The 72,089-nt window shown below is 35.5% G+C and overlaps 1 pseudogene; it reads right to left on the bottom strand.

The window, feature by feature from the left end:
- Nucleotides 1-35,979: 35,979 nt before the first annotated feature.
- On the bottom strand, nt 35,980-46,921 carry LOC118617336 (annotated as a pseudogene).
- Nucleotides 46,922-72,089: the final 25,168 nt, after the last annotated feature.

Here is a 72,089-nt window from a genome sequence, read left to right as displayed (position 1 = left end):
ACTGGGGATTAGGATTTCAACCTATGAATCTGATGAGGGGTACACAATTCAGCCTTTAATACCTGGTTATCTCTAATAGGACAAGTAGACATGAATTAAAATTTAGGGAGGCAGGAAATGGAGGACAAATCAACTATGACAGCTGGGAAAAGTCTAAGAAGGTGTCAAGAAATACTATTTAAGAGTTATTGCTGCCCTGGCCAGTTTGGCTCAGCGGTTAGAGCATCGGCCTGCGGTCCGGAGAGACCAGGGTTCGGTTCCCGCTAAGGGCATGTACCTCGGTTGCAGTTTGTCCCCGGCCCTGGTTGGTCGTGCAGGTGGCAGCCACTCGATGTGTCCCTTTCACATCGATGTTTCTCTCTCTCTCTCTCCCTCCTGCTCTATCTGAACAAAGAATGAAAAAGTGTCCTCGGGTGAGGATAAAAAAAAAAAAAAAAAGAATTATTGCTAAAAAGTAGCTGGCAGAGAAAAAAACAGATTTAAAATGTATTCAGTAGATGAGTGAATAAAAAGCTGTGGTATATTTACACAATAAAATACTACTCAGTCATGAAAAAGAAGGAAATATTAACTCTTTGTGACAGCATGGATGGATCTGGAGAGCATTATGCTAAATGAAATGAGCCAATCAGAGAAAGGCAAGTACCATATGATTTCATTTATATGTGGAATCTAATGAACAAAATGAACTATCAAGAAAAATAGAGACAGACCCCTAGACAAAGAGCAGGCTGACAGCAGCCAGGCAGGTGATGTGTTGGGAGGCTGAGTGGGAGCGTGGAAGGATTGAGAACAAAAGAAAAAAGAGAGAAAAAACTCATGGACTCAGACAACAGTGTGGGGATTGCTGTGGGAAGCTAAGGTGGGGAGAGGTGGACAAGGGTATATGGGGAATAAATGGTGATAGAAGGAGACATGTCTTGGGATGGTGAATACGCAATACAGTGTACAGGTGATGTGTTTTGGAATTGAACACCTGAAACTTGCATAATTTTGTTAACCAGTGTCAGCCCAATAAGTTCAATAAAAAGGAACCTGTTAAGTTATAATAAGATCATAGGCAAAAGGCAAGATTTAATATGCAGGACTAGAATTCTCTAGGCTCACATGGCAATAACAATATACTGCCCTAATCTTAGATGAAAAAAATTGCAAAGTTATTCTATTTAAGAGAAAAAGGATATAAAATGAAAACTGGATGCCAGGTACCGAGGCAGCTGTGATTCATTCATTCATTTATCTGTTTACTCATTCATTTATTTATCAAAAAGTTATCAAAATGCCCACACATCATCAATTACTATTATAAATATATATGAGGTATATGTTGTTATTTTGATAGATAAAATTGGCATTAGCATCCCATTTGACAAGGAGGAATCTGAACCATGTAATGGGCAGGAGCAGTAAATGTAGGGTTCGAACTGAAGTCTATCTGATTCCAAAATCTATACACTTGTCCTTATTTTAGACACTGTAACAGGTTTGGAATTGATTTTTTTTTGCATTACTATTCACCACTTTTCAACTATGTGTAGGTGGAAGTGAGGATATAAAACAAGTTTTGCCTGATTGTGTAAGCTTTAGTATTAGATGGGATCCAGCATATGTCTAGTAGCTTTAAATATACAGAGATATCACCTCCTACATTTTAAGATGTCTATTACCAAAAAAGACAAGAGATAACAAATTCTGGCATGGAGATGGAAAAAAAAAAATGGGACCATTTTATACAGTGGGTGGGAGTGTAAATTGGTACAGTCACTATAGAAAACAGAATGGAGGTTCCTCAAGAAATTAAAAATTGAATTATCATATGATTCAGCAATCACTCTTCGGGGTATATATACAAAGGAAATAAAACCTTAAAGAGGTAGCTTCACACCCATGTTCACTGTAGCAGTATCCACAACAGCTAAAGAGTGGAAACAACCTAAGTGTCTGTCAATGGATGAATGAGTTAAAACTGATTATATATATATATACACATACACATATATACATATATAATGAAATATTATTCAGCATTAAGAAAGAAGTAGATCCTGCCATTTACAACATAGATAGACCTTAAGGGCATTACCCTAAGTGAAATAAGCCAGACAGAGAAATAAAAAGTCTATATGGTATCACTTATATGTGGAATCTAAAAAAAAGGTCACCCAGCTGGTGTGGCTCAGTTGTTGAGCGTCAACACATGCACCAAGAAGTCCCCGGTTTGATTCCTGGTCAGGGCACATGTCCAGGTTGTGGCCCAATCCCCAGTGCAGGGCATGCAGGAGGCGGCCAATTGATGTGCTCTCTCATCAATGTCTCTATCTCTCTCTCTAAAATCAATAAAGAAAAAAAAAAGTCAAACTCAGAGAACAAAGAGTAGAGAAGTGGTTGCCAGGGCTAGGGGTGGGGAAAACAGAGAGGTTCGAAAAAGGGTATAGACTTTCAGTTGTAAGATGAATAAAGTCTGAAGATCTAATGTATCATATGGTGAATAGAGCTGATAACACTATTGTACAATTGAAATTTGCTAAGAGATAGAACTTAAATGTTCTCATCTCAAAAAAAAATATGTGAAGCGATGAATCTGTTATTCCTCTCACGGTATATACATATATCAAATCATGTTGTACACTTCGAAACTTCTCACAATTTTGTCAAATATATCTTAATAATAAAAAATTAAAAATAAAGCATAAATAAATGTACAGAAAAATATAAATATGATAGACTAGGGTTTCTTATTTTATAACTAGTCTAAGCTAGGTTCTAGATCATTACACTGGAAAGAGGAAAATAACTAATTAAAACTCTATAATTTTTCATTAAATTCTCATCTGATCCTAGAGACAGGGGTAGGAAAACATGGGTGAGAGGGGATGAATATGTCTGCTTATAAGGAGAAAAAGGATAAGAAAAGAGCAAAATGAACCAATTTATTAAAAGACAGTTTTTACATTTAGTCATTTAATTTGGCTAATAACACTATTTTATTTTACAGATGAGAACAGGAAGTCTGGGAATGATTAGAAATCTTACAAATAATCAAGCCCATTTTGGAATTATGATTTTTAATCCAAGGCAACACGTCTAATCTGCTCATGCTCTTTTCACATTATAAGTCTAGGAACCTAGTAAAAGGTAACAAAACCCCTCTTACACCATCCTCTGTATAGTCTGTTGACAAATCTTCCCTCAGAGAGATTAGAATTACATGTTTTTTTTATGTTGTCCCCTTCATCAGAAATACATTTCTTCAGTGAAATATTTCTCTTTATATTTTCTAATGCATATTGGTAGAAAGAATAATATTAACAAATAACATTGATGATCAATCTGCTCTAACTCCTTTTTAAGCATGTTTTATTTCTCAGTTTATGTAATCCCCCTACACTATATGGTATATACTACTTTTATCTCTATGTCACAGATTAAAATCTGAATGTTAGAAATATTAAATAATTTCCTATGACCATTTCCCCCTTAGATTCCAAAATAATGGAATCAGTATATCTTTTGTGCTAATGTAAATAGTTTTTCTAGGGACTGAAAACTACAGATAAAGGACATAACACAGTGATCATTTATTTTAAGTGTTCTTTAGTAAACAAGATTTCCTATACTGGAATCCCTAAGATAAGGGAATTTCTAGTTTCTCAGAAAATATGCCATGTGACTAAATAAACACAAGGCTAGAGTTTATAGTACCTAAGATATATATGGAAATAATCTAATCAAAAACAATAATAGTTCAGGGAGGAATAACATTTTTTATTGAAATGACACCTAAAACTATTAAGTTTTTCTGCTGAGCCTTTAAGGCAGAAAAAAATCTAAAACAGTTTAAAACACTATTCCATGATATTGTTAATGCTTCTGTTTTGTCTGAAACAATCATTTCTATGTAATACCTAAACATCTGTTTGAGGACTGGGAACAAAAATTATTTATGGAAACCAAAAAGAATGCAATATTGTCCTGAATTTTTATGTTTGAGTTTAAATTAAAATTAAAATTTAATATGGATATTTCCTCTGCTGGGAAATGGATTCCTCCAACTATTTTGGCTATTGGAATTATATATCTTCTTAAGACATCTTCATTATCGAAAGTAAGCATCTTTAGTATCATTAAATGAATGATCAAGTAGAAATTAACGGTATTCATTCAATATTAGTTTAAAAATAATTTTTTGAATGTTATTACATAATAGGTTAAAACAAAGAAAAACCAGTAGTTGAAGATCCTTATTTGCTACAATGCCTTAAGTTGAATATACCTTACCTTTATGCCTAAAATTAATTTTAGGCACCCTTCATATGTGAAATGAGCCTCTTAGAAAAACACAATAATTACAATGTTTACTATTTATTAAGAGTTTCCCAAGCACTTTTAAGTGCTTAATCACATTGTCTCATTTAATGCATACAGCATTCCATCAATGTCACCATTTTTAGTGAGAAAAATGAGTTTTGAAGAATTAAGAATATTACCCAAATTCACATAAGTAGCAAACAGAATTGGAATTTAAACATGTATTTTTATATTTCTAAAGTAAGATCTTTAAACCACTTCAATAAACTGGTCATATCATTTACTTTCATAGAGATTATAAGTTAATTTCATTTAAATTTTTTGGGAGGTGGGAGCAGGAAGGAGGGGGCTGATGGGGGAAAAGGGGGGGACATCTGTAATACTTTCAACAATGAAAAAATTATAACTTTCTTAAATAAAATATTATTTTATGTATCAGGTACTACTTGCCAATGAAGAGTAGCCATCTATCTCACATTTAATAATTATTCATCAGTTGAGGGTTGGCCTTATTTTAAATATAAATTAATTCACTATCTGAAACTAAACTCTACATTCTGGAAAGGGTAGATTTGCTTGTATTCATTGAACCACAAATCTAGAAAGAGTCGTAAAGGAAGTATAAAATATGTTTGTTGGAAGGGACTCAAAAACTTGAGCTAATGTTGGAAGGCAGCATTTGATACCAGCACATGGAAGTCTGCTCCAAACTTCAATGCAGAGAATTCGGACCCTAACCCACTCAACACTTCTAGAGTGAGACTCCTCCAAGCTGAAACCTGCCTCCAGTAAGCCATATTTTTATGTTTTTCTAGAACGATCACAAAAAGTATCTGTTCCATTCATCTACCAATCATATAAGTCATTGCCTCCAGCTTGGACTGGAGACTCATAATCCTTGGAAGAATAGTTAGACTGTTGTCTGCCAAAACCCTCCCTTACTGATGGGGCTGTTTTATTGTTTCTAATTGTAGTCATGCATCATTAGAACTGGGCCCCTGATGCCTTTACCACTTGGTTTTATCTCTCTGGGATTTCCCAGGATTCCTCCTACACTTATACATCTACACAGTTTTTAATTGAATTTATTGGGGTGACATTGGTTAATAAGATTATATAGGATTCAGGTGTACAATTCTACAGTGCACCATCTACATATTGCACTATGTGGCCACCACCCAAGTCCAGTCTCCTTCCATCACCATTTATCCCCTCTTGACCCTCTTCTACCTCCTCCACCCCTCCTCCCTCTGGCATCCGCCATCCTATTGTCTGTGTCCATGAGTCTTTCTCTTTTTTTTCTTCACTTAAGCTCTTAATTTATACACATTTTTTTAAAAATAATTGTTTCTTTGACAGTTCTTTCTGCATCTTTCTCACTAACCAAAAAAAACTACAATTATTAGAATGATTCCCTTTGACCTACCTTCATACAAATATAATTGATTGATGCAGTTTTAAATTGTTTTAAATTTATTTTTATTAAATTTATTGGGGTGACATTGGTTAATAAAATTATATAGGTTTCAGGTGTACAATTATATAATACATCATCTGGATATTGGGTGTTCACCACCCCAAGTCAAGTCTCCTTCCATCACCGTTATAGAATTGTACACCTGAAACCCATATAAGTCTATTAACCAATGTCACCCCAATAATTATTTTTAATTACTACATAACATTCAAAATGTATGTATGTGCCAGTACATGATCAACTATTCCCATATTGAGTATTTGTTTTGTTTCTAATATTTTGCAAAGCAAAAAATATAGTTTATATGTGAGTATATGTATGAATCTCTCTTTTTCTATTTTACTATTATTTGTGTCTATATAAATGTACAGGGTGGAGCAAAAGTAGTTTCATAGTTTTTCATTTGAAAAATAATACAATAATTAGAAAATAACAATATAAAAATAAACTCTGTTTTGCTTACTCACAATTGTAAACCTACTTTTGCCCTACCCTGTATATACACACATGCACTCATATATATATATATATATATATATGCACATACATACATACATGTGTGTGTGTTAATCATAGCTTGTTTTTTTTTTTTTATATTTTGTGTCTTGCTATATCACTAAATTAATATATTATAAAAGGTCACATTGTAGAAAAAGCCACAAATTCTACTAACAATTTTCCCCACACCTCTGTCAGCCAAAGGTGTTTGGGCACTCTTTGTAACTGGCTACTCTCATATTTGGGCTTTTGTCGGGAAAGTTCTTAAATTATCAAGCATGTGCTTGACTTTGAAGCTCTGCATTAGCTAAGCTATGAGAGTAATATGCACAGAAAGGATCCCTATAATAACAGAGATGTTTAGGGTCTCTATAACCTCCTTCTGTCTTTCTTATTTGATTTTTACCAGAAACCAGGGACATAAGGAATGCAAGTTATGTCCACTTTACAGAGGAGGACACCGAGCAGTGGAGAAATAAGTTTCTTACATAAATGCTGAAGAATTGGAACAAAGAACTAAACGCTATTTTTGCATCCTACAACTACATAAAAGAAACAGCTTTACCAAATGCCGGGAATAAAATACCTCATGTAAAATTTATATTTTACTCACAGTGCATTAGATGTTTTATTTTTCAGTCTATACCTACATGCTTGGAAATTTATCTTTCTAATTACTCACAGAATATTAAATCTACCAGGACATAAGAGATGTAATCTATCCTTGACTTCTAGATATGGCAACATATATAGAGGCAAGATATTTTTTTATTTCTCTCTCATTTTTTTTTTTTTAGCTAGTCAGTAGCTCACAGCATTAGAAGATTAGTTTCCTGACTCAAAGTCCAGTATTTTTTTTATCCTATGCTGCCATAGCATTTTCGTTTTTTAAAAAGGAAGTTCTTTCTGTTCATACAGGACTAAACAATTAACCTCGGTAAAAAGAAAATTTCTTTGAAGTCTAAAGCATAGTGATGGATTTTGATTGGTAACTTAAGGGAGAAGAGACCACAGTTCTATTACTAATCTAATGAACTATCCATTACTACACTTGACAACTTTTATCATCTTTTAACGCAAATAAATCACTGTTCAATACTTCTGCTAAGTATGTGTCTTATAGCATTACCCAGTTGACCGGATCATTGCGTCAAAATGAATATTTCATTTTGGCACTACAAAAATTATAAACATTTATGGGGTATTTGCTGCCCCTCCAAATGAAAAAATATTATTTCATAAGCTGTAGTTTTGTTTTTCAATTCTCTCTCAGGCAAATTTATAAAAGGAACTTATCTTATGCTACATCATTTCTCTAAAAGGCATAGTTAAAATTACCAAACTCTTTTAAGTACTGAACACTTTTGAATACTTCCAAATTGGAGATGTTTCTCACCTAAAGAATTCACTCATTTAAAAATATACCCAGAAAGAGCTGTTCCAATCTCTTTATAGCTGGCTTACAGGCATGTGTCCTTGGTTCTCTCTGTCAGATGCTCATTGGAAGAACCAGTCCCTTCCTAGTTAAGTGGACAGGGAGAGCCTATTTGTTAGAGGCAGTAGTGGCCAAGGTCCTGATGGTAACATTTGCGGTGTGATTTTAGGTGTCTGTATGTAGTGATAACATCTCACAGGGCCCCACAGGAAACATCAAATGATATGATTTGGCCATTATTCCTGCCTGCATGACCCCCGAGTCTATTTCTCTATCTTTTGGGAGATTCTGTGAGTTGTCTAACATCCTATATAATATTCACTGTCTCCACAAACCAGCTACAGGGGATTTCTTCTTTTTTTGCTACTAAGACTCCCAACTGATATGAAGAGTAACAAATTAATGAACTGGCCCGCACAGCTGTCACCACCCATCTAGACTTCCAAGCACAGCTGTGGCAGGTGGGTTTGTTAATATCAACTTTTTTTTTTTGGCCTGGTTCTGTGTTTAATGTTAAAGCAACAATGAAAAATTTAAAAGACACCCAGTTTTCAAGTTGTTAACAGGCTACAGAAGTAGGCAAATGTATTTAATTACTCTATAGCATGATATGCCCTACAGTAATGCAGATGTGAGTGAATTCAGGAAGCACAGAAGACCCCAAAGACTCTGTCTGGATTTTGGAAAAATGTGTAGTATTTGACCAGATGCAAAGTACATAATAGAGGCTTTCTATGAAGAGAAGAGTATGAGAAACCATGTAGACCGAATGTGAATGATGTGTTGACAGTTCCGTGTGTAGCCACATAATATAGAAGTCATAGGAGACAGAATATCAGGACTGACAAGAGAGAAGTGAAAGGCAGTTTGAGACCAGATGACAAAGGACCTTAAAATATGCCAAGCATTTGAATATACACTGTGGTAGGCTGAATTATGGCTCCCCTAGGACGTCTGCATCCTAATCCTTCCAATGTATAAATGTCTCCTTCAATGGTAAAAAGAACTTTGTAGATGTGATCACGTGCCTAGAGATGGGGAGATTATATTACACCAGCGATTGTCAACGCAGGTGCCCCAAGAATGTTTAAAACGTGTAGTACCTGACTATTCAGTCAGGGCACTGACCTCTTTTCCCTTAGATTATGAAACAAAAATTACAAAATGACCAGCCTACACAATCATAGCCATCCAGTGTGAATGAGTCAAAATTAGACCTCCTTTTTTTTTTGTCAGAGCAGCAAAAAATATATTATTTGATGTGCTGCAGAATGAGTTTATGTGTGCCATGAGATAACAAAATAAATAAAAGGTTGAAAATTGCCGTCTTATATTAACTGAGACATGTAGTGTTAATAGAGTAGCCTGTGTTGTCAATCATGATAACTGTAACAACCAGTGCTTTCTAGGAGGCAAGCAGAAGCAGTCAGTGGTAGGAAATGTGGCCACAGAAACAAGAGGTCAAGGTGGTGCAGGAAGGAACGAAGAACCAAGGAACGTGAGAAACCTCTAGCGTCTGAAAGACAGGGAAATGGATTTGCCCTTGGAGTCTCTGCAAGGAACACTCTGATTTTAGGTTTCTGACTTCCAGAGCTCTAAAAAATTAAATGTGTTGGTTTAAGCTGCTAAGTTTGTGAAAATTTGTTACAGCAGCAAGAAGAATGTGATACATATACCCTAGAAGGAAAGGGAACATTAATAAAACTTTGTAATTTGAGAGAGAAATGTGCCAGAGACCCATTTTATAAAACAGAGTGGAATGAACCATGAAGGCTTAATTAGAGGGAAGTTTGGAGCTAAGAAAAATTGATGGTTTCTGCAATAATTAGTATAAATTCTCTCTAAATGAGAAAGGAAGGGAAAGAGAGCTGTGAGAGATAATATAGTGGTAGAATTTGCTGACATAAGGGATAAGTCATGCTAAAAAGAGGAGGATCTTCAAGACATGAATCATGTTATTTAACATATAGTAAACATTTACAACGGAGCAGGTATTGTGTTCAGAATTTTGCACATTCTGCCTAAGTTGAATTTTATATCAGCTCTGTGAGTTGGATATTATTATCATCATCTCCAGTTTACAAAAAATAAAAATAAATTTGTAAATTGGTGAGTCAGAGTAACTCACCACAACTGAGCAGTCACGTGCATTGATCATCCCTGATAGGAATGAAGAAATGGCTGAGATCACAGAGCTACTGAGAACGTAAACATGATCTTGTTTACTTCAGGAAAGAAATAAAATCTCCAAATACTCTTAGGATCTGGGTTTGCATACTTCCCTTGCTAATACAAATACTTAGGAATATATAACTTTGGGGAAAATATCAGTCTCCAGAAACAGAGTCCCAAAGGAATGCCAAGCAATCTGAAGACAGTGTTCATCTCTTATGCCTGGAGGTGTTGTACAGCGAGTGGGTGTCTAGGGAGTGACACACTGAACAGTTTCTTCAGGTTCCATTATGTTACATACTTGCTAACTCATGCTTAAAAGTTGTCTTCAATTGCCAACTCAAGCTGGGCAAGGGGTCATACACATGTCATATATGACTTTGCATTCAGCATATATTTTTTGTGGAGATGAAAGATATTAAAGAACAATGGAAAAATGAGAAAAATCTCTAAGATTCATCCTCTGGAAATTCAACATTGCATCAAGGTTGAAGATGTAATAAAATAGAGAATACATTTTAGTATCCTCATATTCAGAGAAGCACATAATCATTGGCTGTAAGGCTCTGGATTTTGTTTAGGAAACTATTTGTGGGATAAAGACTAGTTAAGAACATAATGGTAACTATATTTTTAATCTGAATTGATAGAATTTTATCGAGAAATCTTCTCTGCTTTTTATCTCAGATCTTCAAAAAGGAACTAAAATGTTAAACAATAAAAAATCTTGAGAGCATTTTGAAAATGGTATGATTTTTTTTTAAGTAAGTTAAATGTTTAAAGTAAAAAATGGCTATTTAATATATTACTATAAACATCATGGAAAATAATCCTATCAATTTGTGACCTTAAAAGGAATACTTACAAATAAATGCATAAAATATTTGACCTAGAAATATTCTTTCTTACCAACCAATCAATTCTAAAGTAAATTAAATTTGGTCAATGAAATTCAATGATCACTTCATGCTTTTATTGAAGATTTGTTTGTGATAAAACCAGAGCATCTTCTTTGGTCAATGCATGGACATATTTGAAATGACACAAAATGTTGAAAAAAGCTCTTAATTCTGATAGATCTACCAACCAAATCCCTCAGATAATGTAATGGAAGGATATTCACTAAATGAAAGAACAATCTGGGAAACATAATATACTGACCAAAATGAATTGAACATTGTGGTGGATTAAATTTGGCTGCACATTCTCCCACTGAAGTGTAAGATTTCCCCCCCATCTCTTTAAAAGTTGGAAAGTAGTTCGCCCTTTGGAAGGGTGACTCCCTGGACCACTAGGGCAGGAGAAAGGATGCTATCCCAGATCCAGGCCTTGGGCAGTCTCTGTCTTGCACGCTTGGAGCTCTAAGCCACCATTTATGGAGTCTGAACTCCCTGCTGGAAAGACCATGAGGAAAACATATACAACCACGTGGAGAGATGAGAATCTCATTTGAGTTTTATCTGTTAATGGTGTCTGCCAGGCTCCATCCTATAAGCAACACCACCTTCAGCCTCCAGGCTAGACCAGCTACCAGGTCAATGCTACCGAGTGACCCAGTTTGTGCGACATGGAACATCAGATATACCATCTGCTCCCTTCTGATGTTCATGACCTACGAAACCTTGAGATATAATAAAACAAAGGTTATTTTATGCCAATAAGAGTTGGGTTCTTATGTGCAGTTTTTTGTTTTTTTTTTTTTTTTACTTCTCTGTGGAATTAACAATCATATAGGTTTGTTTTCAGAATTAATTGAATTAGTGCAAAAAAAAAGGTTAGATTATCACTTATTTATTCTTAGCATAGTAGCATAGTATTTGGCATATAGAAAAAATAACTGACTTTGTTTTTGGAGAAAATTCCTAGCTGATAGGCAGTATGTAAAGACTCAGTAGATGGTTGTGCCTCGTGCCACAGAATTACATTGCTAAATCTGTGTGGTTAAGTAAGCACTTTAATTTTTCTCCATTTGTAGGAATAGGTTAACATGGACTCATCTGAGTTCAATCATCTTATCTTATTTCATTAAAAAGTAACCTTTTTCAAAGCAGTTAATCAGTGTTATAGGAAAAACAATCATCTACTTTTATGAATGAATATATGACTTTTACTATATAAATAAAAATATTTTCCATCTGTAAGACTTATAAATGCTTTCTAAGCATGTCATGTGTTTTGAGTCTAATGAATCTTGTGAAGCATATAGTGAAGAATTCTTATGCCCATTTTGAAGGTGACAATCGTAAGGTTCAGGGGTAGGAGTGATATGTGAAGATCAATATTAAACACGAGCGAAATGAGAACAAACTCAGACCATTTTCTGCATTCTTCCCAAGCTCCAGCATAACATTTTGAGATTAAAAAAATGTACTGTAGTTTTTCAAATTATTTTTCTCATCTTTTGATATCCAGATTATTTTCTTCTATAAGATATATATTCATATAAAATATTAATTTCAAGAATGCAAGTTACATTTGTTTAGAAATCTCTATCAGGTACAGCATTTGGATAAATAAATCCAAAAACAAAATTCCAAAACAATACTCAAAGCAAAAACCTGAGTAAACAATTGGCAGTTTTCTCCATACAAGGGTGGTGTGGAGTTCTGTATTCTACGAGGAACACATCCACTGGAAGTGCCTTACCGCGGACGGAATGTGCCACAAGTGTTGTTTCCCAGCAACCCCCAAGCAACTGTTTACAACTGTTCTAGCCTCACAATCAGTGACACTGCTGTGATGTCACACTCTTGTAATGCTCCAGTAGACTGTAGTACAAGTATAAATAACAAATAACAATGCAGAAATGGAGTTTTCAGTAATGTATGCAACAAAACAAGGTGTCCTTTTTGAAAATCCTAGTGTACAATTGAAAATTAAAATAACTTTCATTTTTTCAGATCCTTTGCTAAGAGTGACTGGCTATGTGTAAATTAATGGGCTCATCCCAAAAATATAAAATAATCAAACAACTAAAAAAAATATATTTCACTCTAAAAAGTATCTCTTAATTTTTAGATTTGTGGCAATGAAGAATGAGACCTTGCCTATGTGACCCCTAGTTAACATATTTGTTAATCTGATGACTGTCATGAAGTAATAAGTCTGCAAATCAAGCTAGTGCTCAGGTCTAAAGATTTGCTGTCCCCAGGGCATGCTATTTAGTATTTAGTCCTCAACATTTTATTTGTGTGACTACAAATAATAATTAATCTATTTGAGTTTGAGTTTTCTGTAGCACAAGACTACAAATAGAACCTAATTCAAAGGCAAGCATGATGTAAGATCTCCTTATACATTCCCAGCACATTGTTAAACAAAAAGCAAGCTGATCTATACAATGTAGAAAGTCTGTATGAAGGATTTTTAGAACATGGAGTTGAGTCTAGATCTATATCCAGGTTCTATACCTTAAGAAGTATACTTCACATGTCTTATTTCGAAAACTTACAGTAACCTTGATAAATAGATATTATGTAAATTTTACATTAAATTAAAGTGAATGATGGAAAAGAATTCATAATAATAAGGGATCAATCTTTTCATCTTGAAATTGCGGGAAATGGGCAGAGGGAACTTTAGGGACATTCTCTAAAGAAAAAAAAAATGCTTTAATAAACAACCATGAACTGTGCAATAGGCAAGAGAAAAACAGAAAGCAGGAGAGGTAGGGCAGTCTATTACAGGTATCTCTACACCATCATGTGGGTTCTCATTCCAGAGCATTAGATAGCAGGAGGCTTAGAAAGCTGTCAGAGTTGACCTGCACGCTGACTCTGCTTCTTCTCTCTAGGAGATTATAACTCACTGGTGCCAAGTTCCATTCAGTGTCAGAAAAGCCAGATGCCTTTAAAGAAAAAGTCACAAAAAAGTTGACTGTTTCTGAGATCCAACAGAGTATTTCTCCATCTGAGTGTCATCCAGAGCTACACGTTTGAAAGGCATCTCTCTTTTGGCTAAGGTTTGTTTCATTTTGGTTTTTGTTTTCATGGCTAAATAAATCAGAGTCCTATAGGGCATGTCTGTAAGGAGCCTGGTAACAATAAGCAGCCCACCTAGAATGTTCAGCTAGGTGTGTGGAATGTCAGGCAGTATACAAATGTGTTCGGGAGAATTCATTAAACTGCTGGAGTTCAGTGTAAAAGTGGTCACGTATTTCCTTTGAGCATTTATAAAGAAAAAAAAATTCTTATCTTAATAAGAAGCCAAATGATTTAGTAGACCAAATATGGTCTGTTGGAAGACATATAGTGCTAAATGCCTTAACATAGAGTATGTGATAGAAATGTGCAAAGGTTGCCATGGGATTTGAGATTAGAGTCATCTAGTTCAGACAAAGACATCACAGAGCAATTCTAGCAAAAGGTAACGCTTAAAATTACCTCTAAATGATGAGTAGGAGTTAACTGGTTGCTTTAAGATGGCAAGAACACTTTTAGTGAGAGAAAAAGTAAGTACAAAGAAATGGAATTGCAAAAGACCTGATTCTTCATGAAAATGGCAAGTTGTTCAATATGGCTAGAATTAAGGGTGAAAATAGGATCATTGTAAAAGTAAAAGCTTGTTTCCTGGTTTAACCACTGAGTTCTTCTAGTTCAAGTTCTTTTCAAGCACTTTCTAAGCAATAGAATTTGTTGTTATCTGACATTTGGAAAAAGATGTATTACAGGAAAGGGAAAGTAAAATATAGAGAATTTTTAACTTGTTCCCTCAGTAAAATCAAAGAAAACATAAAAATCTATGAAATAACAGTATAGACAAGATGACACGACCAAAGATTTGAATGAAATTATAATATTGGAAAAGAAATTTATTTTTAAAATTCTCACTTGAGGACATTTTTACATTTATCTTCAGATAAAGCAGGACAGAGAAGGAGAGGAAGAGAGAGAGAAACATCGACGTGAGCGAGACACATCAAGTGGTTGCCACCCACATGACCCACAACCACACGACTCCAACCAAGGCTGGGGACAAACTGCAACTGAGGTATGTGCCCCTGGCGGGAACTGAACCCAGAACTCTGTGGTCTGCAGGCCGATGCTCTAACCGCTGAGCCAAACTAGCTAGAGCAATGGAAAAGCATATTTTAAAAAATGCATGAAATAAGAAAATGATTTCATAAAGGTTCAAAATAGAGCAAAAATAATTTTAAATGTTTTATAAATTATTAGTAACAAAATCAATTATGTAAAAATTCAATCCAGTGATGTAAAGAACAAACCCAAATTCATAGCTGAAAATTTGTGGTGGGGAGTTCAAAGCACATAAACCATCAGAAAGATTATTCACAGAACATACATGTACGACACATAGGCAGACATCAGTGCAGTGATGGCCAGAGGCAAGGAGGCAGGGCTGGGAAGAAATTGGCAGAGGGAAAAATAAGGACATCTGTAATAGTGTCAATAAAAGTAAAATTTGAAAAATCATCAGAAAGGGCATGACTGGTGTGGCTCAGTGGATTGAACATCATCCCATGGACTGATTCCCAGTCAGGGCATATGCCTGGGTTGCAGGGTCCATCCCCAGTAGGGGGTGTACAGAGGCAGCCAATCAATGTTTCTCTTTCACATTGATGTTTCTATCTCTACCTTCCTCTCTATCTAAAAAACAATAAAAACATATATTTTAAAATCATCAGACAGGTAAGGGTGGGTTAGTGTTAGGACTAAATATTTGTTTTATGTTTCTTCTTTTTTTAGGATTCAAATTAAAATTGGATTTAGTTAGTGCAAGGGTTAAATAGAGTCAGGTTTTGAACTGCATCAATAGATCATTGAAATGAAGAATCAAGAAAAAATAAGAAAAGTAAAATATTCAAATTATTATAAGGGAAATATTTTCTGAGTTGAAGAAATTACTGACTCTGGAGACAAAAAAAGACCCTGATTTACATGATTAATTAAATAAAGGGAACACAGTAGATCTTACTGAAACACTTGACTTTTAAGTGAAAACTACCAATACACAGGCAGAAGACAAGTTCATAAAAATTAAAATAAACAATCACTAATATCTGAGCTATAATTTTTCATAGGATCAGTTAATTTTTGTGTTATATAACTATTTCATTAATTGTGGAATTTATGGAAAACTTCCTTTTCTTATTACTTTTTAAAAACACTCTTGCCCGAGGAAGGCTGAGAGAGGAAGGAGAGAGAGAAACATTGGTGTGAGAGAGAAATACCCACTGGTAGCCTTCAGCACATTCCTTCCATAGGTACCCCAAGCGGAGATTGAACCCGAGACCTTTAGGTGCACAGGGTGATGCTCAACCAACTAAGCCACTGCAGTCAGGCTAAAATAAACATAAGCTTACCATCAAAATTGGTTAACAGTAATTGATTTTTTGTTTTATAATAAAATTGACTGGAATCAATCTGGCTTCACTATTTATTTTCTTTGGAACAATGGGAAAGTGTCGTTTCTCCTAGGTTCCTCACTTTATTAGTCATCTCACGCTACAGGAGAAAAAATGGACTTGGTGGCTTAAATGACAGAGATGTATTTCCTGAGGCTGGAGTCTGAGACCAAGATGCCAGTATGACAGGTTCTGGTGAAAGCATCTTCGTCACTTGTGTGTGGCTACTTTCTCCATCTTCACATGACAGAGAGAACTCTGGTGTCTCTTCCTCTTCTAAAACTGACACCAATTCCATCATGACTACCCAACTTCATGACTTAATCTAAACCTAATTATCTCCTACAGACCCCTTCTCCAAATATCATTTCTCTGGGTGTTATGGATTCAACATAGGAACACTATAGGAACACATTTCAGTCCATTTCACTCACCCTCCTCATACATAAAACAGAGATATTAATAGAACATCTTTTTTTAAAGGGCTGTGGTGAAGAGCAACAGAGATAACAGATGTACTTCTGTTAGAAGAGATGCTAGTTCATGGTCAATGCATATGAGTGCTGGTTAATAACTCCCAGACACTCTCCCTTATAAACAGATATAATCGAAATGTTTAATGACCTACAGAAAATGCAAATTCAGTGGTTAATAAACAAATGATAATAGAAAGCATTCCTTGAATTCAGGGTATTTTTAAAACTATTATTAAATAGTATAATTTATTTTATTAATATTTTGAAATACAATATCCATATTATCAGATTAATGGATATTAGAAATATAACTAAAATCAATTTAAAATATTATTTAGAAAGAGAGAATATTCATTGCCCGGCTGGTGTGGCTCAGTGGTTGAGCATTGACCCATGCACCAAGAGGTCCCTGGTTTAATTCCTGGTCAGGGAACATGCCCAAGTTGTGGGTCTAGTTCCCAGCAGGGGGCATGTAGGAGGCAGCCAATCGACGTTCTCTCTCCTGAATGTCTCTGTCTCTCTCACCTTCTCCCTTCCTATCTCTCTAAAATCAACAAAGAAAAAACAAAGTAAAAAAAAAAAGAGAAGAAAGAGGGATTACTAAAGTACCAAGTCTGAACACCATGCATCATTTTGAAAACTCCGAGGTGCTCTCATAAGAAGCAGAAACAAGGTAAATATGTCACCCTTAGTTAGTATTATTTAATTTAGCCTCTAAGTGTCAAGCCCTGAAGTAATTAAGTGCTACTCTGCTCGTTCTCTTCAAGAAAAACATATCTGGGGGTATAACTTTTAGTATTAATTGAAAAATTACCCTATGTCCAGATAAATTTATTGTCATCCTGGAAATCAAATTAACTTTGCAAACTCTTAAAAATAACAAAATATTATTATTAAACAAATTAATGTTTTAAAAGTAAGATGATTATTTAATAAGTGATACAAGAAATTTGAAGAAATACTGACATTTATGTATGTCTGATCAATTCAACATTTTTTAAGTAACAATGCATCTATATTTTTTATTTCTAAGATATAATTAATTAAAAAACAGAGGAAAGGGACAAAAGTCACTTTTTTGTCAATGCTGTAACAAATTACCACAAAATTAGTAGATTAAATCAACACAGATATATTAACTTTCAATCGTGCAGTTCAGAAGTCTGAAATGGCTCTCATTGGCCTAAAATCAGGGTGTTAGAAGGGCTGTGTTCTTTTCTGGAGGTTTCTAGGGGAAAATTGTTTCCTTGATATTCCCAGATACTAGAAGCTGTTCGAAGTGTTTGAATAAGTGCAGGGTTCAATACAATGTTCCACTTTAAAATTAAATGAAAAGCCCAGCTGGGTGTGGCTCAGTGGTTGAGCATCAACCCATGCACCAAGAGGTCACCGGTTTGATTCCCAGTCGGACACATGCCCAGGTTGTGGGCCTGATCCCCAGTGGGGGTGTGCAGGAGGCGGTCAATCAATGTTCTCTCTCATCGATGTTTCTATCTCTCTCTCCTTCTCTCTTCCCCTCTCTCTAAAATCAATAAAGAAAATAAAATTAAAATTAACTCACAAATTTCTTGAATGAAATCATAAAGTATTATATGTCATGAAAGTTATAAATTTATTCTATTTTTAAGGAAGGTTTATAATAATCATTCTTGGCATGTGTTTGAAGAAGTATTTGCTGAAAGAAATGACAATTTGTGAATTTGATGACAGTTGTTACATATTTTTCATCTCTACGGGATTGTATTTTCTCTTTTCTCAATGTCAACCTTGTTGAAAACCTCAAGACTGGAATATTCTGCTGGGATCTCTCTGGAAGTAATTCTGAAATTGTACAGATGAGTCCATTTTGCTTCACAGTGTTGCGGGTATGAAATGTGATAAACCGCTGTCTCTATAATGCGCTGCTTCCTAGTTTCCCTTAGAAAATGTGGGTACCGCTGTTGTTAATTTATTTAGTCCCCCCTGAGAAAAATTCTGCTGACTCTGTTGCTAACAATTTTTAGAAATAACCACCTGCCGCCACACCGCACGGGCAGCAGGAACGGCGGCAGGGCGAAGTGGTACTTGTCTCCACGAGCCGAGAGGCCCAGGGCCCGCCTGTCCTTCACGTCAGTGAGACCAGAGATGACCGCCCTCTGGGGAATCTCAAGCTTGATGAAGAATTTTATGTAGGAGAAAACAGAATTTGGGAGCCATGGAAAAGGAATTGTTCATTTGCCACAATGTTGTTACGTTTTAATACTAGGACTGCTATAAATGCACTCAGGAGCTCGACAATATTTTGGTTGGAAGATTCAATGTGATATGTAGCAAATAATGTATATATAGCACTTTTTGCCTCTAGGGAAAATAGCCAGTTTTACATGAATAGGAAAATCATGTGGAACAAAGTATTCACTTTATTCTGTGACTGAAGTACAACCATCATATCGAGGGAAATGACTGACCTAAGAAATGGGATTATTTTTTGTCATTTTATTTACTTTTCCATTTTCTGGTTTTCAAAGTTGTAAGACAAACACTTTTCAATAAAAAGAAAAAAATCTCAATTATATGAGTAGTAAGCTTACCAAATGGCATGTTGTTTAATCACAGATTGATTTGAAGGAAAGCAAGTATTGAAATATTACTTTTTGTATCTAGATATCCATTATTAAAACACATTTCTAATGTGTATTTAATATCATTAAAACAACTAGATATCTTTAGGTACAAAAAGAGTCTCTCAGTGATGCTTGTTTGATCAGGCAGTTTAGAAACAGAAAAGGCAATTAATGATACTGACCCCTAAAGAGAGCTAACTTCTATAAAAATTTAGGTAGTGTTTATTTTTAAACTAAAGTATTGGTGTTTTATGGCTATGCTAAATATTATAGTGTTTCATAAGTGAACAATGTATTTCAAAAAATGTGTTCAGTGTATTGTTAAGTTTTGTTTTTTTTAAATCCTCACCCAAGGATATTTTTTCATTTATCTTCAGATAGAGTGGGAGGGAGGGAGGGAGAGAGAAAAGGAGAGAGAAAGAAATATCCATGTGAGAGAGACACATCTATTGGTTGTCTCCCACACAACCCTGACCAGGGCCAGGGACTGAACCACAACTGAGGTACGTGCCCTTGACTGGAATCAAACCTGCGACTCTTTGGTCTGCAGGCCAATGCTCCAACCACTGAGTCAAACGGGCCAGGGCTTAAGTATTTTTAATCAAATAATCATATGTCAGCAATTTTCAGCCAGTGTGCCACAAGAATTTAAAAACAAGGCAGTACATGACTATAAAGTCAAGGGCACTGACCTCTTCTCCCTTAAATTGTCAAGTGAAAATGACAACAGCCAACACGACAATAGCTGTCCAGTGTTAATGAATCAAAATGATGCCTTTTTAACATTTTTTTTGTGAAATTGGCAAAAAAATGTATGTTTTGGTGTGCCTCAGAATTTTGTTAATCAGTTTATGTGTGCCATGAAATGAAAAAGGTTGAAATTTGCTGATATATGTTAAGTACTCTGGCTGTCTATCTTATATTTTAAAGACATGTAACAAAGCATAAGAAAAGAATTTCCATAGTCTGCTAAAATTGTTAATTTCACTATTAAACTTCAGAATAATTAAAAACAGAATTAAGGGAGAAACTCATTGCTGTTCAGAAAACCAACTGATATCAATTCTGATGACAACATATCTCTCTAATGCATCTACATCTTTCCAACACAATGGACAAATCCTTCATTATGTTTCACCATTAAGTTTTCTCTCCTTTCCTTTCTCTCTGTTCAGAACTATCCTCTATCCTCTTGAACTCCATAGGAGTTAAATTTACAAAGAAAAAAAAAAAAAAGTTCTAAATAAAAAAAAAATAGTTTTAATTCTATTTAATTTATAGCTATCTCCAAAGCCAGGTCACTTACTAACTGTCCTTGAGAAACCACCCACAGCTGCAGACCATGCTCAGAAGGACAGTTTATATGGTCCAGCCTACTTTCACATTTGGTGAGGTTTCTGAATGTTACATTTTCTAGGTTGGAATAACAGAACCATTTCCTTAGTGTGAAAGACCAGGAAAGAGAGTCGAATTTTGGCTTTTCTCCAGGCCCCTCTCTTTTTTGTTGTTAGCTAAGTGCTTTGGCCAGTGAACAGGCATTGCTGGTAAAACGAAGAGGCATCTCAAAGTAAGAAGAGCTTGAGGATTGGTGGTGGATAAGAGAACTAGAATTTTTTCTTTTTGGCAAAGCAGACCCAGCCAGGAGAGCAAACAGAAGATGTGGCTTCCAGGTCAAAAATTTTATATGTCATATACTAGATGAGATATGTTGGAGTGTAAATAAAACAAAACAAAACAAAAAGAAACCACATAACTTCTGAAATTGTGTAATTTATAGATGACTACTGGTACCTTTGGTAATTCGAAGGAATTTTATTCGATAATGATATGTTATGTGCCTAATTAATTCACATTGTTCTGTTTGCATGCTGGGTTAAAGATCTTTGTTATGCATTTTTGTTCATTAAAATGCTTCTTGTCTTAAAATGTAAAAGAATAGTCTTACGATTTATTTTGTGGCCATGTACACTCATTACAGGAGAAAAAAAATGTGTTCTGTGATTTATTAATAATTATAGTGTAATTATTGAAAGCTAAAAGATTTTTGAGAAAAAGAAAATGTAAGCATATGTGTTTAGGGGGGATGTATTTCATTGAGTAAATATAGAGTAGATTTCTTCCTTTGCTAGTTATGAAACAAACTGTGTTGTTTTTTCAGAAGACCATAAATACAGTTTTAACCTTTCAATCTCGGATGCTTGTTGACACAAGTAACAAGAGTGTCTATTTAACTTGTTCAGCTGTTTCTATTTTCTTTTTAAAAAATTGAAGTATAATTGACATACAACATACTAGTATTAGATATACAACAAAACGACTTGATAACATCCATCACCATACATAGTTACAATTTTTTTTTTCTTGTAAGAACTTTGAAGATTTACTCTCTTAGCAACTTTCAAATATGCAACACAATATTATTCTCTGCAGTCACTATGCTGTACGTTACAACCCTATGACTTATTTATTTTATACCTGGAAGTTAGTTTACCTATTTTTAAATAATCATTGAAAACATGCTATAAAATTTTTATTCCTTATGTCACAAAGTTTCAGAGGGCAATCTTGGTAGCTACTTAACTTTAGCGTCTGCCTTCTCCAGAGTCTTGTTTAAAGACGGCACACAGGAAAGGTAAAATTTGTAAGAGTGAATTAAGGAATACTATTCACAGTAATAAAAATTTCATATAGTTTCAGAAAATATATATTGGTGCAATTCTTATGCATGAGAGCAATTTTATTTCAAGTATAAATTTTAAGGCTTCTGCGAGTCTACAGGGGGTTTAAATACTTAGGATCTTTTCAGTACAACAATGTGTTGGACAAAAAAAAAATCTATAAAAGAAAAATATAGAAAGATAGCTACAAGCTTTAGTTTTTTGCAATAAAATGCTGATTAAAATTTGAAACTGGCCTTCTAGTACTCGAGATATGTAGGCTTCAATAAATGTTGAGGTGACCTGACGGTTTATCACTTCCATCTGCCCTTTCTCAATTGGGGTCTCTCATTTGAATCACAGAAAAGAGATAATCAATTGAGTGACTACTTTCTCAATTCTTTTGAGGTTGGTTCATACTAATATCATACTAGATGTATAGAAGGGAGTCTAATTTGATATATACACTGGATGCTTAAGGATATTAGGGATGACTTCTCTCCAGAAATACCAGTTAAGATACACTGAGACCTCTATCCTTAAAGAGACATACCATTAATGTCCCCCTGTCCTTTTAATATAAAACCATGAATGGTAAGCATGATACTATATGTATGCAGTAAAATACTGTGGCCAATGAGAGGGAAGGATCTATTGACATTCTACAATATTTTAAATGCAGAGTGGGATAAAATCAGGGATGTTGTGAGTACCTGAAACAGATTATTCTTATATTATTATTTATTAATTATAGCATTATTTCCCATATAAACTACTGAAAACCCACATTTGCACCACCCTCAATGTATCATTTATCTTTCAATGCCACATCTATTAAATCTCTTACATAAAACTGCAGTTGCTAAAATTGAACTAGTTTTGTAATTGGCCTAATTTATGATCTGCTTTGTTGTCAGACTGTAAATGGGAGGCAGAGTTTGATGAGTGTTTTCAATTCCATGTATTTTTTTTTTCTTTTTGGTCAGCCTCTACTAGAATCAATTCATTTATTCTTTTCAATATTTATTGAACACACATGGCTTGGCATGCCTTATCCTATACACTGAAAATTTGAGAAACAATAAAATAAATCTACTTATCTTCAAGAGATAGAGTAGAATAAGGAGTGGAGATAATAAAACTGATAGAATAAAATGTAACAGGTCAGGCTAGAAGCAAGAAATAGAGACAAAGGACATAGAATTTTTTTGGAAATACTGGCAAGAATTCTTCGTGGCTTTGACCAGCCATTGAGGTCATGATGAGCAATCAGAAGTTAGATATATTATGAAGATTAAGTAGACAGGAATGCCTTATAAACTGGAAGTGGGTTGTAAAAGAATGAGAACAGTTAGTTAAACTAATAGGGATTTTGAGTACAAATTCTTTATAGCCAAATGAGTATCTTCTATATCATAGTGTTCAGTTTTATCATCATAACCAACCTAAAATAAGCAATGGAAACAAAAGGTCTGGCCCCGGATCTCCTCGCATGCAGGTTCTCCTCTTCACGACTGTGAGATGGGAGTGCTGGAAAAGACAATAAGGTTGCCATCGTGAAAACTGGCTCTATAGGAGCAAACCATCTCAGTGATTTCTTTTAATCACTATTGAATTGAATTGTAGAATAAAGTAGCAATCCGGTATGACTCTGAAGTTAGCATTGTTAGTATTTTCTCATTTTTCTTCCTCAGCCAGCCACACCATTAAAAATTCTTTAATAGTTCTGGGACTGATTCTGAGATGATCTATTATGGGATTCTACAATTAATCTTCTTGATATATACACAGTATAATAATATAAATTACTGAATAAGGTAAATTAAAAAAAGCTGTAAAATGATAAATTTCAGCAAATAGTAAAATAAATGAACGGTCAACAACTTCAAAGAAAGGTTAGTTTCATTCAATATACAAGTCCATTCACTCTTCCTTTCACCAGCTATTCACTAACTGGAATTATTTGTTTTAGGATGTTTACCTCCAAATTCTTACTTTTTGTTCTAAGAAGTGCAATTCTCTTATTATCAACTTAGAGTCTGACTTGCTAATATGAATTATCTTCTTCTTGAATATCATACTCTGAATTTTAGCAATAACACTGATATTGTTTTAAATTCTCATTGGTAAAATTATCTCCGTGAACTTATAATTAGTAAACTAGTATATTGAATGCTATATATTGATGACAATTACTATAAAAATTAATATTAAAGGATAAAAATACAACATGAATCAGACAAAATTCAATGTTATATATTAAGGATCAATTGTGTGCTAAAACAAACCTTGCAATTATTTCTTTATTTTTTCCCTTTTCATTAGCTTTCTCTTTCTCAATAGCACCATTAATAAAACTTATTACTGCATGTTTATGGTCAGAATTTACTATCAGACAGAGACCTAATGTTAAATAACCAAGACGTGACAAAAGAGCTATGTGGCAAAATATAAACTCATAATCCTCACTTTTCCAATGTTGACTTAATATTCAAGTGATACAAAAGAACCCCAAAAAGGCTATAATCTGACTTCTCAACAGAAACACTACAGGCCAGAAGGAAATGGCATGAAGTACTCAAGTTAACGAAAAACAAGCATCTGAATCCAAGACTCTATCCAGCAAGGCTATCATTCAAAATAGAAGGGGAAATAAAGAGCTTCCCAGACAATAAAAGGCTAAGGGAATGTATTAATGTATTAGCACCAAACCAGCACATTTAAGAAATGTTAAAAGGACTGCTGTAATTAGCAGAAGAAATAGAAAGAAAAATAGAAGTGCAATAAACAAAAATGGTAATAAATAAGTACATACCAATAATAATCTTCAACATAAATAGGTTAAACACTCTGATTAAAAGACACAGAGTAGTTGATTGGATAAGACAGCATGACTCATATATATGTGGTTTACAAGAGATCCACCTCACAACAAAAGATTCACATTGGTTGAAAGTGAAAGGATGGGAAAAAATCTTCCAAGCAAATGAAAAGAAAAAAAAAACAGATGGGGTTGCAATACTCATATCCGATAAAATAGACTTCAAAATGAAGGCCATAACTAGAGACAAAAAAGACCACTACATAATATTGAAAGGATCTATCAAACAGGAAGATATAACCTTGGTAAACATATGTGCACCAAACATAAGAGCACCAATACATATTAAAAACATCTAGAGTCCCTGGGTAGTTTATCTAAGTGGTTAGAGCATCAGCCCACAGTCCAGAGAGACCCAGGTTCGGTTCCCACTAAGAGCACGTACCTCAGTTGCAGTTTGTCCCTGGCCCCAGTTGGGGTCGTGTAGGTGGCAACCAGTCGATACCTCTCTCTCATGTTGATGTTTCTCTATTCCTCTCTCTCTCCCTCCCACTCTGTCTGAAGATAAATGCAAAAATGTCTTTGGGTCAGGGAAACAAAAACATCTGGAGGACTTCAAAGGAGAAATCAACAGCAATACAATCATAGCCTGGGACTTTAACACCCTGCTGACATCACACTGGATAGATCTTCTAGACAAAAAATGAGCAAGGAAACAGAGACTATAAATGATGCACTAGATCAAATGGATTTAATAGATATCTACAGAGAATTACACCCAAAACTGAAGAATTCACATTTTTCTCAAGTGCACATGGGACATTCTCAAAGACAGTTCACATGTTAAGACATAAACTTAGCCTTTACAGTTCAAGATTAAAATAAGATCAAGCATCTTCTCAGATCACAATGGCATGAAACTAGAAACCAATTACAATAAAAACACTCAAAAACATTGAAACACACAGAGTCTAAATAGTACCTTATTAAAAATAAATGGGTTACCAAGGTGGTCAAGGAATAAATAAAAAAAAACAATAAAAATGAACACACAACAAAATAAAATCTATGGATAAACAAAAAGCAGTCCTGAGATGGAAGTTCATAGCACTACAGGCCTACCTCAAGACACAAGAAGAATTTCTAATTGACCATCTAACCTCACAACTTAAAGAACTAGAAAATGAACAAAAGGAAATACCCAGAGCAAGTAGAAGGAAAGAAATAATAAAAGTCAGTGCAGAAATAAACAACATAGGGACTAGCCTAATAAACAATATTGATGAACCCTTAGCCAGACTCACCAGGAAACAAAGAGGGAGGAACCAAATAAACAAAATCAGAAATAACAGAGGAGAGCTAACAACTGAAACTACAGAAATAAAAAAAGATCTTTACAAAATATTATGAACAATTATATGCCAACAAATAAGACAATTTAGGTGCAATGAACAAATTTCTAGAATTACACAGTCTCACAACACTGAATAAAGAAGAGATAGAAAACTTGAACAGACCAATAACAACTAAGAAAATTGAAGATATAATCAAGACTCTCCCAGGAAACAAAACCCCAGGACCAGACGACTTCACAAGGGAGTTCTACCAAACATTTATAGAAGAACTAACACCCATTCTCCTTAAACTATTTCATGAGGCCAGCATAATTCTAATTCTGAAACCAGATAAAGACACTAAAAAGAAAGAAAACTACAGCAAATATCTCTGATGAACATAGATGCCAAAATCCGTAACAAAATATTAGCAAATTGGATCCAGCAATACATTAAAAAAATTATATATTTACCATGACCAAGTGGGATTCATCCCTGGGATGCAAGGCTGGTACAATATTCACAAATCAATAAATGTGCTACATCACATAAACAAAATGAAAGATTAAAACCATATTATCATATCTACAGATGATGAAACAAAATTCATCAAAATACATCACCCAATTCTGATAAAAATGCTCAACAGTGTGGGAATCATATCTCAACTTAATAAAGGCCAAACCTGGAGTAAAGACAGCCTCTTTAATAAATGGTGTTGGGAAAATTGGACAGCTACATGCAAAAAAATGAAACTAGACCATCAATTTACACCATACACAAAAATAAACTCAAAATGGATAAAAGACTTAAATGTGACCCATGAATCCATAAAAATTCTAGAAGAAAATGTAGGCAACAAAATTTCGGACATCATACGCAGCAGAATTTTCACTGATACATCACCTAAGGCAACAGAAATAAAGGAGAAAATGAACACATGGGACTACATCAAACGAAAAAGCTTCTGCACAGCAAAAGAAACAATCATCAAAATGGAAAGGCAACCCACTGTATGGGAGAACATCATTGCCAGTGATGTATCAGATAAGGGGTTAATTTCCAATATATATAGAGTGCTCATACAACTCCACAAAAGGAAGACAAAGAACCCAATTGAAAAATGGGCAGAGGAGCTGAATAGACACCTCTCCAAACAGGACACACAAATGGCCAAAAGACATATGAAGAAATGCTCAACATCACTAATCATCAGAGAGATGCAAATTAAAACAACAATGAGGTATCACCTCACACCTGTCAGAATGGCCGCCATCAACAAATCATCAAACAACAAGTGTTGGCGAGGGTGTGGAGAAAAGGGGACTCTAATACACTGCTGGTGGGAATGCAGACTGGTGCAGCCGCTATGGAAAACAATATGGTGCTACCTCAAAAAATTAAAAATTGAACTTCCATTTGACCCAGTGATCCCACTGCTGGGAATATACCCTAAGAAGCCTGAAACACCAATCAGGAAGAATATATGTACCCCCATGTTCATAGCAGCACTATTTACAATAGCTAAGATCTGGAAACAGCCCAAGTGTCCATCAGTAGACGAATGGATAAAAAAGCTGTGGTACATATACACAATGGAGTACTATGCAGCAGTAAGAAAGAAAGGTCTCTTATCCTTTGAGACGACATGGAGGGACCTGGAAAGTATTATCCTAAGTGAAAGAAGCCAAGCAGAAAAAAACAAATACCACATGATCTCACTTATATACGGAGTATAATGAACATAACAGTCTGAGGAATACAGTAGACCCAGACACATGGAAGTAGGGCACAGACTGACATCCCTCAGAAGAGGGGATGGGGGGTTGGGGGGGCGGGAAGAGATAAACCACAGAACTTATATGCATGTATGCATGACCAATGGACATGGACAACTAAGCCGGGGATGGGGTGGAGGTGGGGTGGGGTGGGGGATGCCAATGGGGTAAAAAGGTAAAATATCTGTAACAAAAAAATAAATAAAAATTCATAAAAAAAAAATAAAATAAAGGCCAAACCTACAACCAACATCATACTCAATGGGCAAATACTAAAAGCATTTCCCTTAAGAACAGGAACCAGACAGGGATGCCCACTTTCACCACTCTATTTAACATGATACTAGAAGTCTTAGCCATGGCAATAAGACATAATGAAAAAATTAAAGGGATCCAAATTGAAAAGAAAGAAGTGAAACTGTCATTATTTCAGATGACATAATATTGTACATAGAAAGCAGTAAAGACTCCATCAAAATCTATTAGACTTAACAAACGGATTTGACAAAGTAGCAGGATACAAAATTAGTGTCAAGAAATTGATGGCATTCTTGAACACCAACAATGAACTCACTGAAAGAGAAACTGAAAAAGCAATCCTATTTACTATTGTGGCAAAAAAAATTAAGATACCTAAGAATATATTTAACCAAAGAAGTAAAGGACCTATTTGTGGAAAACTACAGGGCATTGAAAAAAGAAAGAGGAAAATATAAAAAGTGGAAGCATATACCTTGTTCATGGATTGGAAGAATTAACATAATTAAAATGTCCATACTACCCAAAGCAATCTACAGATTCAATGCAATCCCCATTAAAATACCAACAACAGCCCAGTCGGTGTGGCTCAGTGGTTGATCATTGACCCATGCATCAAGAGGTTGCCAGTTCAATTCTCAGTCAGGGCACATGCCCAGGTTGTGGGCCTGAACCTCAGTGGGGGGCATGCAGAACACGGCCAATCGATATTCTCTTTCATCGATGTTTCTATTTCTCTCTCCCTCTCCCTTACTCTCTGTCTAAAAATCAATAAAGAAAAAAATAATTAAAAATAAATAAATAAATAAAATACTAATGACACATTTCACAGACCTAGAACAAATGCTTCAAATTTTGTATAGAACCAAAAAAGACCCCGAATAGCCACAGCAATCTTCAAAAAGGAGGACAAAATAGGAGGGATCACAATACCAGATATGAGGTTATACTACAAAGCCACTGTAATCAAAACAGCCTGGTATTGTCACAAGAACAGGCATATAGATCAATGGAAAAGAACAGAGAACACAGAAATTGACCCAAGAAATTATGCTCAATTAATATTTGACAAAAGTGGCAAGAGCATACAGTGGAGTAAAGACAGCCTCTTAATAAATGGTGTTGAGGAAATTGGACAGCTACATGCAAAAGAATGAAACTAGACCACCAACTAACACTATACACAATAAACTCAAAATGGATAACAGACTTAAATGTGACTCGTGAATTCATAAAAATTCTAGAAGAAAATGTAGGCAACAAAATTTCAGACATCACATGCAACAGAATTTTCACTGATAAGGCAAATTTTCACTGCCTAAGGCAAGAGAAATAGGAAAAAAAATTAATACATGAGACTACATCAAACTCAAAAGCTTCTGCACAGAAAAAACAAAAACAAAAACAAAAAACAGGCATCAAAATGGAAAAGGAACCCACTATATGGAAAAGCATACTTGCCAACGATACATCAGAAAAGGGGTTAATTTCCAAAATATATAGAGTAGTCATACAACTCAACAAAAGGAAGACAAAGAACCCAATTAAAAAATGGGCAGAGGACCTAAATAGACACCTCTCAAACAGGACGTACAAATGGCAAAGAGACATATAAAAAAATGCTCAACGTCACTAATTATCAGAGAGATGCAAATTAAAACAACAATAAGGTATCACCTCACACCTGTCAGAATGGCTGCCATCAACAAATCATCACACAATAAGTGCTGGCAAGGGTGTGGAAAAAGGGAACTCTAGTACACTGCTGGGGGGAATGCAGACTGATGCTGCCACTATGGAAAACTGTACGGTGTTTCCTCAAAAAATTAAAAATTGAACTGCCATTTGACCCAGTGATTTCACTTCTAGAAATATATCCTCAGAAGCCTGAAACACCAATCAGAAAGAAGATATGTACTCCTATGTTCATAGCAGCACTATTTACAGTGGTTAAGATCTGGAAAAAGCCCAAGTGTCCATCAGTAGATGAGTGGATAAAAAAATCTGTGGTACATGTACACTATGAAATACTATACAGCTTTAAGAAAGAAAGACCTCTATCCTTTGAGATGACCTGGAGGGCACTGGAGAGTATTATGTTAAGTGAAATAAGCCAATCAGAAAAAGACAAGTATACCACATGATCTCACTCATTTGTAGAATATAATGAACAAAATAAGATGATGAATAAAATATACCTAGAAACACAGAAAGGAGTATGGTTCACACTGACAAACTTCAGAGAATGGGGTTGCGGAGAGAAACCAAAGAACTTACATGCATACATCCATAACCAATGGACATAAACAACAATGCTGTGTGGTGGTGGGATCAGGAGGAGGGTGTCGATGGGGGAAAAAGAACAAATATCTATAACAAAAATAAATTAATTAATAAAACAATTTTTTAAATTATGTGCCTGAAAGAAAACAAACAAACAAAAAGACACTATTAACAGAATTGAAAGGCAAGAAACAGATGGTGAGAAATTACTTGCAAAATATATATCTGTGTTCAGAATATATAATACCTAGGACATTATAATAAAAAAAATATTTTAACTGAACAAGAGATCTGAGTAGACACTTCATTAAAGATATGTAGAGGGCAAATGTTTTCATAAATAGATGCTTGATATTAGTAATTAGAATATATTAGTAATTAGAGAAATAAATTTTTGCATTAATTAACACAAATCCTTACAGAAGCAACACACTGCACAACAATGTATTGCATAAAGTACACAATTAATGTGTGGATTCATTCCTTATTAATCCATAATGACCTATCAAAGTTGGCATTGAACTGCTGTGTGCTGGCGGGATGCAGAGCCACTCTGCTTTGTGGTGTATCATACGCAAATGTAATAACCACTTTGAGAAAAATATTTGATAGTTCCCTATAAAATCCATTGTATAGCCCTGGCCGGTTTGGCTCAGCGGTTAGAGCGTCGGCCTGCGGTCCTGAGAGACCCGGGTTCGGTTCCCGCTAGGGGCGCGTACCTCGGTTGCAGTTTGTCCCCGGCCCTGGTCGGTTGTGCGGGTGGCAGCCACTCGATGTGTTCCTTCACGTCGATGTTTCTCTCTCTCTCTCTCTCTGTTCCTCTCTCTCCCTCCCACTCTACCTGAACAAAAAATGGAAGAATGTCCTCGGGTGAGGACAAAAAAAAATAATTAATAAATAAATAAATAAATAAATAAATAAATAAATAAATAAATAAAATCCATTGTATATAGTTACCCAACCACCCACTAACTTCCGGCTATATATAACTTAAGAGAAATAAAAACTTGTGCTCTCCCAAAGACTTGTACATAAATGTTTAAAAGAGCTTTATTCATATTCACCAAGAAAATCCAAATCAATCTACATATCTAATAAATGAACCATCAAGAAACTGCAGTACATCTATAAAACAGAATACTGTTAAGTAAATAAAAGGATCAAACTGCTACCAATTGCAAAAGCAGGAAAAGTCTCAAAAGCATTATATGAAACGAGAAAAAGCCAGATCCAACTCCTACATACAATATGATTCAATTTATATGACGTTCTAGAAAAGGCAAAATTATAGGTGCAGAAATCAGAAAAAACATCTATGAAATATCCTTGTATACTGGGAGATATTAAATGATCTATGAAATGAGGAAAGGGAGAATGCACATCAACAAATAAGATATAAACCATCTGCCTTACAAGAAAGAACAAAACTCATCATTCTCTCAGAAGAAATAGCTTATATTTAATCATGTAAAGATGGTGCAGTCTCTGTGGAAAACTATAGAGTTACCTCAAAAATTAAAAATGGAACTGACAGCCTCAGCTGTTAGTGTCGGCCCACAGACCAAAGAGTGGAGGGTTCATACCATTCAAGGGCATGTGCCTCAGTTGTGGTTCAGTCCCCAGCCCTGGTCAGGGTCGTGCGGGAGCCAGCCAGACGATGTGTCTTTCTCACATCGATGATTCTCTCGCTCTCGCTCCCTCCCTCCTACTCTGTCTGAAGATAAATGGAAAAGTATCCTCAGGTGAGGATTTAAAAAAAAAAAAAAAAAGTATAAAAATGGAACTGCCTGATGACCCATGAATTTCATTTCTGGGAATTTATCTGAAGAAACCCAGAACACTAATTAAAAAGAATATATGCAGCCCTATGTTCATTGCAGCACTATTTCCAATAGCCAAGATCTGGAAGCAGCCCAGTGTCCATCATTAGATGAGTTAGATAAAAAGGCTGTTCATTTACACAAGAGAATCCTACTCTGCCATAAAAAGGAATACATTTTACCCTTTGCCACAGCAGGGATGGACCTGGAGAACGTTATGCTAAGTGAAATAAGCCAGTCAGAGAAAGATAAGAACCATATGATTTCGCTCATATGTGGAATTTAGTGAACAAACTGAACTACCAAGCAAAACAGAGACAGACTCATAGATAGAGACAACTCAGGTGGTGGCGTCATGGGGGATGGAGTGTGGGGGAGAAGAACACTGAGTGAAAAAGAAAAAGAGAAAGAGAGAACTCATGGACATGGAGAACAGTGTGGTGATTTTTCAGGGGAAGGAGTGGGTAGAGGTGGAAGAGGGGGTAAAGGGATACATGTGATGGAATAAATAACTATGGCTGACATAGTTTAAGACAGTAAATGAATTTAGCCTCCACCTTTGTTGAAGACTCTGCCCAGTTAGAATCAGCACTTCTAGAGCTTAAATGTTTTATTATATTTTTATTTTGTAATTCTATCATACAACTACTCCAGTTTATAACAGCATTTGGCAGTGAAAAAGTACCTGTGAATTAGCTGATTAATTTAAAAATTAATAAATGTTTATTTGTAACTCAGTTTATTATTATTAAAGTATAAAAAAGAACTGGCATTAATGTTATAATAGAAGTTATTTGTAATAAGGGATTATGTAATATCAAAAAAAGGAAATGCTCTAAACTATGGCTGGTTTTATAGAATGATCTGAAGTATATTGTCACATTTTTATTTATATCTTATTATTAATATAAAGTGTTTATTACTGATTTCAAAAGAGGTATTTTCAGTGAAAAAAATGTTTACTATATTACTGCATGTTTTATTCATTCTTATTTTATCTTCCAAATGTATTTCCTTGCTTTTCTTTTTCTCAAAAAGTATAATATTTCTGAAATACAATGAACACTATACATTTATTTATTGATTAAAGAAATTGAATATGATTCACAGAAGGTTTTTAATTTTTTATATATGTTTTTATTGATTATTTTAGAGAGCGAGAAAGGGAATTGGAGGATAGAAACATCGATGAGTGAGAACATCAATTGGCTACCTCCTTTATGCTCCCCACTGGGGATCGTGCCCAGAACCTGGGCATGAGCCCTGACCGGGAATTGAACCAGCGACCTCTTGGTGCATGGGTCGATGCTGAACCACTGAGCCACACCAGCTGGGCCACGTGAGGTTTTTTAAATAATGTTTTACATTTCCTGGACGAATGTATGACATCATAAAAATTAGTGCTGTACTGAAGCCAGCTCATTCTGGCTCACAAGAGCTGAGCATTCATTTTTCAGGAATTTTGCTTTTTTATTAACCAGTATTAAAATTTAATTACGAAAACTTGCCAATAAATATATAATATTAAAAAACAAAATAAATTTCAAAACCCATCACTTCCTAAATTGTTGTTCTATGTGTTATTATTACTCATGTCCACAGTTATTTACATGTAGTTTATATATATGGTGGAAATAATACATACGGTGGGCCACTTGCAAATTTCCCAATTCCACTTTCACTCAGTAATGTTACATTGGCATCTGTAAACTGGCTACAGTGGGGATGTTTAATTATAGAAAACAGAAAAGTCCACTTAAAAACAAAAACAGTTGCCCAGCCATTGTGTCTCAGTTGGTTGAGTGTTGTTCCATGTACCGGTTTGATTCCCGGTCAGGGCATATGCCTGGGTAGCTGGCTCGATTCCTAGTGGGGGGCACGCAGGAGGCAGCCAATCGATGTTTCTATCTCTCTCTCCCTTTCCCTTCCTCTCTTTCTAAAATCAATAAAAACATATGTTTAAAAATTCTTATTCAACATGTACTAGCACATGGCTACATAAAAGTCTGCTTTAGATGCCTGCTATGTAATAAGCACAGGTATCTAAAATCCAAAATGAATAAACAAGACACATCACCCGCCCTAAAGGCGCATACAGTATAGAAAGGCTATCAGGACTAATCGCAGGCTTGCGAGAAGCAAACTGCTCCAGAGTACAGGAATAGGCCACACCGAAGAGGTGATTCTGGAATTGGATCTCAACAAGTAAGAAGTTCATCAAACAGAGGAAGTGGATAAGCTTATTCCAGTTAAGGGAAAAAACCTCCTTAAAGTACAGGGACATAAGATAAATAGTAAATGTTACTAAAAACTCTATATTCTCCAGGATAGAGGGTGTAGTAACTCCATTTTCCTCTCTATTATGAGAACTCTTATGACTCTCAGGATCACCCAGATAATCCAAGGTAACATTGCCATCTTAAAATCTTTAATTTAATTACCTTCAAAAATTTCCCCTTTTTCCCAGTAAAGTAACATACATATTTCAAGGATGAGAATGTTGTATCTTGGAGTGGCGATGATTCAATCCACTTCAGGTATATTGTACACAGAGCAGTGATAACTGAAACTATACTAGTGGAAGAAACTACAAAGAGAAACGTTCATAAAGAAAGGAAAAAAAGGAGGCAAAACTAATATCCCAGTAGGGTAAGCAGAGGAGAAAGCAGTGACAGACGTTAGGAAAGCCGGAAGAGACAGAAGAAAGGACAGAAAAAGAAAGTTGCACAATGGAACCCAAGGAAGTAGAAAAGAACATAGCGGAAAAAAATAAAGACAAACATGGCAGAGTAACCTAAAAACTAAATGTTAGAATACAAAAAGGCTTACTATTTGCAAATATTTCTTAAATATTTGCACATACTAATTGTAATTCTGAATCAATACCGTGGTCATGTAGCCTGCTGCTCAGTTTCCACAGACGGGCCATTGGAATGATGTGACTGTTACCCCTGAAGCTGAATGTTAGTGCTTGAGGCAAAGTTAAAATCAATTTTCTCACTTATGACGTATTTCACAGTTGTGAGGCATTATAATGAACAGAATCAAGGGGATTCCTCCTCAAACTTAGCATGTTTACTAAGTAGATGCCAAACTAACACACATTTAACTTTATTATTGTCATTTAAAGCTTGATTTTATAAAACGCACACAAAAAAAATTTTTTTAAAGTTCTGTATCACGAAACGTTAAACAGTAGAAATAGAGATAGCTTTGTCAGTGTAAATTATGTACAATAAAATCAAATACTTGGAGTTTTTTGTTTTTTTTGTTTTTCTAATATGGAAACTATACAAATGAAATAAATGGCAAAAGGACCTTACAGCAAAATTTTGTTATTGGGGATTATCAATTACTTTAGGTCCAAAACAAAGATTCTGAATATTCAGACTTCTTCTGCTGTGTTTCATATTTACCTATATCCTCAGTCAATTTACTTGAGCAAAAGGTCTATTTAGGAAGGCATTTAGCTGCAGAGCAAAAGTTTTCCAATCTATAGTTACCACCTTTGGAGGAGTTGACATGGCAGTGGTAATGTAACCTGCCGCTTCCCTTCTGACCAGCATGCAACAAATTTTGTCAACCCTATGGAAAGTCAAACAAACAAACGAACAAACAAAATGGCACAATTATGCACAGTTCCATAATGTCAAGTTTCCCTCGTCTAAAATTCAATCAGTGAACTAAAACATGAACTATACTTGACTTGGTTTCAGGAAACACACATTTGGGAGTTCTAATTTCGTTCTTGGCTCATCTCCAGTCCTGGACAGGGTTTTGTCGGCCACCATGCTGTTTGCCTTGTGGATTGTAGTAGCGCAGGAAGGCAGACAGACTTGCTCAGAACTGGTAATGAACTGTGGCCCTGACTCTTCCCACTTTGCAGGTACAACCAGAACTTTGTCTGCATAGATCAGCAGCTCAAATGAGCAGGAAACTCCGGCAGTGGCAGAACTGTCACTGTAACTGTGATCTGTCTGATCACCCAGCGGATTTCATCCTGGGTAGCTCTCAGAGACTGTTCTCGGCGTGTACTGTCATCTTCGGCAGTCTTGTCACACTCGATAGCAAACTGCCATCATTCAAGGACCTCGCCACTTGCAGCATTCGAGATGACTACCACCAGCTTCTGAACTGAACACTTGTATAACCAATCTTTCGGTTGTTCCACCGCATTACATACTTAAGTATTTTATGAGCTCAGGATCAGTAGTTACAAGCAAGGTGAGTCCATATTTCCGCACTCGAGTAAAAGTTTCAGATGAAGAAATGCCACGCTGATATAAAATGAGAATTCTGCCTCGATGTTGGCGCTCCCAAGCAGGGTGATGCCCTGCTCCCTGGAGAGCAGCCTGCCATGGCCGGCGCACAGCTGCCACCGTGCCCACTGCACACAGCGACCGCAGGGCTAAACTCAGCTGTTTTTAAACTGCTGAAGAAGCGAATGTGTAATATGTCAGCATGTAGATATAAGTAAATATGAAAATGACATAACCTCCTAAATAATTATTAAAGGACTGTATAGTGTTTGCATCTTGGTTCATTGTGGCAAAGCCATGGAACTACAACCTAGTTAAGGCTCTCTTCAAAGATTAGGAATTTTCCAGCTTTTATTCCTCACTCTATAGCTGTCATTTCTCAAGATGCTCCAGTATTTTACATACCTGGTTTTATTTTCTGTGTGCCACCTGCATACTTGTAGAAACGTACTTAACCAGTGTGTCCGAGTGCATTTGTACATGGCTCTGTTTTTCCTAAACTTAACTGTTACATGCTTTGCAAGGTGATTGTCCTGCCCTGATATTTTGAAGTTTGATTTTAAAAGTTAAAATCTACTTGAAATCGCCAATTTATAATTTTTTGTTGTTGCTCTGGTTTTTAGAACCCACCTCAGTGCTCAGTGGTGTAGACACCACATGAGTACAGAGACCCACCTCATTGCTCAGGCATGGTAGTATACCATATCATGTGCTTGGGGATCCAGGATGGTGTGGACACCACCCACATCGACGCCACAGTGTGCACGTGCCTGTGGCCCGGGGGTCCCCACCCCATGGGGAAGTGAGGGGGGATGGACTGCCCTCGCTAATTTATGATTTTTAAAAGATTTCTATCATGTGTAGTCTTAGTTTTCAACGTTTCAAATTGAGGAATCCAATTCTCTTTGGCATTTTCTTATGGGGGCTCCTAGGCAGAGGCTCAGACTGGACACAACAAAAGTGTTGGCTGGAGAGACAGATCATTCAGGACCTACAGGAAAAGATAAGGCAACTCTGGGTTGCCCGAGAAAGAAGAGAGTTAGACACATACAGCACCACTGAAAGGTTAGGTTGTGTGAAGTTAGGAAGCCCTGAAAGTTTCTGTCGCTTATCTTATTTGCCTTCTGTACCACAGTGGATGATTCACAGGAAGAGGCCCTGTAAAACCTTGGTAAAAGCCAACATTGGATATCTCCATAGCCCACATATATAAGAAGAACCCTCCTGGCAAGGGAGCCTGGGAAATGTAGTTTCCAGGTTTTAATCTTTGAAGTACAGAGAATAATTTATAGTATTAGGAATAGACATTGTGATATAATTTGAGATATGATGAATAAATGCTTCTAATTCAGTCATAGCAAAGAGTTATTAATTATATTTTTTTAAATTTATCTTGATAAAATTATGATTGTTACATTACAGGACAAATGCAACCACTGACATACGTAGGAAACATGAAAACTCGCATTTTTAAGAGTTCTATACTATTTTATATTATACATATTTTACATATGTATTCTTTTATTATTGGTCATTCTGTGTATTTACCTTCTTTATTTGTAAAAATAGAGTGTAATATTTAAAATAAATATTGCCCTGGCCAGTTTGGCTTAGTGGTTAGAGCGTCGGCCTCCGGTTCAGAGAGACCCGGGTTCGGTTCTCGCTAAAATAATTATAAACTATAATTTTATTTTATTTTTATTTTTAAATTTTTATTGTTGAATGTAGAATGTATTACAGATGTTCCTCATTTTTTTTCCCATTGACCTCCTCCTCCCCACTCCTGCCCCCTCCCACCTTTTCCACACTATTGTCTGTGTCCATTGGTTATGCATATAAGTTCTTTGATTTATTTCTTCCCACCCCCAACTCCTTTCCCTTTGAGGTTTGTCAGTCTAGCAATGAATTTGTACTTCTTAATCCCTTCACCTTTTTCACCCATTCCCCCAACCCCCTCCCATCTGGCAACCAACAAAATGTTCTCTGTATCTATGAGAATGTTTCTGTTCTACCTGTTCATTTTATTTGTAGATTCCATTGTTGATAGATATGTATTCATTGCCATTTTGTTTGTTCATATATTTTATCTTTTTCTTCAAAAAGGCCCTTTATCATTTCACATAATAACGGTTTGGTGGTGATGAACTCCTTTAATTTTTTCTTGTCTGGGAAACTCTTTATATGGCCATCAATTCTAAATGACAAGCTTTGCAGGATAGAATAATCTTGGTTGTAGGTTCTTGGTTTTCATCACTCTGAATATTTCTTGCCACTCCCTTCTGGCCTGCAAAGTTTCTTTTGAGAAATCAGCTGACAGTCTTATGGGAACTCCCTTGTAGGTAACTAACTGCTTTTCTCTTACTGCTTTTAAGATTCTCTCTTTGTCTTGAACCTTTTGCATTTTGATGATGATGTGTCTTGGTGTGGACCTCTTGGGGTTCATCTTGTTTGGGACTCTCTGTGGTTCCTGGACTTGTATGTCTGTTTCCTTCACCAAGTTAGGAAAGTTTTCTGCCATTATTGTTTCAAACAAGTTTTCAATTTCTTATTCTCGCTCTTCTCCTTCTGGCACCCCCAAGATGCGAATGTTGGCATGCTTGAAGTTGTCCCAGAGGCTCCTAACACTATCTTCATTTTTTTGGATTTGTTTTTCTTTTTGCTGTTCTGATTGGGCGTTTTTTGCTTCCTTATATTTCAAATTGATGGTTTGCTTCTTGGATTTATGTACTCTACTATTGAATCTGTGTAAATTATTCTTTATTTCAGTTGATGCCTCCTTCAGTTCTGACTGTGCATCCATAATTTCTGACTGGTCCTTTTTTATGCTCTTGAGGCCCACACTAAGTTCACTGAGGTTCTCACTAAGTTCATTGAGCATCCTTATAAGCAGTATTTTGAACTCAGCATCTGTTAGGTTGCTTATCTCCATTTCACTTAGTTCTTTTCTTGGGGTTTTGTTCTGTTCTTTCATTTGGGACCTGTTTCTTTGTCTCCTCATTTTGGCTGCCTCCCTGTGTTTGTTTCTGTGTATTACTTAACGAGTGATATGGGGCTAGCTGAGACCAGATGCTGCTTGTTTGAAAGAATTTAGGAAAACCTGAAGCAGGATCCAAGACAGGCCAATCCTATGGTTAAGCAACTGGCAACAGCTTGGGTGGGCCTGAAAATTGGGTGGAGTGGGGCCTCAGGGAGTCACCAGGGTGAGGCTACCAGTATGAGCCAGGTTGCTGGAGTCCCAGATATGGCGGCTGTCTGCCGCCCCTAAACTATAATTTTAAAGTATCACTGTATTTAATATTCTAAAATTGACATAATTTAAAAAATATTTTAATGATCCAATAATTAAAAGTCATAAGATGTGGATCAATAATTTCTAAAGCTTCTAGACCAAATTGTTTTTTTAGTTAAGCATGGCTTTATTATTTTTAGATGATAACATAAACCTTATGTTGCTAACAAATGGAAAATTAAATAAATAAATCACATGAATATGAACCCTTCGCTTTGTAATCCTTAGCATAATTGTCTCCCTTCTTTTTTCAGAATCATCTCTAGCTTTTATTAATGAACTGAACAGAGGAAATATGAACTCTGCATTTCTTAAATACCATTTATATATGTATATGTATATTAAAAAATCACCTCCTTCTTCCAACTTACCATACCATACTTCCAGAAATGGTGTTTCAAAAGAGATAACACTCTATAGAAAGATTACATTATAAGTAGTCTATGATCACATGGTCAATGAGGCTGATGATTTATTTCCAAATAAATTTACAACTTCATTTATAGAATTTACTTAAGATCTACAACTTGTGAGACAATGAGTGGGTTTGTGAAAAAGACACATGTATATGTTGTAACAATTCATTCATATCTTTGGGTTCTAAATAACCAATTCAAATCTCAAAACCAACATGTTAATAATTTTAGATTCAATGTTAATGCAAACTTTATCATTGTTTCATAAGTACCATGACTAGAAATTTAAATTATTCTAAATGCAAAAATATTATTATGTAAGTGTTATTTTCCCAATAGTAAATTTTCTTATCCCATTTGCACATACTTGAATGACTAAAATGTCCAAAAGAATGAATGAATACTTAAGATAAAGAAAAGTCGTTATACTAATGAGGAAGAAACATTCTCTGTTAAATGGATACACAGAGATTTCATCACAACTGAAAATATTTAGTATATTGTAAAACATCTCAAATATAATTTCCACTCTAAAGCCATTTTAAGATTTTATTGCAAAAAAAATAACTTAAAGCATTGCAATTAATTACAATTATTTTTTCTATTCCATGTTTTTCTTCACCTTAATACGTGTAATTAAAAACTTTATGTTGCTATATAAACAACACTGATCTGGAATTAAAATTCCTAATTTCAAGAAAAATCACTCATTTTTCTCTCCAGTCTCATTTCAAGGAACTATCCTGTCTTTTAAATAAGATAATGTCTGTGAAACTACTTTGTAACTGTAGGACATGTAAAAATAAAATAAATTTTGAACTTTTCTGGTCAGTAACTGACTAAAGGAAATGGGTTCCCAACTCACTTTCAATATATATTAAGTCCAAATCATAGGGTATGTTCCTGGAATTATGTAAGGGTTTTGTGCAGTGACAGAGCTGTAGGAATTGCACACAATATAGGACAACTTAGATAGAACAGGGAGTCTTTGAAGGAGCCATGTGGTATTGGTCATATTTGACCTTCATCTGCTAGAAGTAAAACTGATATGATAAAATGTAAGTTTCCTGCATATGATTATAAAACATATATTTGAATATATGTGTGTTTATAGTGCACACACACATATATACCTACATATACATGCATACATATTTAAACACAGACATATGTAGAAATGTGTATTCTTTCAAGTTCACATAAAGAAATCTCTTGCTAGTGAAAAAATCAATAATAAATGATGTTTTAAAACATTTATATAATTTATTGTTCTTAGTGGTTTAGAAGGCCTAGTAAGAAACATATTAATAATACTAATTAAAGATGATGAGATATCCTAAATATATATATATAAATATATATATATAAATATATATATATATATATATATATATATATATTTAAATTAGATGAACCCAGAATTTTCTAAATTTAATTGATAAAAGTATTGCACATGACAAATATTTGTATCATGACTTCAGGTAAAATACATGCAATCTGTGAAACTCTTTTGTACAGTCATGGCATTTATCTTCAAGTAGCAGAACACTAAATGCAACAAGGACAATATGTATTTTAAAGATGATTTAATATATAATACATGTTAGCATATTAAAATCTAAATTATTATTGTGGTGTATTAGGACATACTAAATGTTTTCACTTGCGATGAAATCTCTGTGTATCCATTTAACAGAGAATGTTTTTTCCTCATCAATATAATCACTTTTCTTTAAGTATTTATTCATTCCCTTGGATATTTTAGTCATTCAAGAACATGCAAATAGGATAAGAAAATTTACTAATGAGAAGGTTAACACTTACATAATGATACTTTTGTATTGTTTTTAATAGACATTACTGTTTAGAATAATTTTAGGATCCTAGTCATTGTACTTCTGAAACAATGATAAAGTTTGCATTAACATTGAACTTAAAATTGTTACATGTTGCTTTTGAGATTTGAATTGGTTATTTATAACCCAATGATATGAATGAATTGTTACAACATATACATGTGTTCTCTCACAAACCCACTCATTGTCTCACAAGTTGTAGATCTTAAGTAAACTCTATAAATGAGGTTGTAAAATTATTTGGAAATAAATCATCAGCCCCATTGACCACGTGATCAGACTACTTATAATGCAATCTTTCTAAATAGGGTCGTCTCCTTTGAAACACCATTTCTGGAAGTATGGCTAACAGTAAATTGGAGAAAGGAGATGATTCTTATACATATACATATACATATACATATACATATACATATACATATACATATACATATACATATACATAAATGGTACTCAAGAAATGTGGAGTTCATATTTCTTTAATTCAGTTTATTTAAAAAGCTAGAATGATTAAAAAAAGAAGGAATATAATTATGCTCAAGATTACAAAGTGAAGGGTTCATATTCATGTCATTTAACATTGCTTATATTTTCCATTTCATTAGCAACATAAGGTTTGCATTCTCATCTGAAAGTAAGTCATGGTTAACTAAAAAGTAAATTTTTGGTCTAAAAAATAAATATTATTTCTCTAACCCCAGATTTTATAATGTAAAGATAAGTTAACACTACATAGCTCAAAAGATTGTGATCAGTGCATGTGTAAAATCTACTCCCTCAGCACCCAATATTCAGCAGGTAACAGTAGTAGACAAAAGCTTATTCATTTATCCCTCAGGTAACTTTTTAATTTCTTATTTAATATTTTAAAAATATGTCCGCCTGTTTTCTTACACCTGTAACTTGCCCTATGACTCTTCTGCCACACCTTCACTGATTAATAAAATGGAAACGTCTAAGGATCAAAGTGGGGGAGGAAAACACTTGAGCAGAATAATCTTCAAAAGAATGTTTGATCTTATTATTTTTAATGTTTCCTTATTAATAAAAAGAAATATCAAATCAAAAATAAATATGAAATTTTTTCTATAATATCTGAAACACACCCTTGATCTATTTGAAGCCTCTTGTAAACAGAAAAACTGCATTTTAAGAGGAATATTATAGCTAGATGACAGATAGAAAATAGATGATAGCGATATTCAGAGTACATAAAATTTACAATGTATTCACACAACATATAATAAATGGTATCTGCCACACAATTCTTGTGTTTCTATATTTTGTATTACATTGTGTTCTCATTTTTGTGTAAATTCCAAGAAAGAGACGTTTGATGCCCACCTGGTCTACACTACTGCCTTGCTGAGCCTCTACACTTAGGATCAAATAAATGATTGTCTACCCCAATATTCTATCACACTTGAGAGGTCATGAAAGATTGGTGCTTATGATTAACAAAATCATGATAGTTCAGTTTCATTGTTATTGACTTATTTTAGAGCGTTAGCTTATAGGCTATATAAATTGTTATTTCATCCCCTAATCAATGTCCTCTCCTCTTCTCTCTAGCAAGAAAATGTTTATCTGGGACAATGGGCAATGCTACCTGCCCATCTTCCCTTGAAGCTATGTGTTTTTATTTGACTAATTCTGGAAGTGTTGATGTGCCTTGAGCAACATCCGGATTGGAATCTTAGAGGAAACGTAACTTTCTATTTATATCCTTCCTTTTGATAGAAATAAGTACCTAATGTGGAGTCATAATGGTTCATGAAGAGACAATTTAAGAAAGGTGGAGAATAAAGAATGCTCTAACTGGGATACTTGGATGACCTTCTGGAGCACATTCATTACTCCATCTGATATTCCTATTCCAGATTTATATCTATAAGAGATATAAACTTGATATAAATGACAATTATTTGGCTCACAGTTTTATCTTCAGCAGAACCAATATCCCAATAAATAAATGATACTTTATCTTTTTTTAAATGAATCCTCTATTAAACATTAAAATATATGTTAAGGAAACTCATAGTCAATATACTACAGAAATACAAATATGGAATTTTGAAGCTTCTGGAAGCAACTATGAGTTTATAGGAAAGACAGGGGTTAGAATTTGATAAAACAATTTGATATATTCAATAACATCCACAATTTTGAGACTGTGAAAAATAAATCACCCAGCTTAGTGAACAAATACATGGTAAGAACAAACAGAGGGGACAATGTAGCTGTAGAAACTGGAAGATATATCACCACATGTCATAGTGACTTTTGTTTGGCTCTGGATTTCAGCAAGCCATTCATGAATTACACCTGAGATAATTGGGGATATTTAAATAATTTCTAGACATATGAAGATAATAAAGAATCATTGTTTATTTTTGTTTGGTATCATAATAGTATTATAGCTATGTTAAGATAAATCCAATATATTTTAGAGATATAGTGAAATGTTAAAATGAAACTATTTAATGTGTGGAATGCATCCAAATAATACAGAAGAAGTAGAAGGATTGGTTTAGTGGAGATATAGATGAAACAATATCATTCATGAGATGAGAACCGTTGAAGCTGAATGATGGCTACACAAGGTACTTATGCATATTAAATTGTGTGCTTATCTATGTTAATTTTTTAATGACATAAAATATATGTTTGAAATTAGATCCAAGTATTCTAATCTCAGGTCAACATCTCAGAAGCTGTGTGCCCTTGGACAAGTTGATTACCTCTCCATTTTTTTTATTAAACATCAGTACGGTAGGAATAAAGTACTCATGCCACATAACTGTTATTAAAATTCAAGTAGCTCATGTTTGTAGAGCACTTAGAACATTATGAATCAAATGTTAATGACTATTTGTATTTACACAGTGTCATTCATAGGCATTTGTGAGCTAGTTTAGGCAGCTCATGAGGCATTTATCATATTTTTTGTGTGGAAATGTGGGTTACGAACTCAAACACAAATTAAGTTGGAAGACAACCTATTTATAACTTGGAAATTGCTAGAATTCTAGTAACTAGAAATGAGTAGTTTATATTTTTCCATGTAAATTTAAACCTTGTTGGATTAAGGCTTCTATGATTATCCCAAAGCAATGACAAGTATGTTCCTTAGCAGGAGAATTATTTTAACCTTAAATGATGATTTAATAAAACTCACATAACTGTGAAACTTTTAACAAGAGAATGATACAGCCCTGGCCAGTGTGGCTCACTTGGTTGAGCATCATCCCATCCACCAGAAGATCACCAGCTCGATTCCAGATCAGGGCACATGCCCAAGTTACCTGGCAGGATGGTTACCAGTAGAGTGCATGCACAAGGTGACCTAGCAATGTTTCTCTCATTAATGTTTCTCTCTTTCTCTCTTCTCATTTCTCCAAAATCAGTAAAAGCACTTGACTTTAAAAAAAGAGAGCATGCTACAAATAAATGTGTGTGCATTATATGTCTGGGGGATTTATAAAAAAATTACTGCACTAATATTCATTTTTTCTCTCTTTCCATCCCTAACACTAAACCTAATCCTCCCTTTCTCTCTCTCTGGTATATAGAATCAACACCATCTATAGGCCTACTGACAAAATATGCATTGATATAACTTTGTGGATTCACATTTAATGATGGAATAAGTTTGTTTTTATGTGTAAAATAGCAATAAAAATCTGTTTCCATCTCAACACATTAAATAAGCACCTTTTAATGGCCAGCTATGCAAATAGTTACTTAAATGCAAGATTCCTAATAAACTCTTATTTTTAGCTGCAGTAGATACTTTTCAACCCTTATGTAATTTCTCAGCAGAATTTATTCCTAAAAATGTTTTTAGACATTCTTTTCTTGTCCTCCATCTGATCACCTAATCCTTTTCTCCCACCCAACTTGTCATTCCTTCTCACTATGCTTGTTATCCTCTTGATCTGCTTCCACCTTTAAATGACGATGTGATTTCCTGCAGGATACAATATCTGATGCTCTTCTCTTCCCTCTCTAGAGTTGCTGCCTGGCATCCTAATCACACTCTATGAATTTTACAAGCATCCAAACATGTGCCAGTGATTCTACTTCCTTATCTTCTTTCAAGATTATAGTCCAATGCTCACAGTCATGTATTCAAGTATAGTTACTCCCAATTAATCACTACATTTTTTTGTAAAATTTGCAACTTCATCTTGACTTCCCCATATTAGTAAACAGCACCCCTGTGTGCATAGTAGTTTAAGAAAGAGGATGATAAGCACACGTCTTGGACTTCTGGCTCCCAGTACTTCTCAGGTGTGAAGCCTAATGGATCACAATTGTACATGTAGCTTATATTGCTCTCTCTTGTATATTTACCCAGTCTCCACTCCAGGCCCATACCCTTTCCAATCTGGATGTAATAGCTTCACAACTGGTTTCTCTGGTTTCATTCTTACCCTTTTCCAACCTGCAATTGATGCTATGTGTTGCTGTTTCTTTAACTGTATATCTTTCAATTGCCTGTCTTTAAATTCTTTCTTGGCTTCCAATTGGTTTCAGAATAAAACAAAATTTTCCATCAAGATCTTGTATAATCAAATTCCTGCATGTCCTTCTCTGCCACTGAAATAAGGAGGACACATTTGTCCTTCTGTACAGATACCCAGCCATTTTAGATTCTTCTGCCTTTGTTCACATTGCCTCGAATATTCTTTTTCTTCTTCCCTTTGAAAACACTTACTTTTATACTGAGAAGTTTCAACAAAACATTCCCTCTTTGGAGCATATGCTCTCTTCCACTCAATGATGTAGTTTACCTTCATGTTTTCCTTCTCCATCTTCCTATCTTCCTATAAATGCTATCATAATACCACGATTCATTATCATTGACTTTCTTCTGCTTTCTCATACAAGACTAGAAGTAAAAATCTTCTTTATTCATTTTTATATACTATTCATCTTAAAAAAGTACTTGATTTAAAATTAGGCATTGTCATATTTGTGGAGCTAAAATCATAACAATGTGGTTAGTAACACAGATACTCATATTGTTAAGATTATTCACTTAGGGTTCAGAATTCTTACATGGTGTTTATAAGATGAAACAAAAATGTTATAGGTTTTAGATTTAAATTCTTGTATTCTGTATCTTAGTATGGTAAATTGTCATTATCGTCATGCTTTTCCTCTGAAAATTCTTGGAATGATTTCTTATTTATTTTATTTTTATTTTTTTATGTGTCATTTACTCTAATGGTGGCCCTCTGAATTGATTTTATTCTTGGATGCAACAACAAAGCCAAGTTACCTAAAATTCTAATGCTTTTCTTTGAATTGCAGAATTTAGTTACTTGTATATACTCTAATATTACAGATTAATTTGGATATCAACCAGTCTGCTTTTGAAAATTGAGGGATATGTTTTATTTAAAACATGAAGTCAGTCTTAGCTACCAAATTTGAAATATTCTGTTAACTATATCTTCTCATTTTACAAAAAAAAAAAAAAAAGAATCTGATTTGGGCACCCTGCTAAGCTAGAAGAGGAACATGTCATTTCAAAGCATTTTGATTCTTCAAAGAGTAGACTAACAATGGTAGAAGCTCAATTAACTTTCTGTAAAGTATATTACAAAACTTTATTTCTTTTACAAAGTTATTTTCAGTGCATACAGGCTTTTACTGAAAATGAAAACTATTCGAAAACACATGAACAATTGTTAATGGAAACTTTAACTAAACAACATTTTATTCAGATAATGTTTAATCATTGGTAAAATTTATTAGCGTAAAACTTGCCTTTTTAAACTACAGCAAAGAGAAATTTTGACATTTGTTAATTATTTTTATAAAGTAATAACTATTTCTCTGTGTGGTTTTGCACAATATCCAAAGGTAATTTTTTTCTTTATTGATGTTTTGAGAGAGAGGAAGGGAGAGGGAGAGAGAGAGAGAAACATCAATGAGAGAGAACATCGATTGGCTGCCTCCTGCATGCCCCTTATTGAGGGTCTGGCCCACAACCTGGGCATGGGCCCTGACTGGTAATCAAACCAGTGACCTCTTGGTGCATGGGTCAGCACTCAACCACTGAGCCACACCAGCCAGGCCAAAGGTAAATATTTAAAAAATATAAAATTAATTGTATAATTATAGTAATATTGAAATAAATGCATATCTTTTCATGATGATATATTTTATTAATATTTACTTTATATGCATAATTCTTTTATAAATGTGGTCTCATTATTTATAGCTATTCTTCATATAATAAATTTTATTATTTACATAAACATATGGATTCAACTTATTGCAAAAATTAGGTAATTTTTCACAAAAAATTTTTTTCCTGCAAACATGAATAAACTACATATTCCATCTTCCTTAATAGGAGAGGTCAAATGACTGTGTCCTGTGATATGTGACAATCTCTTTCACAATGATCTGCTCTCAGTCGCCGTCTGTGCAGAAGACCCAGGGGAGGACACGAAGCCCAAAGGCTTCGTTCCATCACAGTCAGACCTTTAGGTTTCTAGTTATTGGCTGTGAAAAGAGTTGTCTTGGAGAGCTTCCCATATTCACTGAACTGGAAGTTAAATAGTATTGTGTTTAACCACTAACAATGTGGGATTGTTTCTTGTATTAGTTCTACTTGACTAATATAAAAGTAGATTACTAAATACGGCCCAAAAACATATACTACATAGTAAAAAATTATCTACAAAGACATGAATGACAGACCATGTGCCTACTGAAGCTTGAAGAGGATAGAAAACAGAAGCTAAGAATGTGTATTGATTGCTACTAAGTATATATAATATAGTATAAATAGAGATTAATTCAAACAGGAATTGGCCAGTTGGAAAACATAAAGGAAAGTCAGTAGAAAATGACTGGAAATAAGGGGGCCTTGAACAATTGGAAAAATTGATTATTTACAGACTTTAAGAAATAACAGGTAAGACTGCGAGTGGTTTTCAGTGGCAAAAAAATTGCTAAGAGTTAGCTTTGGATCAATGATCAGATTAAGGATGTGGCCTTCCTTAGATAATCTCCAGATACCCTCCAGGTACATTAGATAACTTCAAGATATCTCCTTTAAGTTACAAAAGATTGGTAGGATAGGTATTAAGAAGCAAAATAGTAAATCAGTGAAAATTAAGTCTAGGGAAAACCTCAGATCTGATGAACTGATTAGAAAAAAGATTAATTCCAGCACATACTAAGATTTTGAATCCATTGTACTATCTAAAGAACCACAGAGCTATTCCTAAAAGCAATCATAGGAACCATGAATTTGCTCCAGCAGGAAGTTCTCTGTCAATGCAATGCAGTGCCACTGGAGAGTTTGTTTCACAAGGCTATTTCTAAAGGAGCCCAACAGAATAATACATAAGGGCAGAGCCAGAAGTCATGAAAAAGAATTAACAGAGTGCCCAGAGAAGAGTAGTAGTAGTTATTTATCAACATTAGAGGACTTTCATATTTCATGCCCAAAATGATTTCAGAATTGCTTTGGATAAGTATACCCTTGTATGTTTCCCATTTTTCCTCTTTTCAAGTTGGAGTTTGAAATCATTATCTATTGGGTGCATGGTTGGGGAGTGGGTGGAAGGATAATAATAATTTGTCTTTTTAGTCAATATAATGTCAAACCTCAAGGAGAAATATGCAGTCAATCTCTATAAGACCTAAGATTTTGAATTGACTGCAAGGATTTACTGGGTTCTTTCCTTTATTCCTATGCCAACCACTATCTGTTGATATCTTGCAAAACCCTATGCCTTCTTTTCCTTATCTCTGTGCTATGTGTCCACATTTGGAAATTATAGCTTAAGACTCCCTCTGTAGTGACATCTGGTTTAGATCTCATAAATAATAGGAGACACTTTTGAGAGAGAAATACGTGTAAGGAAAAAGCACATGTGAATTTTGAGCAGTTTTAGAGTTAGCACATACAGATTATTGGTGTTATGAAGAGGCTCCTCCAAACTCGGAACCTTTTTGGTTTTGCCAGTGTGACCAACCATTCTTCTTGTCATTGGCTCTCCCAGTTCCTCAAGTGATTTTTCTCCCCAAGTATGTATTTACCTGTATTAAATACTTTCCTTTTATAAATTCTGGAGAGGTTTGAATTTTCTGATCATCTTGATTGATATATCTCTTGGGTAAAAGGTGTCTACTGTATGTGTGCAAAATTATGGGAAGCAGATTATGTCAAGAAACGTAAGATGTAGCAGATTTTGCTAACTGTCTACCAAATCATTCTCCTTCTGCTCTTGAGAGTAGAATGCTAATCTACATTTCCCAGCCATGTTGCAGTTAGTTCAGTCATGAGATTGCTTCTGGCCCATGTGGTGCACTGACCAAATGTCAAAGATTCATGGGAGAACTACAAGATCCCAGAGGGGTGGTGGAGCCAATAGATGGAAGAAGCCTGAGTCCTTGGGTTACTGCCACTCAATCAGGAACCTCTGTGTTAAACCCTGTATGAGCAAAATAAGCTCCTGTCATTTTAATCCAATTATGTTGTGTTGTTTTTATGAAGCTTAGTCCATCGAGACTAACATACATTTATGACTTTGCAGTTAGGGTCAGAATAGAAAATATAATGCATGGTTGCTGCCATTAAAGCTTTTTATTTAAATCCTCACCAGAGTATATATATGTGTGTGTGTGTGTGTGTGTGTGTGTGTGTGTGTGTGTTTTATAGAGAGAGGAAGGGGGAGAGAGAGAGAGAGATCAATGTGAGAGAGAAACATTAATCAGTTGCTCCCCATTCACACCCTGACTGGGATCCAACCTCAACCTAGGTATGTGCCCTGACCAAAATCGAACCCAACACTTGTTATTATACTGGAGGATGTTCCAACTGACTGAGCCACCTGACCAGGGCTTGCTGCCATTACTACAGACAACTTACTCCCTTAATTGTACACATTTCAATGGGTAAAGGTTCAATGGCTGGCTAACAAAGTCTTGCCATAGATTTGAAAGTAGAGGAGGAGTAAAGAAGTAGCAATGTCTTGAAGACACTGAGCCTTTTTTGTAACAATCACGGCTGAAAGATGAACAGATTCAGAGATAGAAATTGCCATATACTGCAGATTCCTGTGCCTCAAACCCAATTCACTTCTTGCTTTCTAACAAAAACCACAGTTCTTTTCTCTTCATTCTTTATGCTTGAACTCATGCTGTTTTGTGTGCTTCTGCCATACGCATGAGGGAAGAACAGTGCAGTGGAAAGAATGAGAGATTTGACTCCAGTGGATCTGCCGATCTGGGTATGAACAGAACTCTATGAAATATGAGTTTTATTGCCATCAGCAAATTCTTTTTAGTAAGAGTGGCCAGCTTTCGTTTTCTGCTATGTGAAATAGGGCTAAAAATGTATGCTTAGAATATTTTTGAAAGGTGTAAGTCGAAATGAGTTAATGTGTGCCTGAAATGATTGAATTACATAGATATCTGAGGGGATGATATTTTCTTCTCTTCATTACTGACCTGCTGCTAATGCTCTTTCTTTAAGCACCAGGCTGGTTAGCACTTAGACATATCTTATCTTACATTATTAACTATCGTTTACCATCGTCAGTATCATGTATGAGATATAAACTCAGGCCATTTAATGACAGCTTCCTCAAATATAAAATGAATACAACAATTTTTACCTTGTGGAATTATTGTAAAAATTAGAGTTAACTAAATAATAGAAAACTAACAAATATTTATTCTTAATTTTATTATTAATTAAAACTTTTTAGAGGAGAGGCAATGTTTGAAAATTTTTGTCATTACAATGTCTGGCACATTGTAGGACCACAGAATAAAGAACTTAATAAAGGATTGAGTTTATATAAATTGACTGATTCTGAACCAACCTGCTTTGCTAAGCCTTTTGCTCATTTTCTATTCCTATGTTCACAAATTTTGACATTTATCTTACTTCAAGCCATATGATACAAACTATGAAAAGGGATTAGTTAATTTCCTAACCCAGCATTTCCCAAATGTGCTGCATAAAACGACAGTTCTGCAAGATGGTTTATGAAAAAGAATAAGCCTACGGTCAATTAAGTTTAGCATACACTCGGTAGAATATTTTACTCTAGGAGACTGATGATGCACATGAAAATATCAGGAGCTCTGTGAACTCTAGTAATTAAAGAGATATTTTTTATCTGTTTTTCAAACGTTTCTGACAAATGAAAGATTCCCACCCTCACCGCCACCACCTGCCTCTGCACCCCACCATCTCAATCACAAAGCACTTATTAGCAAATTTCCAGAACGAATAGAATATGAAGATGTAGTCCTTAACCCCCAGACTGAGCACAGGAGAGAGTTCTGAGAGATTACCATTTCTTAGTAATGTCTCAGTTTACTGAAAGGCCTGCTCATCTGCCTTTACTGTATCCACTAGGTGTGAGGACCTGTGTATAATCTTCTGGCAACAGAGAGTAACCCTAGTGCTTTGTCTTTCCATACTGAAGATGGTGATGAGGGCAAGACAATGGGCTACCAAATGCCTCAACTGAAGGTCAACTGACATACCTCAGCTATAACTGGATATACATTTATCTGTAAAATATTCTTCAATATTTTATTTCAGTCTCTAAGTTTGATGTTTGAGATGGATGTCTCCCCTGGTGTTTGGGATGGATATCTCAGTGGATATCTTCGCTGTTTTTCTGTTGTGTCGTGCCATAGAACTGTTTTGTTTCATTTTGTTTTATCTATTATAGAACTAATCTCCATGTACCACTTGGCTAGTACACCTTCCCTGAGAACCAAGACAATCATTACAGCCCTCTCAGACCATGCATTCTAGTTTATGTTAAACATCTCCTTCCAATTATTGCTTTTATTTCATTTTATTTTTTATTTTCCCCACATATATCTGCAATGCCTTGTTTTAGAAGAATTTATAGAAGAGTTTTTCTTTTATGTTGTCAAATCTATCTGTATTTTCCTTTATTGTTTCTAACGTTGGTCTACTTATGAAAGTTTTTTTTTTCCTGCTACATATTATTAAACTTTTATCTGAAATTCTTTCTAATATACTTATGGTTGAAGATATACCCTAACCAAAAATATCAAAGGCAGGTCAACTAAAGCTCTCTTTTTTTAATTCTCAACGCATCATCTATACATCGTATTGGGTGTTCACCACCCCAAGTCAAGACTGTGTTCATTACCGTTTATCCTCTCTATACCACCCTCCACATCCCTCCTTCTTTCCCCCAGGCAATTACCACACTGTTGTCAGAATCTATGAGTTTTTTCTCTTTTTTTTCTTTTTTGCTCAATCCCTCCACCCTCCCACTTAACCCCCCAACCACCATGCCCAGCAGCTGTCAGCCTGCTCTCTGAGTCTGTCTCTATATTTCTTGTTAGTTCATTAGATTCCAGATATCAATAAAACCACATGGAGCTTGTCTTTCTCTGATTGGCTTATTTCATTTAGTATAATGCTCTCCAGGTCCATCCAAGCTTTCTCAAAGGGTAAGATTTTTTTTTTTCTTTTTATGGCTGAGTGAGTAGTATTCCATTGTATAAATGTACCACAGCTTTTTTTATCTACTCATCTACTAATGGACACTTGGGCTGCTTCCAAATCTTGGTTATTGTAAATAATGCTTCAATGAAAATAGGGTTGCGTGTATTCTTTCGAATTAGTGTTTCAGGTTTCTTCAGATAAATTTCCAGAAGTAGAATTGCTCAGTCATATGGCAGTTCCATTTTTAATTTTTTGAGGTAACTCTACACTGTTTTCCACAGTGGCTGCACCAATCTGCATTCCCATCAACAGAACACGAGGGTTCCCTTTACACCACATCCTCACCAACACATTTCATTCTTTTATTCTTTACTTTTTACATCCTGCTGTTAATCATACTCACAATATTGCACCCAATCTTTCCCATATAATATCTTTAAAGTATTTATTTATATATATATATATATATTTTTTTTTTTACTCATTCACTTTGACCTTTTATCTACCTAGATGTCTGGTCTTAAAATGTAATGCAAATCCTTCCCAGATATCTTTATTAAAATCTTATAGCTTGGTCTGACTTTCTGGGTAGCTCTTGTTTCATGTTTCTCTGAGACTATTACTCCTTTTATTTTCTTTCTTCAAGTAAAGCTCACTGGGGGGCACTTTTCTTAACACAGTTCCATAGCCTAGGAAAGCATCTTGGGTTAACCACCATATGAAAAAGATATAAACATCTGTTTTTTAAATGAAAATAAACATACATCTATAGAATTTAGATTCAGATATCTTAATGATTGACCATAAAAAGAAAAAAAATTGAATTGAGTGAATGAAAACTACTTGGTTAATAGATATTTCCAATGTTGGAAAAGTTACTGTGGCTAATGTAGCTGTCCAATTTACCAACTAAAACATCACTTATAGGTATAAATCTACATATACCATCCAGTGTAAATGCCAACGATATTACAACTTATCAGGGAGTCCATTCTGCTGGAAACTAGTTATTTTTCATTTCAACAGAGAAAAATAAAAAGCTGTTTCCCTTAGTCCTTTCACTGAAAGAACCAAAACAAACAAAACTCAAATGCCTTTCAACTATATACAAAATCTAAAATATTCGTAATGAGCCAACATAGAATCTATTTTAGGGTCTTCAGCTTCCCATCTAAGATCTATTCACCCTAACTTACATTTATTCACTAACTGTATTCTGCTAGTTTGTGCTCCTGGCACACATCCTGCTATGAGCCTAGTCTACCTTTGAGCTGCTGCTTTGGGCTCTAGTTAATTGCCAGGTCTGTCGCCCACTTTAAACATCAGTCCTTTTGACCTTCTCACCATCCCAAGGGACAGAACTTTGCAGAACCAGCAGCAATCACTGGCTGGAATGTTGCTATAAACACATTTCAGAATGAATCTTTCACACTTAATGGTATATGTTTTCTACCATGTACTCATCAGTTACTTTGTACTGGGTCTAAATTGAGTTTCTTACGCCTATTTTTCACCCAATTCTGTGTTTTCTAGTGACCTCTGGATTATTCTCTGGACAGTAATATACCTCTTAAAAATAGCTTCAGTGGGTTGCTTATTTTCTCCCCACCTCCCTCTTTATCCCTAGGCATTTGTGTGCTCTCCCCATTTTTTCTACCATATGACTGAATTCTCAGCATACATAGAAAGAGCAATAATCAATTTATGGAGAACCATCCCTATATAAAATTACTTTTACTGGTACCCAGATGTGTAATTTCCTTCATTGATTCACAATTAGTAAGTAAAATCATGAATTAAGTATGTCTTGCATTTATTCAACATAAACTTATTGATCTCCCACTGTATACTGACACTAGTGATTCAGCAGTGAAGCAAGACAGAAAACCCCCCATCTGATATAACACTGCGTCTTTTCTGCTATTGTGAGAAAATAATTTATATATCCATCTATACATAATAGATATTAGTAAGTGTTTTCAAATTATGGATAAGATATACAAGCCAAATACACAATGGCAAAGATTAATTCTAATTCTATTGAATTAGGTCCCAGGAGTATATTGATCGAACTGTGTCTTTGAAACAGCAGCTATCTGAGCTCCTGGGTATAGAGGGAACCAAAGCAAACTATGTGAATTTAAAACTCTATCCATGCTTCCCATCATTTAGTACTCAACCAAAAGGGGGATTGATAGTACTTTTGCCAACCATCTTCATTCAAAGACTTAACAGCATATTTGTGACATAGAACCTTCTAAGTCCTTCTTTTTGCATTTATGTAATGAAATGTTCCCATATTACTTGAATTGCTCTAATTGCAAAACTATCCCTTTTCAGGTTATGGTTTAAAAGCTCACAAGTTCAGTCCTGCTTAAAACTTTTACTCTCTACTCAACACTGAAAGTTCCCTCACTTAAATATTTCCCTAGCCCACACTTCCTACATCACACATACTTGCTTTACAGTTATAATTCTTGTATCCACAATTAACTTGTGTTTTATGAGAATGAGAAGTAAGCTATATTGCAGAGTATATTTAGTGCTAGGTATATCTCCATTTTACATAGTACATTACTATTTACAAAGAACTTTCTCATATACTTATAAAACAGTTTCATAAAAACATTTGATCAATTATCACTTTCAGTTCATATTATGGAACATTACCCAGAGGCTTCTTCTACTTTGCCAATTTTCCAGAAGTCACTGAAAATTTTAAAATTAGCCCAACAATTTACATGAATACATTTAAATAACAAAAAGTACTATGTAATAAAAATCAAATAGAAATAGAGGTAATATGAATACTCCAAGAAGAGGAGAGTTAATATAATCATTAAAGATATTTAGACACCTCAGTTTATTTTAAAAAAAAATGATACATGATAAGACCACATGCAGATACAATAGTTTTTACATAATTTTTGATCCAAGCCTCCCTTTTTCTTTGTTCACTGATTAACAAATATTCAGAAGTATGGCTGATTACTGGGCACCGTGCAAAAAATTGGAAATATGATTACAAACAGGAGACCTTTCCTGTGATTAATCTTACAGATTAAGCTTTATCAAGCCTTTATTAAGCTGATAGCTTAGTGAAGAATACAGCCAAGCAACAAAGTAATATATGTGATGCGGTCTCATGGAAAAAGAACATTTGATACAGACAAATGGGAAAGTATCTATCTGCTCTTTAGAGAGATAGGAAGGAGCTCGCAGCTCACTAAAATATCTAAGCGAAGATGCTAGGTTGAGATCTAAAACTTAAAGGACTTAAACTGACCAACAAAATAGATACAGAGACATGGAAGCAAGGAACAGACTGAAGACCCTCAGAGAGAAGTGGGGCAGGGAGTCAGAACGAGATAAACCAAAGAACTTATATGCATTTATGCATAACCAATGGACGCAAACGATCGTGTGGTGAAGTGGGGGAGAGATCAATGGGAAAAAATAAGGACATCTGTAATACTTTCAAGAATAAAGATAAATTAAAAGTAATTAATTAATTAATAATTAAAAAATGAAAGACCCAGATTTGCCAAAGATGATGATTCACTGATAGTGTATTCAAAGTCAAGAAAAAAAATCTAATGGTCCAAAAATAAAAAAAATATTCTGAAATGACAAACTTATGTCATTGCAAATGTGCCATACATCTGGATTACAGATTGGGAAGGGGGCAAATAACCAGACAGGTAAACAGGGAACAGAATTGCAAGCTAGCAAATCGGGGCTTCATGGCAAAGAGATGAGGAGTGACCTAGGAGGAATCTAGCAGGCGATTATTCTACTGTTCATGCAAGTGCTTATGTTGGGATGAATGACAATAGTGACAATAAGAGGCTTCATGGGATATGCAAGAGGCTTGCTAGATAGATTTGTATTATTTATGGATTGCGGGAAATCAGAAATAGCGAAGCAGTGAGAGTAACGACTTTAGATCTTAACCATGTGGTGAGAGCTCTGTGTCATATTTTTTGTGTGTGACTATATCACTGTTATTTATCCTTTCTCATACTGACGAACAATTGGATTATTTTCATGTTTTTTCAAAGATCATTCTTGTCCATATTTTCCCGATTATAAGTTACAATACAATTTCTATATCTCATTTTATGGGAGGTGTAACTTTAGAGTAAAATGTCAAATTGTTTATCAAAAATTTTGTAAGCATTTCTTCTTCAGTCATCAATATATGTGGCTGACATCATCTCCAATACTTTGTATTACCAGAATTTTAATTTATTTTTCCAATTGATTATGGATAATATGGTATTATAATTTTAGTTTTCAATTCTCAGCTCATTAATATTATTGGACACTTTGTTTGTTGGCCACAAATACAAATCAGCAGATACAGTCAGAGACACATGATAAGACTATAGACCAAGTCATGGAGTTGCTCGTGGGGGATACAAAAAAAGAAAATTATTAAAACACTAGGTGGCTGTAGGTATTACACAGAAGGTAAAGAATGTTGGTGTCATACATTATTAGATATAGAATCTTGAGTTAGGCCCTCCTGAGAATATGATATTTCAGTAGATAATTCAATAATGACAATCCTTTGGGTATGTGGGGGGAAATAAATCAAACGTGGGGAATAAAAATATAAGGTTGAGTTGAGAGGTGTGTTTTAGGAACAACAGAAAAACTAATGTAGTTTGATATTAATAAGAAAGGAAGAAATTATGGTAAAAGATGAGTTGAAAGAAGAAGACAGCAGCATTCATCCAACCAAAGTTTATTGTTTATGCAGGAAAAAGCCCGACACTGTACCTTCTCTCAAAACATATATTAAAGAACAAGTAAATATGCCAATATCTCCTTTCTTTTCTCAGTGGGTTTTGTCAATATTTTCGCTGCCCCTCACCTTGCAACATCTTTTATGTTATTTGTCTCAGTTATCACTATCTTTCCACATAATCTTTATTTGATCTCCAAAACAACATTGTTGATGGATAAAACATATATTATTATCTTCACAGATTATCAAACAGGAATAGACTGGTTAATAAACTCTGTTAGGCCACATAATTAGTAATGTGATGGGAATGAGAATTAAATCCAAGCCTCTGCCTCTAAGGTCAATAGAAACAAAGAGATTTTCTTTAGTAAAAATAGCATTCCCAAGGACAAATTCATGGAGCAGTTGATCACCCTGTGGTCCATGAATTTTTCTGGAAGCGAGGTGGTTACAAAGAACATCACGCTAAGTGCTCTGACAAAAATATTAATTAATTAATGTTTTTATGTATTATTGAACGTATTGCAGATGCCCCCACTTTTCCCCCATTGATCTCCCTTTTCCTACTCCCACCCTCCTCGTGCTTTCTCCAAACTATTATCTGTCCATTGACTGTGCATACGTGCATATAAGTTCTTTGGTTTATCCCTTTTATTTTTTTAAATATTATATTTGTTTGTTTGCTTATTTGTTTTAGAGAGAGAAAGGGAGAGAAACACTGATGTGAGAGAGAAACATGGATCAGTTGCCTCCCACACATGCCTCAACCGGGCATCCAGCCCGCAACCTGGGCCCTGACCTGACCGAGAATTGAACCCACATCATTTTGCTATATGGAACGATGCTCCAACCAACTAAACGACACCAGCCAGGACTACAACTTTTATCTTTTTTACCTTTCCTGTGGCTACTATATATCTACTACTTATTTCTAGTTGAGACTTTATTATGAATTTAGAAATAAAAACTGTGACTTGTACTGCTGTACACTGCCAGGTCCAATATTTGCAGAAACAGAAAATATCTTGACTCAGACAAAGCTTACACCTTGGACTATGGTTCTTTCCTGTGGAGTCACAGCGCATATAGTCTGTAGGCAGATAGAAAACAAGGGTTATAAGCTAGGGAAGTCTGTTGATAAACTACAAAATGAGGGGAGAGGGATGACTAAGTCCAATGCATCACAAAATCTGTTCCACTCAATTTTCAGTTCAGATCATTCATTTATCCTTCAAACGAGTTGTCAAAAATTGATATTATGAGGAAAAGGTGGTTGACTTTCTGGTTACATCATATGATAATTTTAAGTCAAGAGGATCTCATTAAGAGTTTACGGAATCCTACATCATTCCAGAGATTCTGTGAGATTCTCAAGGTACATTCAGAGACTACCCCCCCCCCCCCAGAGAAAATCTGTCTTACATGTTTGGTAGGCACATTTTAGAGAACTCTCATCATAATTCCTATAGTAGTAAATGGTTGCATAGTCATACGAAGAGATAGAGACAACCTAGCTCAGTGGAGAGAGAACTAGAGAAAATGACTGATCTGGGTAAACATGGATGTACTTTTGGGATTTTTAGTTTTCACTTTTGTCTTTGCTTTGCATAGTATTCCTTCCAGAACTGGAGATGCTTGTCTGATCCAGCATGAAATGCAACGAGAAAACATTCCTTAAAGAAAAATTAGCGTTCACAAACTATGCACAAAGTGTTTGTTGGATGAATCAATAGATCCTGGGATTGAAGAAGAAGGAAAGTAATAACCTGAATTCTACATTTGACCCAAAACTAATTTTACTGGAACATAAAACCATTGCAATTTTCCATCAAAGCCTCTGGGAGAAGATTCAAAGAAAAGGAAATCTAGATATATGTAATAAATCCACTGGAAAAGTACAAACTGGACATTAAATTTGTATCTGAAGTACATTGTTATCCCATTTTCAGCTTCAGAAATTACCCGCATTGTGCTCCTTTAAAACTTTTGTCTTGCAAGGACATGAAGATGGTGCATATAAACCTGAGCCCAGGAGAACATGGTTGGAATATTGCAGAATAATTTTACTTTCTTAGAAGAACACAACAAAAGAGGTTTCAACTAAGATTTCCTTGTACCCCCCTAATTTTAGATATTGATAAAATATATAGCACATGTTTATTACAGGCAAAATAATAACTCAATATCTGAGCTGGAAAGGGTTGGAAAAGATCTAAGAACACCCAAATTTTTCATTTCAGACCAGTTACAATAGAAACTAATCTATTCAATTTCCTGAGGGGTGGAGTTTATATAATCTATCAGTGGCCTTCTGTGCATTTCAGGACCCACAGGTGACAGATCTTGTCTCTGCTGCAGAGTAAGCTATTTGGCTGCGAATTTCAGTGGCCTGAAGAATATATTCTGCTTCATTAAATATGTCTGGATCAGCTTGTTCCACTGGAATAGGACAGAAAGAGAGGAAAAAGAGCTTTGATGCAGGAGAAAAAAAAATAGTGGAGATGGATCAACAGATAATTCAAAACAAATTTCTTTATTTTTGAAAATCTGTTGAACAATTATTATACTTTTGCCAAATAAGCTCTCTGCTTTCTTTTTTAGAAGGAAATGGACATGGGGATGAAGACAAAGAATAATTAGTTGCTCAGGAAGATGTTCATTAAATGTTCTGAGGCTAATAAAGCCTCTGTTTTCATTGAAATCAATAGAAATTCCATACAGCTTCTATTACTTGGAATGATCAAGCCAGAGAGCTAGCTCACTGCATTCTTGTGATGAACGTGGGAAAACAACCTTTATTTTTACATCATATCTTGTAACTGACAATAAAATACAATTCCAGATTTTTACCTATGGAAGAGTCTAATTAGAATAACTGTATTTATGCTTAATGTTTCATCATCTCAGTTATGGTTCATAATGGTCTTTTTAACACCAGTTATCACTTAGAACAATACAGTCTTAGAAATAGTACAACACTGGGATGCATGTACTTTGAATGTAGAATGTAACATATATTTGAAGAGTTTTTTTCCCCCAGTAATAGACATGAACTTGTTTCATTAAAGTTTGTTTATATTGTCCAAAGATATAGCAGCAAAACCACTTGATTCATTGACTCATGGGAGTTCTCTACTGTGGAACTGTGCTCTGTAATAATCTCTAAGACAATTTCTGACTCCAAGTACATTTAAGAAATGGCCAAACTTAAAAAGGAGAAATGCTTTATCCCCACATATTCTCCTTAATTTATTAACAGACATATCTATCAGTCTACTGTACTTACAAAGCGTAGCCATGGTTACTGATTTCTGTGACCAAATTTATTGAGTATCTATTTTATACCTGTCACAACACATCATTTCATTTAATACTCACAGCATTACAATGTTGGTGCTATTTGCATTATTTATTTGGTAGCAGAACAATTATTAAAAAAAAACAAAACAGTTATTATTCAGTAATTGCTATATAACGTGCTTTGGCCAAATAAATATAAGCAGAAAAAAAGATGTCATTTCTGGCTAAGGATGTAAAGAACTGAAGAACTGTGCCACCGTTATGACTAACATTGAACCCGATAGACACCCTTTCTTCTGTTTGGATCCCAGAATGACAACAACATGGACCAGTGTGGTGAATGAGGAGAAAAAGAACGGCTGTAGTTATGGAGAATAGGGTATCATTTTCTATGAGAGCATAACCTAAGCCACCCTGCCTGTTGCATCACCCATCACTAATATGGCCATTAATGATCCTATAGTTTCACATGCCAGATCCATTATTATATAATTCATGCAAACATCTCCAATTTCATTTCTAGCATTCATTGCCCATATTCTCTACCTTCTATAACATTTCTAATCCATAATGGTTTTATACACTTCGTGCTTTTATGCATTTTTTTAACACCTCCTTGGATTACCCATTCTGCACAAGGTATTTCCTCTGTGACTTCTTTCCTAAAACATATAACTCAGACCATCACCAATCCTCTGGTCTCAAAATAGCTCACATATGCCCCAGATACTTTAATAAAAAGGATAGTGTTCTGATATGTTGGCATATATATATATATTTTTTTATTTATTTATTTTTGGTACGTTCCCCCAGCAGGAACTGAACCTGGGACTCTCTGGTCCACAAGCCGATGCTCCAACCACTGAGTCAAACCGGCCAGGGCTGTTCGGCATATTTTTATCTTTAATGAGATTCAGAGCATGCCGTTGAGATAGAGCTTATTTAGTTCACATTTGTACAACCACTGCCTGGCATGATGTGGTATATTATGAAGCTATTCAATAAAACTTTATTGAACATGTAAATGAGCAGTCAATGATAGACTTTGAGGCTAAATACTGATTCTTATTAGTAAGCAAACATTCGAACATAATAATCTTGTAGTTGGCATGACTATTTATTTACTACAGCAAACATGATAAGATTTTAAATTGCTTATTCCCACTCTTGAGAAAACAACAAACAGTAAGTCAAACACCTTTCTTTAAAACTTTCCTCTTTTAAAAAAACATTCAAAGCAGATAAAATGAGCTGACATGCCATCACTTTGGCTTTACCCAACAGGGGCCATTCATCAGCAAATGCAAAATATTTTCAATAGTTAAAAATGTTGTCACTGAACAGGAGGAGTCTTTATCACTGTTTATCTTTACTACACTCTCACAAAATCTGTGAGCTCCATGACAGCCCTATAGTTAATAAACTGGAATCCCCCTTTTCTGTGTTCTAGAATTCTTTCTTCCCCACCCTACCTGCATAATTTTCTTCCTGTGTTACAGTACAAATCTGTACAGTAGTCTGCATTTAATCTCCATATCTCATATTCCAAATTCATCTCCTTGGAAAGAATTCAACACCCTATAATTTTACCCTCCACTGAACTAGAATAATTTCTACATTTAGAATATTCAGGGCCATCAACAGAACTTTGTTTTCCACTAGCATTTAATTCTACTATAATCCACTGTCAAATGCATTAAATAACAGCATCTCGCACCCCTCAAAGGACAAACTGGCAAGAAATAGCAAGTATTTAGAAATACCTTTCTGAAGCACTCTACAAAAATCATGTTATCACTGAGCAATCATCTGTACATTCTACTTTATGTGATATCAAAGCCAGTTGCTCAGATAAAAGCCTTTGAATACTATACAATACCAGTGGCAGCCTTTCATGAAAGGCTAGATAGGGTTGCTTCATGTTGACAACAGATATTTCCTCCTCAATATGATCATCAGGAATTCAGATGATTCAGGATCCAATAGATAGGTGTATCTTTCCTGTAACTTGAGATATAAAGTACATAACTTCCAAAGAGAACCATCATTAATTTTTAACAACTTTTCAAAGAACAGTTGTATGTTCACAGGAAACTAGAGAGGGATGTACAGAGGCTTCCCATATACTCTTCCCACTCCAACCACATGCATCGTCCCCCCATTATCAGCATGCCCCACCGAGTGATCCATTCATTATAATCGATGAACCTACACTGAGACATTATTATCACCCGTAGCCCATAGTTCACATTTTGGATCACTCTTGGTGTTGTACATTCTATGACTTTGGGCAAATGTATAATGACACGTATCCATCATTATAGTATCATACGGAGTGTTTTTACTGCCCTAGGTACCTTGTGTGCCCTGCCGAGTCATCCCTCCCCATCCCCACCAGCAACCACTATTTTTTGATAGTCTCCATAGTTTTGTCTTTTCCAGAATATCATATAGTTGGCCTCATATAGAACGCAACCTTTTCACATGGCTTCCTTCACTAGGTAATGAACTTATGTTTTGCTCCACGTCTTTCATAGCTTGATACATCATTTCTTTCATTTTTTTTCCCTCCCTGTAATTTCATATTATTTTCTTACTGAGTAAGATTTTCTTCTCCTTTTGAGTTTGTGCTGGCCTTGTGACTGTTATGACTCAGAAAAATGTGCAAAAGTATAATTCTGGGTCTTCTGAACCACAGCCATAAAACAAAACAAAACAAACAAACAACAACAAAAAAACAAACCAAAAAAAAAAACAAAAACTGGTGACATTCTCTTCCTTTTCCTTGGAGTGCCAGGTCTTAGAGTCCACACGCCATGCTGTGAGGAGGTCCGAGCAGCCAGCCACAAGGGCAGAGCTGCACCAGGAATTACCAAGTGCCTAGCACAGCAGAGTTCCAAGCCAGCAGCCAGCTTCCATTATTTGAGTGAGGCCCTCTTAGACCTCCCGTTAATTCTGGTTCCATAGCCAACATCATCTGATTTAGAGGAACTGATTGTCAATTACTCAGTTGTAAGAAATAAGAAGTCTTTTTGTTTTAAGCCGCTGAGCTTTGGGATGGCATGTTAAGCAGCAAAGGTAACTCTGACAGGACTCTCTGGTACACAAAGAGTACACAGCTGCCTGCTCCCCAGAGCAATGCATGTAGTTGTAAAGAAGGTGGACCTGGAACCAGCTTTCCTGGATTCAAACACCGGTTCCACCACTGACTGACTGCATGACCCTGGCCCCGCTACTTGGCTTCCATGTGTCTAACTTTTTTTTTTTTATTTAAAACATGAGAACCACAAAAATAGCTTTATTTCAGAGCAACCGTCAGAGTTCTGAAAGTTAAATAATCTTAGTACAGGCCTAGTGCTTAAAAGAGTGCCTTGCACATAGCAAATGTTTATTTAGCTATCTTTAGTCTCTAGTTGAAGTTCTTAGTCATTAACTGCCAATCAAAGCCCTTTGTGCCCTGGCCAGTTTGGCTCAGCGGTTAGAGCGTCGGCCTGTGGTCCCGAGAGACCCGGGTTCGGTTCCCGCTAAGGGCACGTACTTCGGTTGCAGTTTGTCCCCGGCCCTGGTTGGTCGTGTGGGTGGCAGCCACTCGATGTGTCCCTTCACGTCGATGTTTCTCTCTCTCTCTCCCTTCCTCTCTCTCCCTCCCACTCTATCTGTACAAAAAATGGAAAAATATCCTCGGGTGAGGATAAAAAAAAAAAAAAAAAAAAAAAAAAAAAGCCCTTTGTAAACTGTCCTTTTTATGAGTTTTGGGCTTATCTTCCTTGGATCACACAAACCTTATGTTTTAACCAATCTGAAAAAGAGGTGCGTTCTGCTTTTGTAACTCTATTCTTACCTTTTCCTCTGTATTTTCTTTTCCAGATTGTACTCATCCTTCAAAGTAGATCATTTCCTTTTCACTAAGAAATCCCAATAATCCCAGAGACTGTGTAACGTTAATTTGCCCAATATTTAATAAATAGGTGCCTTATGTCTGGCTTTAGAGAGAGTAGCAAATGAGATGGTACATAATGCCCTGCTGGGCTATTCGAGGCAGTAGCGGTACGTATTCTTTAAGGACCTCGGTCTACTCATGTCCCATTCTTAGAGATGTTGCCACATATTCTTATTGTTCTACCTGATAAAGTCAATCATTCAATTCTGAATGTATTTGGCAAACATTTACTCATAACAAATTCCAGAGTATTTATTTAATTACTTGCAATGTGTTTCCATGTACCTTATCTGAGGTTATAATACAAATCCATTAATATCAATGTTATTTGCTCCATTTTGTAGACACTAAAACTGAGAATATACAACCTAAATATGTTAAGCCCTAGGAAACCAGCCTGTGCCTGGCTGACTAGAAATCCAAATCTGGGTTTCCTGCATCTGAAGCTCCTGATCTCTCTAATTTAGGTCCTTGTATTTGTGAGCAACTGTGTTAAAGATCTTCAGGGAGATTCACACACTGTTATAACAGAAACATCTGACCTTTAGGATATTCACATCAAAATTTAAAACTTGTGCAAGTATGTAACTCAGAAAACAAGTGAGAGTCGGGGATTGTCAAGTGAGTCCTGTGGACCAACAAATGTGTTATTGCAAGGAGGAAGCGTGATTATGATCGAGACTGGGGGAAGTGCAAAGGATGAGTGGGAGAATAAGTGAGGTCTATGGACTATGAGCCAAGCTACTTACTTCCCCTGTTTTAAAGAAACATAACTTTATCATATTTATATCTGTGAGAAACAAAAAATGTTATGTCAAAAGGAGAAACCTCATTCTCTTGTCTTTTATATATATTATACACAGTAACCTACTTAATACACAAGAACACTAAGAGCAACCTTTACATTTATTACTAAAAATAGGTTTTCTAACACATTAGAATAAAGGCCCCATCTTTAAGAGAGCATCCTGAAAATATTCTTCATATAGATAATTGATTGATCATAAAACACTTATTACACTGTGGTGGTTAAGAGTTCAGGCTTTGGACATGATGCCTTCACAAAATTATTGACAAATGCCCCTTTCATTTGTCTACAAAGTATTTGTCTTAGGTCAAGTTATTTAACCTCTTCATTTCTTACATTTCTTATTTATACTATGGTTATTAATAGTAATTCCTGTTTTAAAGGGTTGTAATTAATAAAGGTAATAATTGATGTAGAAGCTTAATAGAGTGTCTACATAGCATAGATGTTCTAAAAATAGTATATATTAGTAGTAATTACAGTAATATTAAAACAAATGTACCTTGGAAATCAGGTAACCCAATTATATGACTGTGAAGTAAATAAAAACCCTTAGTTCACAGGGTGTTCTTGAGAGAGCAAGGACTCCACTCACCAATGCAGCAAGTTAACATATTTACAGCTGTCTCCACTCACAAAACCCAGAACTCTGTATTCTATGTCTGTGTCCAAGTTAAGGTCGATCAAAGGAAAGTCCTCAAAATGACATCCGGACTTCGCAGAGATAGCTATTCCTCTCCAGACAGTTCTACATCAGATCACACAGCCTTATCCACATTATCCTGGTCCCTCTCAACCCTACCCCAATTACAGTCTCTTCCACCATTTCTGATTTATTATAGCTATCACAATAATGTATTAAATACTTCTTAAATATCAGATTTAATGTTAAGAAGTCCTGTTAAATTCATTTAATCTATACAACTACTGTATGAAGTAGGTACTAATAATCATTTTGCAACATAGGGCACTGAGCTTAGAAAGCTTAAGGAACTTGTCTTATTGGATGTTAGAATAAAGATTTGAATGCAGCCAGTTTACAGCACTTTGTTCTGTCATTTTGGTTTAGACAACCCTCTTACATATTTCTTCAGTTCTGATCCAAGGACCTACTAAGTGCTAAGGGGGCACTTTGGGGAATCATGGAAGTGTTATGGAATTAGATATTGATGTTGGTTGAACAAAACAGTAAACATAAAAACCACTGAATTGTACACTTTAAAATAATAAATTTTAGGAAGTTCTACAACTACAAAATTAAAGAAGAAGCCACATAGAGACTGGTAGGAAGAGTGGAGGCATGGACAGTCTAGTCCCACACCCACGTGCGGTGGATAAAATCAGGAGGGATACCACGGCTGTGAAGGTTCTCCCTGAGGAGTGAGGGGTCCCCTTCCCACACCAGGCACCCCATCTCAGGAAAGGTAGTCCCTTTTCTGGCTGTAAAAACCAGCGGGAATTGAGGCTGAGGGAGGCTGAGGCTGCTGCAGCCTCAAGAAGTTCCTTTCAAAGGGCCTACACATGGACTTACTTGCAACCACTCCCTCTGAGCTCCAGCATGGAGAAGGCAGCTTGAAAGGCACCCGTGACATACAGGAAAAAACTGAGTTGTTTGATATTGGAGTGAGAGCTGGAGAGGCAGCTTTCTCCAGGACAGATATGCTAGTAGAGGCTATTGTTCCTTTGGTGAGCCCTTCCCCCATGAGGCCAGCAGAAATGTGACATATGTGGGACTTCAGCAACCTAGCTCATACTGTTTGCCCAGCCCTAGTGATCCCTGAGGCCCTGCCCCACCCAACTTTCAGGCCCACCCAAGCTGTTTCCAGTGGCTTTACCATAGAATAGGCCTGTCTTGACTCCTGCTTCAGATTTTCCTAAATTCTCTCAAGCAAGCAGCATCTGGTCTCAGAGAGCCCCATACCTCTCACTAAGAGGCCCCAGGCCCAGCACTAGAAGCAATCAGCCTTGAGTCATAGCTTGATTTGCCTGGATACTTCCAAGCCCAGCACAAGCAGCAGCCATCCGCAGATCACTTTGTATCTTATGGTTGGTGTCCTCGGGTAAAACACAGGCAGGGGCTGACCTTGCCCCAGAGCCAGTACACCAAGTGGACAGCTTTAGATCATGTCAAAGCACCACCACCCAACCACATCCACAAGCAACACACTCAAGGAGTGTACTCAGTGGGTACCAGAGCCCTGCTGAAGTAAGTTTTGCTCTGTGTGGTGGACCTGCGTACAGTTGATCCTCCAAGGCAGTCAGAGGTCAGTGGTCAGTGAACCCAGCCAGTTCTTGCAGCTGATCAGCCTGATTAAATCCCTCCCATTGACATGCCAACAGCAATCAAGACTCAATTACAACAGAAGGATGGACAGACCATAAGAGGGGTACACCTTGAGGGCACCATTGGGGTGATCAGGGAGGCTGTGCCACTGGACCCTACAGGACACCTACTACAATAGGCCACCTTAGGAAGCCTAGGAGGTATAGCAACTCTACCTAATACATAGAAACCAACACAGGAAAGCAGCCAAAATGAGGAGACAAGGAAACATGTCTCAAATGAAAGAACAGAACAGAACAAAACTCCAGGAAAAGAACTAAACAAAATTGAGATAAGCAATCTAACAGATGCAGAGTTCAAAACACTGCTTACAAGGATGCTCAATTAATTTAATGAGAATTTCAGTGAGCTTAAATGATGGCCTCAAGAGCTTAAAAAAGGACCAGCAATAAATGAAGGAGGCACAGTTAGAAAGGTAGGAGGTACTAACTGAAATAAAGAATAATTTACAGGAAATCAATAGTAGAGTAGGTAAAGCCAAGAAGCGAGGCATCGATTTAGAATATAAGGAAGCCAAAAATACCTAATCAGAACAGCAAAAAGAACAAAGAATCCAAAATAATTAGGATAGTGTAAGGAGCCTCTGGGACAACTTCAAGTGTACCAACATTCACATCATGTGGGTGACAGAAGGAGAAGAGAGAGAGCAAGAAATTGAAAAACTCCTTGAAACAATAATGACAGAAAACTTCCCTAACTTGGTGGAGAAAACAGACATTTAAGTTCAGGAAGCACAGAGAGTCCCAAACAAGATGAACCCAAAGAGGTCAACACAAAGCACATCATCATCAAAATGCCAAAGGTTAAAGACAAAGAGAGAATCTTAAAAGTAGCAAGAGAAAAACAGTCTGTTACCCACAAAGGAGCTTCCATAAGACTGTCAGCTGATTTCTCAGAAGAAACTTTGCAGGCCAGAAAGGAGGAGCAAGAGATGTTTAAAGTGATGAAAAGCAACGACCTACAACCAAGATTATCACTCTATCTTGAAAAGCTATCATAAAGTTTAGAATTCATGAACATATAAAGAGTTTCCCAGACAAGAAAAAGCTAAAGATGTTCATCAGCAGCAAACCAGTTTTATATGAAATGTTGATGGGTCTTCTTGAAGAAAAAGATTGAAAATATGAACAATACAATGACAATAAATACATATCTATCAACAAGTGAATCTACAAACAAATTGAATAAGCAGAACAGAAACAGACTCATAGATACAGAGAACTTTGTGATGGTTGCCAGATGGGAAGGGGGTTGGAGGGATGGGTGAAAAATGTGAAGGGATTAAGACATACAAATTGGTTGTTAGACTGAGGAACCATAAAGGAAAATAGGGAGGGAGGGCAGGAAGAAATAAACCAAAGAACTTATATGCATATATGTGTAACCAATGGACAATAATGTGGGGAAGGCAGGAGGGGGCAGGAGCAGAGAAGAGAGGGTCAATTTTGGGAAAAGGGGGACCATCTGTAATACATTCAACAATAAAGATAAATTTAAAAACAAAAAACAAAGAAGGACCCTGGCAAGGTACATCAGTTGGTTGGAGTATCATCCCAGTACATCAAGGATGTGTGTTCAGTCCCCAGTCAGGGCACATACAAAAATCAACCAATGAATGCATAAATGAGTGGAACAGCAGTTGATGTTTCTGCCTCTCTCTTCCTTCCTCTCTCTTTAAAATCAATCATTATAAAAAATTTAAGACAAAAAAAATCATAAATTTTATATGAGTTATATTTCAGTAAATAATTTATTATGCAGACATGGAAAATATAATATGATGTCACTGAAATAATGTTCCAATATATTCTCAACTTTTTAAAATCATAGTTACAAATCAATGTATGTAGTATGGTTCCATGTTTGTTCATAGTAATATTAAAAAGTGAAGAAACTCAGTGTGGCAACTATGGACAGAAAGAGACAAAAACTAGCATTACATACATATTAGGAGAGTACTGCATGAAAAGATAAGGTTATGGATGATTCTCCAGTTAATTTAAGACTTGCTTTTAGTTTTTAAAGGGCCCTACAATGATCGAGAACTAATTTTGTATGGAGAAAATTAAAGCAGTTATTAATAATAATTTCGTAAGGAGGAAATGAAACTAAATCACATGAATGTGTATTTTAAGGAAAAAAGTACATAAAGAGACCTCAATAGTGTGTGTGTGTGTATGCGGGTAGGGGAGTTTGGCATTTTCTATCTAGAAAGAAAAAATGTCTCTAGTCAGGGAGATTGAGGCCAGAGTAATGTTAATCCATGTTTCCTGGGCTTTTCCGGAGCAAGACCCCAGCCAGGTCTGTCTCACAGCCCTTTCAGTCCTGGGCATCCCAGAGAAGTTAGAAAACTTGCAAATCTTTGGGAAGTCACAGAAAACTTTTAAATTGGAGAAAAAGGTTTTAAGTTAGTGTTCCATTCAGCCAATGTGACTGGGAGAATTCATGGCATGGGGAAATTGTATTCTGCTAATGAGGCAAGAGATTTTCTGACAACCAAAGTATTTATTAGCCAAGCAGTTTAGGGCTCCCCTCACACGGAGACCAGAACATTTATCTTTGGAGGAGAATAAGAACTCATCAGTAATGGCAAATAAATTACTTGTAAGCTCCCAATTATGAAAGCTCAGTTTACAAATTGCATACCTAGGGTTTATTATTGTGGTTTATAACAAGAATTTTTCTAGAAGTCCATTGAAGATTTTAAGACTCTTACACTAAATCTGATGCGATGCAATTTGTATTTATGAGCTTCAATGCTCTTTTTTCTTTCTTTTTAAAAGTTAAGTTATAACTTTCCTCATGTTAAAATAGAGGCATTTGAGTACCACATCAAAAGGAGGCAATCTAGGGAATACAGAGATGGGAAAATGTTAAAGATTGTTTTTAGGTGAAAAATCTAATGTTCATTAAAAAGGGTCAGATGAAATTGAAAAGTTTTTCTAAGAGGCAGAGATGGGTGCAGAAGTAGAAAGATAATGTCTTCTCAGTGTCAAATAAGCTTCGCATTCGGAATCTACAGAGAGCTCTGAGGTATGGAAAAGCCAACTGAAGTGAGGATCCAGTCTCAACTTTTAGAAAATGTAAGCGGAATTGATTCCTCACTTTCCTTAGCAAAGAGGACCAGAAAACACAGGTCAGGAAATGAAATGGAGGGGCTCAAAGTGCCCCCTCTCCAGGTTCATCACAGCACAGTGTCCGGTTTGTTACCGGAACTGTCGAGGTGAGTGAACCAGCCACAGATGCTAGCACGTAGTCTAAGATAATAATTTACAGTCTGGAGAATGCACGTGCTCTGCCCAGAATGTATCAGATGGAAGATGGTCCTGTTTCATACCTGGTGATTTTAAGGTTCCCAGGA

Source organism: Molossus molossus, unplaced genomic scaffold (assembly GCF_014108415.1).
Source record: "Molossus molossus isolate mMolMol1 unplaced genomic scaffold, mMolMol1.p scaffold_m16_p_1, whole genome shotgun sequence".
In the NCBI taxonomy this organism is placed as follows: domain Eukaryota; kingdom Metazoa; phylum Chordata; class Mammalia; order Chiroptera; family Molossidae; genus Molossus; species Molossus molossus.
Note: the sequence above shows the minus strand (reverse complement) of the source record. Positions and strands in the feature narration are given on the sequence as shown.